Source organism: Capsicum annuum, chromosome 10 (assembly GCF_002878395.1).
Source record: "Capsicum annuum cultivar UCD-10X-F1 chromosome 10, UCD10Xv1.1, whole genome shotgun sequence".
In the NCBI taxonomy this organism is placed as follows: Eukaryota; Viridiplantae; Streptophyta; class Magnoliopsida; order Solanales; family Solanaceae; genus Capsicum; species Capsicum annuum.
In genome coordinates this window covers 79,505,432-79,558,657 of record NC_061120.1, presented here as the reverse complement: position 1 = coordinate 79,558,657, position 53,226 = coordinate 79,505,432, and the positions used below count along the sequence as shown (strand labels likewise).

General features: G+C 35.0%; 1 protein-coding gene across 10 annotated transcripts; it reads left to right on the top strand.

Moving 5' to 3' along the window:
* Positions 1–457: 457 nt before the first annotated feature.
* LOC107845508 lies at positions 458–37,907 on the top strand. Of its 10 annotated transcripts, none has more exons than XR_007045745.1 (4): positions 467–2,103; positions 33,929–33,989; positions 36,534–36,611; positions 37,417–37,907. XR_007045745.1 is itself a non-coding variant. In XM_016689867.2 (4 exons), exons 2-4 carry the CDS (start codon positions 2,028–2,030, stop codon positions 37,534–37,536), a joined length of 333 nt encoding a protein of 110 aa, XP_016545353.1. In that variant the 5' UTR covers positions 472–806; positions 1,805–2,027; the 3' UTR covers positions 37,537–37,827. The 10 variants fall into 10 exon arrangements, 1 of the variants encoding a protein (XP_016545353.1); XR_007045748.1 differs by having other exon boundaries at positions 36,534–36,670; XR_007045746.1 differs by lacking the exon at positions 33,929–33,989 and adding an exon at positions 4,300–4,366.
* The last annotated feature ends 15,319 nt before the right edge of the window (positions 37,908–53,226 follow it).

Below are 53,226 nucleotides of genomic sequence, written 5' to 3'. Positions count from 1 at the left end.
TTGGGTGGGGTGGGGTTAGGTATAATTGGATTTCTTTTATAGTTACAATTTATTTTTAAATATTATTTTATATGAAAAGGCTACATGTCTTTTTTTAATTGGTTGTTATGTCATGTCACACACTTAGTGATATTAGTTGATTGTAAAAAAAAAATGTCAAATTGACACAACAGCTGTCTAATTTAGGTGTTTAAAATGAACAAAGGTTAGTTAAGGCATTAAATTGAAAGATCGTATCAAGTTGAGGAGTTTGGCCAATTTATTTTGTTGATTGATATAAAGGTTGATGTTATTAATTGATTCATATTCGATAATTTTCAACGAAAACATGATGGATTGAGTCTTCCTAATTAAAAAATAGAGTCCAAGTTATTTTCTACAGTTATTTTCTTTATTCATAATTTAAATATTAAAAAGTTGAAACAATGTGAAAATAATTTCACAAATACTAGTTAAACTCTTTTTTTAACCTGACCTATAATAGCCACGTACCAATTATCTTTCCAGCTTCTTCTTCGTTGTCATCACTATACACTGTCTCATTCTCTATTTTCCTTTTTGATAGAATTCTTTTGTATTTCATCGAATAGAATTTATTTTAAGAATCAAGCCAGGCATGACATACAATTAGAAACGAACGAAAGTAATCTGATAGCTTGTGTTTAGTTGTGTTTTATTGAGATGCTAGAGGTTAGCAGCCCCATATACATGGCAGTGGTATATAATTTGGTGTGGATGGGTACATAATTCTAATTCCAATTCCTTGCTTAGTTGTATCTGATCTATACATGCATGTCTTCAAATAGGTATGTTGGTGCATGCCCCTGTATGATTTTGGATTACTATTTCTTGATGTCTTTTTTATTTTTCTGCGCAAATTATAATTGTAGCATTAATCCTATTTCATAAAAAATTTGAAGTATCAAGTACTTATTATTATTGCTGGGTTTCCAATAGACGACGATATTGCACCTACATATTCTTGGTTCAGTTCTTTTCTTAATGTGATTATTATTAACAAATAACAATCTTGAAGTTATGCATTTAAAGTGTTTGATGATATGCCCGAATCATTTTTCCCTTTTTAGAGAGTGATGTTCACGAACTCTATTTTGTAACAATAGAAGGTTGGTTAACTCAATTAGTGGTCTTAATCACATCCCTTACACTTGATCTTTTTGAGGACCAACAATAGAAAATTATATGAGATAGAAGCTTTTTGATATCTTTGTGGAGGAGTTTATTAAAAGGACTGCTAAGCCAAATAGTAACTGAAATTAAGGTTGTCGCTTGAATGGACACTATGTGACTTATACGAAATCTTCTTGCTAATAGCAGTCTATAGCTATGTATAAATTGTACATAGTTATAGACCCTGAAAGATTATTAGCTTAAAGAAGCTTTAAGTTAGTATTATTCATGTTTCTGTCTTTGTCTCTTTCATGAATGGTCTTAATTTATCATGAACAAGATGACAGTTATTTAATTATCACAAACATGACTGCTCCTTGTACTTAGATTATTGTAATTTCTCACTCTTTCTCAACCTCTTTGGTTGCAGTTGTTTGCTACTGATACTTCATAGTTTTACTGTGTTTTATCTTTGTTAATGTGATTCCCGTGTTTCATTGGTGATAAATGTCTAAACGTCCAGCACTCTAATATTTTGATTAGAAGGTAATTTTTTCTTATTATATAATATTTTGCTTCAAGTGGTACAAAGATTGACACAATATTTACTTCAGAGTGTTATGGGGGTCATAAAGTATGCATTTATCATGAATGACCAACTTTCTTTTTGTAGAAACAACCACTACTCCTCCCGTAGACATGACAACAATCGAGAGCAAAGACTTTCAACTTTCAAATGAAAAAAACTATTTCTTTAAAAATCTACACAAGCTACCTATTCGAAATTTTGAGGAGAAAAAAATTGTCAATCCAGCATTACCAACATTACCAGTGATCGGCATCACTGAATCAAGCAAAGGCAAGGTTATGGAGATTAGCTTAGAACGAAGAAACCAATGCCCAGCAAAAATAGACCTTCCAACAGTAAACAAAAACTATATCCAGAGTCCCTATCAAAGGAGGGATTGAAAGGTACTTGAAATTTAAGCCTTGCAACTTTGTCATTTTCTTTTTTTCTCTCATCTTATATGTTTTAGTATGTCGTTAATTTAAATTACAGCCTACAATGACTTATTGAGTTGTCTTCTTCGGTGTCATTTAAGGTCTCTATTTCTTAAGGATATCCATTGGACTTTTAATTACTCACAACTGTGACATTCTTCTCAAGTAAGAAACAGTCAAATGAGTAACTTCGTATCAAATTAACTAGTTTATCTTGTACATTTAAAGTCTCACAATATGTTCTTCTTTTAGTACATTTGAATTTTTGATCTGCTGTGAGTCCCATACTCCAAATTATCACCGAATAAATTGATCCCAGTCCATATGTGGGCTTAATAATAAATATGTTACTGAAATTTATTTCTGATGACACATTCTAGAAAACTGATGGATTTACTAATTATTGTTTGATAAGGTAATTTGCTATCCTCCTTAGTTGGTTTGCTTCCAAGTCATATACTTCTTAGACTCCTTAATTTTTTCGAAATTAATGTAGAATTGTAGATAAGGAGTATGTGAAAAACCCTATAAGTATATGTTGATGCCACCAAAATGAAAATATGAGATGCATCTAGGACTATAATTTTCAGCTGTGTCCATCATTTTGTTTGTTTGAGCTTTCTTTGTTTTCGTATGTATCTTACTATGTTTGTCATCCTATTGCAATTCATACTTACTACTGCTAATAAAATTGGCATTTTTTTCCTTCCAGATGTTCCAATAAAACTCCCCAATTCTTGATAAAGTGTCTCAATTAGACATTTTTTATTTAAATTTCAAAAAAAACCTTTGAATTTTTTAATACGTTTTATTTTTTCTTTTTGTTTTTGGTAAATTGTAATTTCATTTCACCAAAAATATAGTAATTACAAAACTTGGTAATTACTGACCAATCACCCTCTCAACTACTGGACCTACACCATATACATACATCATACTATTAAAAGACTACCAACTACTCACTAATTGCATTTAATGGTATAAGTTTATAGTCTCCAAATGTTTGTCATCTTGCTACGTGATTCCCCCTTGTGTGTATATGTATTACAATGATACAAGCATGAAGAGCACAAAAGAGTACAAGGCATTGTCAAAGGTTCAAGTTTCAGAATTGGCAAATGTTTGGAGCCTTTCAAAGCCTTGTCAAGTTGAAGGAGGAGAAGGGGAACCATTACACTCAAAGAGGTGTCTCTCTTAAGGACAAGATGGACTTTGCACACTATAATTTGACACTCAAGAGACACCCCATTTTAGGGCTATTGTTGTCTTTTAAGACTCCCTTTTTACACTCCAAAGGAGCACCCTTCATTAAGGGTATTTTAGTCTTTGTTTGTAATAAGTATAAATAGACAAATAGGTTTCTATTTTCCTTAGTTTTAACATAATGAATTGAGTGACTTTTTAGATTGTAATTATAGTCTTCTTAGATTGTAGTCTTCTCCTTCTCCTTAAGAGAAAAATCAAAACTTGAAGGTTCTCTATGCAAGTGAGGTGGTTCTTCACTTGTGTTGACCATTTGGAAAGAAAGGTGGGTTTTGAGGAGTGTGAATTCCCTTGGTACACCTAAGAATGAAGTGTTATCCATCCATGGTGAAGTGTGTCTAGTTGTTTGATACACAATTATGTGCTAATCATTAAAGGTGGTGTATATTTCATTATCTATCTTTATATTTATGCAATCTTCTTCTTCATCTCCTTTCTTGTGTTGTTTTTTTTGTCTTGTGGTGGCTGGTTTTTGTGTTTTAGTCCTTAAATTCGATTTTAGATAGTCTTTAGGCTATCATGCAATCTCTCTACATATTTTGTCACTTGAGTAGCTTCCCTTCTGGAATCTAAGATTGTTCCTTACTTTCCAAATAGAGTACACCATCATGTTGAACACTGATGCAGTTATTTCCCATAGACCAGTATCCTGCTTCATACTTGTCACCTGCCAATCCATTTCTGCAGTCTGGCTTCCACTCTTCTATTCTGTCCAAGTCGTTTAAGTAGTCTGCTCCAAACACCTTTTGTAATGACACATTCAAACTATAGATGTCCAAATACCTCATCAGCTAGACCGCAGAATACACAAGTTTTTGGAATCTATACCCCAATCTTCATTAATCTGTCCACCATTGCCAAATCTTTGTAGTAAAGCTAACCACAAATTAAACTTATGGCTAGGTTGCATATGAGGATGTAGGATCAGCTTCTTCGAAGGTGCTTTAGGACGTTGAGGTTGCTGCATTAGGTAGAGTTTTTTGATAATGAACTTTTCTCCCTTCTCAATCTACTGCAATCTACTTACCAAATCCCCCTGCACTTGCTGTAATTCAATCACCAACCTCCTGGTATTCGTTATTTCCTAAGTACCCAGGATACATTCTAGAGTAAAGGTATATGATCAAGAACCTACTGCTTTATATAAAAACTATGGAGCCATTTAATCCATAGGCAATCTTTTTCAAGTGCAAGAGCCCAGAGATGCTTTGTAATAGCAGCCCTGTTCCATAGTATTAAGTTGATCACATTTAATCAAACCTGTAGCCTGTGAAAGATTCACCTTTTCCCAGGAGACTAATGTTTTTTTTATACTTCAGATTGACCATTCCATAAGTAGGATCTACATATTGCCTATACATTTTAACACATTTTTTGGGATCGAAAAAAACTGTGCCCAATAGTATTGCATCCCAAAAATCACTGCTTTTAGCAGCTGCAACCTTCTTGCATAGGTCAAGAGCCTAGCAGACCAATATGTTATTCTGGTTATGATCTTTTCCACCAAAGGTGATGTGTCATGGAAACAAGGTACTTTCGATGCTTAAAACCATGAAATTATGCTTGTACTTTGGTTATTTTGGTTGATATGATTTGGTTTGTTTCTTGTTGAATGGGTCTAAAATAGTGTTGAAGTGAAATTGGAAGAACAAGACCTAAAAAAGACCAAGACTGTAGATGATACGAGTCGTAAACACATCATACGACTCGTAGGTTAACTCATAAGGATAATAGAAGTAAAGCCAAATAGGAAATTCAAGTAAAGGAAAGATACGACTCAAGTATATGAGTCGTCAGATGAGTATACGAGTCGTGTTAGGAAATCGTAAGTACGACAGAAACCAAGAAAGAAATTCAGAGTTGAAGTCTCAGAAGAATACAAGTCGAAAGTCTGTGTATTGACTGTATAGAAAAATCGTAAGAAGGCCCGTGTTCAAAGGATTGAGAGGAAGAAGTCCCATTGAGAGGAAGAAGTCCCAGATGGATACGAGTAAAGACCACGAGTCCTATGGTCAAGGTACGACTCGTGGACATGAGTCGTAAGAAAAATAGAAAGTTGAAGCTTGGATGATCAGACACTGGAGTGGACACGAGAAGCACAGTACGACTCGTAAGAAGACTGTATGAGTGGACGAGTGAGTCGTACCTTGTGCCGACATTACTTTTCCTTTTCTGTTTTTATTAGGATTTCTGAGGGTTTTTTAGATACTATGAATACCCTAGAGTTTATGTTTTATTAGGTTACATTCTTTGACATTCTATTACATACTTTTATATTATTCTCATCGTTAATACTTTGTTGTTGAGCTTTTTGGGTTATTATTCAATTGAAGACTTAGAGATATTATCCATTTTATTCTTGTGAATTCAATGCATGCTTTCTTTATTGATTATCATGGATTGTTGTACAAGTGTGAGTGACTAATTTCCCTAACTAGGGTTGTGGGAACCCTGGTGGATTAACTACGTAAGGGAAGTGGGGGAGTCATCTATTCTAAAGTAAGCTGCATGTATCTTAATATTTTTTTACATTAATTGATCTCAAAGCTACTGCAGGATCTTGGGGATAGCATGTATTCGCAAACATCTTCACCAGGGATTTTGAGATTAGGAAAAGAGGATTAAGACAGTAATTTAAGATTCACTTCCAAAATAAGTATTCTGCCATCTCATCTAATCAACTCGAGGCTTAAAAGGTAGGAGTTGAACTGAAGTCATAGACAAGGATCAATAAGGTGACGCCTTGAGACTCATACGGTAAAGGGTAAGATTTATCAATGCGTTCACAAAATGGTTGGTAATACGTATGTTGTTTACTTTATATGTAGAGCAGCTAAATAGGTGGGTTGAACACGAGAAGCTTACGAAATTAAGAATCTAGGGGGAACACAGTCCTAGTGTTCGTCTTCTATTGTTTACAACTCAAAGCATTCAAGTTTGGTTACTAACTACTATTACTTTCGAAATTCCCCATTTACTTTTTCGCACCGCACATGAATTACATCATGTTATATAGCTATTCATTATCTTCTCTATTGGATCAATAGCAACCTAGTTGGGTTACTATATTTGGAATTAACCACAACATACTTCTTTGGAGGTTAGTTTTGGGCGATCGGGGGGACGGTTTGAATAGTTAATTGAATTGGTGAAATTCGTGGGTTTTATTTTCTATTATTGATTTGTCATACGCCGGTGTATGTCAAACACTAGGAGAAGAGGCAATTATTTACTCCCTTTTGATCCAGATCCTGAAAGGATTCTTCAAACACCGTGAAGGATTTCAGGTCAAGTTCGTGATGGTATTCCTACTAAAGTTCAAGATCCTCCCCCATTCACCTATTGATACCAGTATTGCACTCCTGTATATTTTAGTTGATCTACAGAATGTTGCAGATTTACAAATGCAATAATTAATAGCTACTGCTAAGGAATAGAGAAGAGTAGCCGAAGAGGCCCGATTAGCTGAAGAGGCTAGGTTGACCACGTCAAGTAGCTAAACGTCATGATAGAGTTCAGAGAGAAAGAGATCCATTGATTCTTTCATATCAACACTTGCATCTATACGATGATGAAGAGGATATGGGTTATATTGAACCTGCTGAGACAGGAGCTATCTTTTCTCCTACGTTACCACCCAATGTGAAGTTTGATATTACTAGCTCTATGATCCAATTGTTGAATTTGAAGGGTGTGTTTTTGGGATGATCTACTAATGATATGAACATGCATCTTGCTAATTTTACTAGGATCTGCACGTCATATACTCTTCTGGGGGTGGATCAAGAAGCGTTGAGATTGAGGTTTTTCCCATTTTTATTGATAGTTGAAGCATCACTATAGTTAGGGGAACTTCCAAGAGGTTCAATCACTACTTGATATGAGTTGTGTAAACAGTTTCTGAACAGATTTTTTCCCTCCTACAAAGATGCTACAATTGAAAGATGAAATTTATAAATTTAGACAATTACCTGCAGAATCCTTGTATAAGGCATGATTTAGATTCAAGAAGAAGCAGAGCATGGTACCTAATCACAAAATCAGAGCATCAAATTTATTGGAAATCTTCTACAATTCACTGAATGTCAGTTCTAGAGTAATGGCAGATACAATTTTGGGAGGTGCATTCATGCGTCTTTGGTGGGATGCTGCGCAGGAGAGCATGGTGTAGGTACGTATGCTATTGGGGCAGATAATGCTTATGGAGCTGGTCATGACTTGGTAGCATAAGAGGTTGCACAGCTTTTGACAGATATTGGGCTACTTATAAAATAATTTATAACAATGAGTGCTGAGAAAATAAATACAACTGCGGCACATTGATCTACTTCTAGAACTTTTGAGATTGAATTCGGAGAGAAAGTAAAGTATTATGATCGTAGGTTGGCGGATTTTCGATCCCAAGAGCTAGGGAATCAAGGTTGAAACTATTATAATAACAAATATAGAGATAAAAGTAGTAAGAGATATGGTGATTGGCGACAGAAAAATGACTAAAATGAGAAGAGTAAAAATATATCCCACCAGGTAGTCGTGATTCAGAATCCAGAATAGAGGCACTTTTGTCAAAAATAGTCAAAGAAAAAGAGAGCCAAGAGTGTTGTCTTAAGGATATTAAGAAGACCTGTCAGGGCTGAATCAAAAAGTTGAATCACATGCTACAACAATCAAACAACTGGAATAGCAGTATGGCCAGATGTTAGCCACTTTGTATCAAAGGCAACCTGACACTCTTCCTAGTAACACCGTTGCAAATCTACAGAATGATGGCCAATGCCTTGCCATTACCATTCGGAGTTGTAAAACCACTACAGATCCGCCTGTACCCACTGTTAATGAACAAAAGAATGATGATGATTCTATTGATGTGGAGAGTAGTAGCAAGCAAGATAAAGGAAAAGAAAAAGTTGAGAAGGCTATTTTGAAGCCCATCCCGAGACCACATCCTCTTTTCCTCGAAAGTTGAAAAAAACAAGAAGACAATAAGTATCAAAACTTTTTTGCTATATTGAAGGAGCTATCAGTCAACATCCCACTTATAGAGGCATTAGAGCAAATTCCAGTATATACAAAATTCATGAAGGATATAATCACCAAGAAGAGGTCAGTAAGTTATGAGTCAGCTGATAATATTCATCATTACAGCACTGTAGCAACTAGATATTTGGTGGAGAAGAAGAAGGATCCTGGTTCTTTCACCAAACCTTGCACCATTGGATCTTTCAACTTCACTCACGCATTATGTGATCTGGGTGCTAGCATCAACCTGATGTCATTCGCAGTGTTTAAATAGTTGGGGTTGGGAGCTCCAAAACCAACCACCATGAGACTAGTGATGGCAGATTGAACGGTGAAGAAGCCAGTTGGTATTCTATATGATGTGTTGGTGAAGGTGGTTTTTTTAATCTTTCTTGTTGTTTTATGATATTAGACTATAAAATGGACTTTTAAGTGTCAATTATTTAAGGAAGACCATTCTTGGTTAAATGTAGAACGTTGATTAATCTGAAGCTAGGACATCTGATGTTGAGACTTAATGATGAATAGGTGATATTCAATGTATGCAAATCCATGAAGCATCCAGATGCGTTAAGAGTGGTATCCGGGATTGATGTGTATGATACGGAGATGGATTTATTCTGTGATGTAAACTTAGTGACTGTTTGGGATGATGCTTTTGATATTGGTCCTATTAATGAGAGGTTGGGTATTAAAGCCTTGGTAGTTGTGATCATAAAATTTGATAGCGATGGTATTGAAGACTATGATGAGATGGTATGTGCACTCTATGGGAGTGGTTCTTACACTTATGCACCAAAGAAGCTTGATTTGGATTTGAAGAATAAAACCACTCCTCCTACTCGCCCATCTATTGAGGAGCCACCTATTTTAGAGTTGAAAGCCCTACCTTCTCATTTGTGATGTATTTTTTAGGGCCGACAAAACTTCTCCAGTTATCATTACAGCTGATTTGATTGGGTCAGAAGTTGAAGCTTTATTATCAATGTTATAAATGTTTAAGAGGTCCATTGGTTGGTCCATTACAGACAATATGGGTATCCCGCCTGGTATTAATACTCATAAAATTTAACTTGAACCAGATTGTATCCCAAGTATAGAACATCAGCTTCTACTAAATCCTCCTATTCAGGAGGTAGTGAAGAAAGAAATAAGCAAGTAGTTAGACACCGGGGTGGTGTATTCCATTGCTGATAGTAAGTGGGTCAGTCCGTTACAATGTGTTTCGAAGAAAGGCGATATTACTGTTGTACCTAATGAGAAGAATGAGCTAGTGCTAATGCAGCCAGTCACTAGGAAGGGAGTGTGTATGGACTATAGGAAATTGAATGCATGGACTCAGAAGGACCATTTTCTATGCCCTTTAGAGACCAGATGTTAGATAGACTTGCGGGCAGAGGATGGTACTATTTTCTAGATGGGTACAAATAACTATTGTGCCTGAGGACTAAGAGAAAACAACCTTTACTTGTCCTTATGGGACCTTCTCATTCAGCCGTATGCCATTTGGGTTATGCAATGCTCCAGCCATATTTTAGAGATGCATGATTTCAATCTTTTCTGACATGGTAGAAGACACCATTGAAGTATTTATGGATGATTTTTTAGTCGTTGGTGATTCTTTTGATGACTTCTGATTCACTTAACAAATGCTCTTCGAATATGTGAAGAATGCAACTTAGTACTTAATTGAAAAAAGTGTCATTTTATGGTTAAATAAGGAATAGTACTTGGACACAAAATTTCAAAAAGGGTATTGAGGTAGATAGAGCAAAGATTTAAGTGATCGAGAAATTAGCTCTGCCAATTTTCATGAAGGATGTTCATAGTTTTTTGGGACATACCGGGTTTTATAGGCACTTCATCAAGGACTTCTCCAAGATTGCTAGCCTCTTTGTAGGCTTCTCAAGAAAGAGGTAAAATTTGAGTTTACTGAAGCATGCTTTAAGAATTTTGAATATCTGAAAGAGAAATTGATGATTGCTCCTATTATTGTGTCCCCAAATTGGTACTTTCCTTTTGAGATTATATGTGATGCAAGTGGATTGGCCTTAGGGGTAGTACTAGGTTAACGAAAAAAATATCCTTTATCCCATCTACTACGCTAGTAAGGCACTAAATCCTGCTCAAAAGAACTACACCGTGACAGAACAAGAGTTGTTGGCAGTGGTTTTTACCTTTGAGAAGTTTAGGTCTTATTTGATTGGGACAATGGTGATTGTGCACACTGATCATGCAGCATTGCGGTATCTAATGGCTAAGAAGAATGCAAAGCCTAGGCTCATTAAGTGGGTACTTTTGTAACAAGAATTTGATTTCGAGATCAAGGATAAAAAAGACACTGATAATCAAGTTGCGGATCACTTGTCTATACTAAAGGAGGAAGCTATGCATAAAGTTGAAGATGGGCTCGAGATAATTGACAGTTTTCCAAACGAGCAGTTATTGGCCGCTTCCTAAGATCTATTCCCATGGTTTGCATACTATGCAAATTTTTATCTAGTGATCTAGTTCCAGAAAATTTTTCCTTTCAACAAAGAAAGAAGTTCATATATGAGGTAAGGAAATTTTTCTAGGATGAACCTTATTTATTCAGAACCTGTGCAGATGGAACTATTTGTTTGTATGCCTGAGGTGGAGATGATGAGTATATTTGAGGCTTGTCAATCTTCACTAGTCAGGGGTCATCATGGAGGGACCTGCATAGTCCATAAAATCCTACAATGTAGCTATTATTGACCAACAATATACAAATATGCAAATGATTTTGCTTCCGTTTGTGATTAATGTCAACGTCAAGGTAACATATCTAGACGACATGAACTTCTTCTGACTTCTATCTTAGAATTTGAATTGTTTGATGTATGGGGTGTGGATTTTATGGGACCTTTTGTAAGTTCGTTTGTCCTGAAGTATATTCTTCTGGCTGTGGATTATGTTTCGAAATGGGTGGAAGAAGTTGTGCTCCCCAACATTGAAGCACGTAGTGTCATCGCATTCCTGAAAAAGCATATCTTTTCTTAATTTGGCATGCCCATGCTATCATTAGTAACGGTGGGTCACATTTTTTGTAATTGTCTATTCAAAGGTCTGCTTGAGAAGCATGGAGTAAAACACAAGGTGGCAACAACTTATCATCCGCAGACTAATGGACAGGTTGAGGTGTCCAATAGAGAAATCAAGTCCATTTTGGAAAAGACAATAAATGCCAATAGGACTGATTGGTCAAAAAGGCTAGACAATGCATTATGGTCTTACCGCACAACTTTCAAAACTTCCATTGATACTTCACCTTTTCAGCTAGTATATGGCAAGGCTTGTCACTTGCCCATTGAACTTGAACATAAAGCACTATGGGTGTTGAAAAAATTGAATTTTGAGTGGAAGGATGCGGCTAAATCAAGGTTGAATTAGATGAATGAGTTGGATAAATTTCGACTCCGGGCATATGAAAGTTTGCACTTTACAAAGAAAAGATGAAGCTGCATCATGATCAGAAAATTGATAAGAGGATATTCAAAAAAGGTGATAGGGTAATTCTTCAGAACTCTAGACTTCGCTAGTTTCTAGGTAAGTTGAAGTCAAGGTGGTATGGTCCATTTACAGTTACAAAAGTTTATCCATATAGTGCTTTGGATTTGAAGAAGGATAGTGAAGCCCCGTTCAAGGTGAATGGAAAAAGAGTAAATCATTATGGGTAGCAATGAAGAAGTGAGTGTGATTTTTGAAATTGACCTGGGTCAAGTCTGAGTAACCAAGGCAACTACGTCGTATTGTGAACTTAAATCAAGTGCTACATGGGAGGCAACCCATGAGGATAGTTGGTGAAATCTAGTAGCTAACTTACCCACATTGTTCCACGACATTAAATCAAGCATTGCATGAGAGGTAACCCATGTTATTTATAGGGTAATATGTTTGTTCAGTGTGCAGGACTAAAGATTGCAGAAAAGAGGAAGAAAATTCCAAGAAACTAGGTCATACGAACTCGTCACGAGTCGTATATTAAGGTTATGACTCATGAGTAAGAGTCGTAATGACTTGGGAGATGATTCAAATCTAGGTAAAAGTTTCTAGAGTCTTTACGACTCTCAGAATGAGTTGTACCCTTAAGGTATGAGTCATCACCTTGAGTCGTATCCAATCCAGATCTAAGGTAAAGTCCCCAGTCTTTATGGATGAAGGAAAAAAATCGTGAGCCTGGGTACGATTCGTACACATGACTCATACCCAAGCTTACCAGATCGAGGGTCATGGGTCAACCCAGCCTAAATAACTATTTTTTTTTTTAAAAAAAGGCACCTAATACGGGTATTTGATATCCAAAACACATAAATACCTCTATTAATGACCAAATTGCAAGCTATAATTGCATGAATTCAACCCGAAACACATTCCAAATTGTTAGAATCACGTACATTGCATGAAAGTCACACGAATTTGGGGTAGAAATTTGTTGAAATCAAAGAAACTTAGGAACTCTTCAAATAAAGTAAGTGTTTGAACTTAAACTCTATATATTGCATGTTGAAACTGAAATCATGTGAGATTTTAGACTTGCTTTTAGTTGAATATACTTAGGTGTTGAAAATTAAAACCCTAGTTCTTAGAATTGAGCTTGAAAATGGATTTTTGGATAAACTTGATAATGTGTACTACGAAAATGTGTGTCTTTTTACTAAAATGGGGTGGTAATGCTTTAAAATGAAGGGTTAGTTTAGGGATTATGTATTGGAGTCAACCCATAAGTTGAACTTCTATGTTGCAGTGGATAAGAGACCCTTTACGACTCATACCTATAAGTAACGAGTCATTATAAGACTCGTACCCGCTGACAACATAGAAGTCTAAGTGAGTGTAGATTATGGTATGGGTATGACTTGCCTAAATGAGTTTTGCCCAACCCATAGGACTCATACAACTCATACAGATAAGTTGTAAGGACCTGGGACGTCATATAAATTTGAGTTTTATTTTTGGTCTACTTATGATTGTTGGTAACGAGTTATAAAGCTGACCTTACTAGTCAGGAGGACTCGTAAGCAGACTAGTGAACATTCATATACACACTGTTCAACATACGACTCAATTATATGAGTTGTACTCAGATGATACAACTCTTACCCCCCAGTCGTACCTCGTACAGAACATGCACACTGCCACTTATTTTTTTGTTTTGCTTTTATTTCTTTAGTCGTTATAAGTTTATGTACATAGGTACTCATGGCCCACAAAGGTGATTCATACTCGAAGCAAGTAGCAAAGAAGGGAAAGAAACCGGCTTTGATATCTGACTACCAGTTGGTAAATGGGTTCACCAAATTGTCAAGCAGCAGTGGGGACCTCATGGAGTTCCACATGAAAAAGAAAGTAGACCCAAGGGGACCTAGAAAACCTCAAGGAAAGAAAGTTGTTACACTATAAGACTCACCTCCCAAGGGTCCAAGAAGGAAGAACCCCCACACATCACCACCCTGAATACTATACCAGTCTGAAGAGGACAGTAGTAAAGAAAATAATAATGACAATGATGAAGTATAGGGTGATGTAGGAGCAGAGAAAAATGTTGAGTTGAGCTCAGAGAAAGAAATTTTGGAGAATATTGGTGAGGAATAGGTTGATTCCACACCAATTTATAGACAAGACCCCCCGCTAGCTCTTACACCTACTTCGGTGACCACCGTTTAGTGATGGGGGTACCTTGGTATGCAAACTGCATATAACGATGGCCTGAGCAGACTCCAGAACAGACAAATCAAACGGAGTTTGTACCTTGAGAGAAGATTGACTACCACTGGGATGATATAGTTTCCCAGATTTGAAGCACGGTTCAGACAGTATGGCTTTCAGTGGATGACTAGAGCGCCCGACAAATACAATCCTGCACTAGTGTAGAATTTTATGCGGCATATAAGAGGGAGCTGCAGAGACAGTATCCACAGGCGCATTTGTGGAGAGGTGTTCACCCCATTACCTCATTGATCATTTGAGGAGTGTGGGTCAACATCTCCTCACTCACTATTTCTAGATTCTTGTTTAGACTAAACTATCAGCCTCCGGTGAATACAGGTAAGATGGAGTATTGCATAGAGAAAATATGGAAAATTACTTGGAAACAGATGGGGAAAAATGATAAGATGGGTCATTTTAGATGGATTGTCGTATTTATAGCGTCGAATGTTAAGAATGTTGTTTGGGTGGAAGGTGGCCTGGGTGTTACTTTGCAAAAGATAGAGAAAAACATGTTGAATTTCAAGGCCAAGGCGTGATGGACGCTGGATCGACATAGACTATGTCCCACTACTAGGTATAATGCGTTGAGTCCAGTTTGTGCCGCACTGATTACTAGATTTATGGTTGGATATGAGTTTGATATGAGGGAGTTCTTAGCTCGAGAGATGATAGACCGCACTGTCAGTGGACAGAAGTTATTATTAGCATACCTATGCTTGATCACTCAGTTATGTTTGGCTACGGGGGTGTAGGAACTCCCAGGTAATTATGAGTTGATCGGGGCCATGAACACTACAGATTTAGGGCTTATCAGAGATGTTGTAAACCCATTGGCTAGGCAGGAGAGGAGAGAAACTGATATGCTAGCGGAGATATACCGACAGAGTGGTCAGACTGAGACTGCTGAGGCTGTTGAGACAGGTGGACAAACTCAGACCACACAGACTTCAGATGTAGTGGGTACACCTAATGCCCCTCCTTCAGTACAGTCTATACCGCCTAGGTCGAGAGCTATGTCAGATGGGTTCATTATGATCTCATAGTTATATGGGATGACGCTATGACGATATTAGCCGTTCTTGAGGCCAAAGTCTAAAATATAAAAGGGGGTGTGAAACCATGGGTCAGTGAAAAGTTGGAGAACCAACGGGTGTAGGGTCGGTTAAATGCATTCGATCTACGAATAACTAGGTAGTTGGGTAGCAGCCAAACTCCAGATATTACGAAGGTAAAATCTAAGGTAGATGAGATAAAAAAGATGGTTGTCGAGTTATACGACAGACCGATCATATCTGAGCCTGTGGTTGCGATAGTTGTACCCAATGTACATGTTGATAATATTTGGGCTATTCAAGTCCTGGTAGAAGAGCCCCGAGAGGAAAGAAGAGAAAGCAACAGAGAAGTGTTGAAAAAGAAGTGATAAAACGGCTATGATGGATAGCATGCAAAGTGAATAGAACTGGCAGGTGAGGGTCCAGGAGATACATGCTGGAGTCGATAGTTCGAAACTAGCGAGTATTGATATTGAGGGAGGCGGTGATGCAGACCCGCCGAGTGATGTACCATTAAGTGCACCGGCCATAACCGGTACCATTGTTGCTGACACAATCCCAGTAGCTGATGGGACTCGTGATGAGGATGGTGGGACCCGAATTGAGGGCCTACATGATGATGCTATTTAAGTACAAATTTACTCAAGGTTTAATTAATCATCAAATTAGTTCTATCAAGCTCGAACCAACTCTATTAATTGAGTTTTAAAGCTAAATGTCCCACTATTATTGAATTTAAGGTCCCCAACTATCAAATTTTATGTTTTAGAACCACAATTTCATACTAGAAAGAGTTAATTCATAAACTAAAGTCAATTCTAGATGAGTCAATTCTAGACGAAAATACAAAAATATGTAATATCCATGGTTTTTTTTATAATTTCTTGAACCTAGGGCTCTAAATCACAAAAATTTCAATATAGATTCCTTATTCTAGTGATTCTAAAAGATAAACAGATTAATCTATGTTAAAAGGAAGTAAAAAACTTACCTCAACAAAGTTTTTCCCAAACCAAGAGAAAATCATCCCTCTAAGGATTAGGAATAAAAATTTAGAGTTTGGAGGCTGAAACCTATCAAAATAAGGTTATAAATTGTTGCTACATTGCTATAGTGACCTGAACCTGCTATGACACCCTCAGCTTTTCAACACGAATAATTTTTAGTAAAACGATCAAAACCTTATACTCAGGAAGCGAATTAATGAACGGTTGATTGTGTTAGAATGAAGACTCAGATATATTTAATTTAGTGGGTATTGGTTCCCCAAACTCATTATATTCTTGTAGAAATGCTCATTTGAAGTTGACCCAAATTTAAACTTAGTCCAAAATTAAATCGATAAGGATACTATCAACTTAACTTTGCGCTAGAGGTATGGTATGACCTTCGTACATATCAAATGTACTCTCGTATTAAAGAGTTGATCATAACACATATGACAAATGAGATGTGTATACCTTTACCATAGTTATTGTTAGTAACGACAGAACCGAAAGAAGAAATAAGCTTTAATGCAGAGATATTGATCTAGATCCTCTATTTTTTATGTTTCTCTGTTACTTAAAAATAATTTATATAATAGAAAAAAACATAGAATAAACACCTCCATTTTCTCAGTAAAAAATTAAGCCTTCTATTTTCATGACTGAATTCAATAAATTTTAAAAATAAAAACATAAAAAATTAAAGTGAATATAGGTAACTATTAATTCAAATTATATTATTTTTGACATTTTGAGTAAAGTATGTTTTGAGTAAGTGAAAGAAATCATTACTAATTGACAAGGACAAAGAAAAATGGAGAAGGAATAATATACAATAAAGGCCAAAGATATGGCATATTAGCACTTAGAAAAAATAGATAATTTTAGACATTACCAAATATATAATATATATGTGTGTGTGTGTTCCAAGTAATTAAGTGAATATATAAATACATTAGATAACTAAAAAGTTGTTGTCTTTTGCCTCAAACACATGTATGAAAATAACTTTTTAGAGATAAAGTTTTAAACTTTGTAGTCAACTACATTAGTTGAGTTTAGATAATTAGAATAAGAATATATTAAAAAAGGAATTAATTCATTTTTAGATCAAATCAAATTTAAGTTGTCGTTTAATTTCTCATATTTGAAATTTATATATAAGAAGTAAGAGGCAAGACTTTCATATCAATTCTCTCTCTATATGACTAAAATGACGATGTACGTCAGGTCTTCCTTTTTCTTTTTTGCTTTTCTTTTTTAAATTTTTTATATAATTGATTAAGTCTATGGCTTATCCTTTTTCCCCCTCTATTTATGAATAGTATTTTTATAAGTCTTGAATACTCTATCCAACATTTATTACGAAGAGTAAAAAGATTTGAATCGTGTCCAAATTTCAATATAAATTTTTTATTTATGTTTTTATGAAATTTGTTTTAATTTATGTATGTTTTAGTAAAGATATATTTATGTTGATTGAAGTTTATGTGTGTTAAAATCTGTAGTGTTGTACATATGTTTTGATTCCTCTTTCTATTTTTTTTTGTGGTGTGGGGGGGGGGGGGGGGGGGGTGGGGGGGGGGGGGGGGAGAGGATGTTTCTATTTTCTTTTTCAATCAGTGTAAGTAATGTGAGGAGGGGTAGGGATGGGGAGTTGTATATCATATAAGTTCTGGAGACTTCAAATGAAGATAAAATTATGTTAATAAATATATATTCGAAAATGAGATGTCAAAATATGAATACATATATGAGTTTAAGTATTAACATGTTGTATTCATATCTGAATAATGAATAATTAAGAAAGTATATTATCCTCTACATTGTATTTCATGAAGCATTATTTCTTCTCTAATATGTTCAAAATTGACATGAAATAAAAAAAAATTTAACATTAATTTTTCTTAGTCTTAATGACATAATTTCATAGCAACACAATATTAGGACACGTTTCAAATCATAAATTTAACAATTTTTTTCTTATTTATTTCTAAATCAGGTTATATCCTGAAATTATAATCCAAAATTTATTATCAATATTTATCAATCTCACTTAGTCACCTTATATATATAAGATCGGTAATCTCATCATCGCAGTTTGAAAATATTTATTTTGGTTTTATATAATACTTTCAACCATATACATGATAGATTTAACTCCAAATTTTATATTAAGGTAATTCACTTGATGCCTCCAACCAAACAACTATTGTATATACGGATTCAATTACTGATTCACATAAAATGAAATTGCTAATTATGAATATATTAGAATACACAATTTATACACTTACCATATGTTAAGGATATACATGTCAATGATAACTACGAATTGAATACAAATATCAAGAATTTCATAAATAATAAACAAAGAAGATAAATATAAGGAGATAAAACTTAATTTTAATGAACTTCCTTATCAAATTGATTATCTTGGTTTGAAGTTTGAGATTAGCTTTGTCATGTGTTTACTTGAGAGTATCAGCTAAAGTCATTGTAAACACTATACTCAATCATGGAATAATCTGTCTTATATAGAATGAGAGATATATTATTCTAGATTATAATCCTAAGATAACTTGATTTTGAACTAAATGATAAGAAAAAAATAATTGTGTATAGGTAATCTCGAACATGACTTGATATTTGTGTTTCTATAAAATAATGTCAATAATAATTAATAGAAATTTAATTCTGTTATATTTAAAAATAAAATATATCACTTTTTAACAATTTAAAATGAAAAAATACTACATGAAATGCAATGACGGGAGTAATATATTTTTATGACTTTCAACAAATTGTGTAGTTAATACATGATCAAAGTGATGTAATTCATTATGATATGAAGATAACTTGGCTTGTATCCTTAGATAAATTGAGATTGAACATGCTTAAACATTGTTAAATCATCAGTAAGTTGACTTTTCATAGCCAATTACTTACTATTTATATCAATCAATTATTATTAAATTGTTACCTGCAGTTATGCTTGTAAGTAAACTAGTTTAGTGTAATTCAAAGAGAATAAATTAACCATGTAGTTGCTGAGAAGCCAATGAACAAGAAGCATTTGGTTGTTGCATTGGATCACCAAAATTTACTGGAAAAGAGTCTTTACTCCCTGGTAGTGTCAGTACATAACACAATATTCAATTTGACTTTTTTCTTCCTATTTGATTCCGATGATGACTGATACCGTTGCTGCTGCTGTTTCGCCGGTAACCATTATCGGCGGCGATGATGGTGTACCATTGGATCCACTGTTACAATCCAATGCCTACACAGACACTGAGACAAATGTTAGGGTTGAAACCACCACGCCGAATATAGGCATCAGTGGTGATGCATGTACCAAATAAAAAAAATGAGGTTGATTTAACTACTCTAGCGCTGGCGGAGGTGGAGACGGTGAAGGAAAGGAGTAAGATGGTAGTGCAGATGACTGAGTCGATGGCTAGAAAGGTTGCAACACCAGTGCATAAGCAGAGTAGATTGAGTAAAGTTAGTGAAGAAAGGTCGAGCTTGTTGCTGGGGGATTGGAAATTTGAAATGGAAGTTCGTACCAATGGTACTACTGTTGGAACTGTTGACAGAGTAAATTTTTATCTCTAAACTTACACACATATAATTATTGATTACTTTGTGCTACTAGGGTTTATATGTGTCACTGGAACTGAGCATCTTTAGGAAACAATCTCTCTGCTTTTTAAAAAATAGGGATAAAGTCTGCATACATTTGTAACGCCCTGAAAATGAGTACCGAGATGTCACACGAAGCTCAAGACTACGAGTAATACCAAGGTAACCCTGTAATCCTTCTACTAAGTCTGAATCTCATATTAATGAAATTAAATGAGCAATAATACAAAAATACTAAATCTGTCTGAGCTAAACTACAATTTACTGAGCGTAATGTCTAAGAACATTCGAAACTGGAAAGTCTGAACAATCAATACCGAAAATCTGAGTTATGACTAGTAGTCCGACAAGCCTTTACTACTAAAACTACAGAGTCATTGGGACAGACCCCCAACTTTCTCGAACTAAACTAAAAATAACTAATCAAATGCTACAAAAGCTGAAAATCTGAGAAAATGGGTCCTCGAACCATGAGGACTCACCAACTGTCGGGATGTAGATAGAGATACCCGAAATCACTCACACTGCTAAGACTGAGCACCTAAACCTACATTATTAAACAATGTAGCATATAGACATATATACTTTGAGAATGTACTGAGCATATGGGGGTGAATGCATAAGTAAAACAATATATCGATGTTTATCAAAATTAATAAAGAATGCATGATAAATATAATGACTCACATTGGCTTGAGCAACTGAAAGCTAAAAATCATAAATCATGAATAATAAAGCATATTGTATAAATCTTATGAGCCATAACAATTAGTTATAAAAACTGTACTTTTACTCTTTCTATTAGTGGAATAAGTAGAAATAAAGTCAAGTCTGTTTTTAAATAATGCAGGCTAAGTGTAAAAAGGGCTCACCTTTATGTCTGTAAACTGAAAGCTAAAATCTCATAGTTAATGTCTTATGTAAAACAATGTATGAAATAAATTGTGAGCCTTTACACTTAGTTTCTAAAAGTTATTCTGTTAATTTTTAAGCTGTAGGGAGGTTCTTTTAGCCGACATACACCATGTGAGCTATCATGGTGTCCAACGTCTAGTTTCCCTAAAGGAAAAACTTTACGTTAGGAAAAGGTGTCATAATCTTGCCAAAGAGTATAACCTGAGCTAAGTGGTCATATCTGAAACTGTCATCCATATAGCAGTGGAATTAATTTAAAACTATACCTATGTTGGCTCGTAGTTCTAGGAACGTAGGATGCATTAAACCCACACTTCATACTCGATGCTAAATACTACTCCCTTTAATCTGTATACTCATTCAGTAGGAAATCCACTTTAAACAACATACTAATTCATACTGAAAGCTAATTGTGAATCTGTTTGTTTAAAACTGAAATTTAGCTATAAAGTGGATTCCATAACTTAGCTAAGGATCAAAAGATCAAATCTTGTTCAAAACTGGATGTTTACTAAGCATAGGATGCTTTAAAATGATGATCTTATTGAAATACCAACATTCAAACTAAGGCTTAATAGCCCATCCCAACATAAAGCATGCTCAATAGTCAAATTCATGAAGTCTTTGCACAATTCTAGTCAAAATAGTGAAAAATTCAACCTTTAATATATCAAAATCACTTCACAAGCATAAATGTACAAAATAGACATGCAATTCATCATCTAAAAAACTTGTAATGTCAAAATCTTCAAATAACCACATTTAGGTATGAACCTTAAATTGAAATTCATGTATATTCATGTAAATTCGTATAAAAAATTATTAAAAGCAAGTTTAGGCACAAGGGGAAAGGATTATCCTTGTTCATAAACCCCACATACTGTAATTGATGAACTAGATGAAAGAGCTTGGTTTTGAGTTCCTATTTGTGTCTTGAAGATTGATTCTTGGAATTCTTCAATTGGGAACCTTGAAATTTGAACTATTTTGGAAAAAGAATGGTGAAATTTGGGGATTTTTGAAGTTGAATGATGAAGCCTAGGATTTTAATTGAGAGGAATTTGATGAATAATCAGCATATTTTTCTCAATATTATGATTAATCTTCTGTTTACTTGATTTGGGGGCTTGATAAAAGGTAAAATTTCCCTTGAGATTTAAAATCTCGTAACTAGAACACCGATTAAGGCCCCACCATTATTCGGTGAGTGGGTCATTGCGATACCCACCGCGATGTAGGAGAATCGCGGAGACACTTGAAATTGACAAATGCTGACTTAAGCTTCATCGCGATATGGTGGAATACATATCACGATACTTATCACGACATGGTGTAATCACGATGGCTTACTATTTTTTAATGATTTCCGATTTGGCCTCTACCGATACGCGGTGGCCTCCTCACTGTAATACTTACCGCGACGCAGCCTAATCGTGGTGAGCAACTGTTTTGCCTATCTGAATGTGATCCAATCCTCTTCTAAAAATTCCAAAACTTACCCAAGACATGCTATTTTCACCCTTGAATATAATTTAACTCAAAAATCATTGTCTCAGAGCCCGAAAGGTCAACTTTAAAATATTCGAAGTTTAAAAGGAGTCAAAATGACTAAGTCCCTCAACATATAGCTTTATTTTTAGGCTCTAAGTGCTATAAGTACGTACTAAGGGATGGACTAAGCTAAAAATATTTGGGGTATCACCATATCACCCCTTTGGGAACATTCGTCCTCAAATGCGACTAATGTAGCAGAGGATACTAGGTAACTGTGATAATTAACTGATATGCACAACTGAAGCATGACTAAACTGATTTGCAATGAAAGAACTATTAAGTGAATGACTATATAAATCTAAAACTTGGGATAAAAAAGAGATGATTTTAGGAAGCTTGTTACCTTAAAATGAATCTAAATTTGCGGCAAAAAGATGAGGGTACTTGGTCTGCATATCTGCTTCCGCTTTCCAAGTGGCGCCCTCAATGGATTAATTCTACCAAAAAACTTTGACCAATGGAACTTCTTTGTTCCTTAGTGTAACGCCTCGAGTCTGTACCTCAGATGCTAACAGTGCTTATGACCCCGAAGGACCACCAGCCAACCCATGACTAATATCTATTGTGAGCACTTAAACATGATACTGAAATAGATGTGGAATTAGGCTAAATTGTCATAAGGTTCAAAATATAAATACTGATAAATATTAACATCTAGTAAAAAAATCTATAAACTAAACATTGTCTGAACTAGTCTAGTCTGAAAGCCTCTAATTGAACTGTCTGAATATGGAGTTGATGGGACAAGCCCCCAACTAACTCCAACTGCTGAGTTATTGATAAACTGAAATAAATTATATCCCCGATAGATGAGGACTCACTACTAAATCTACAACTACTGACTGAATTTGCCTAAATACGGTCAGGATCTTGAGCGTCCAAACCTATGATATGAGACATCATAGCGCAAAGAAAAGGATGCAGTCAGTACGTGGAATGTACTGGTATGCTAAATGAGGTAAGGCTGAATGCAAGGGTTTATATGCATGAACCAAAACTGACTGAATGATATAGAGTAACTGAATATAAGAGTACGTAGATAACTGATACTATGGAAATCACTTAGTAAGCAATATTGTACATAAATGTATAGACTATAACTGAGCTTTTGTGAAGCTGAGCACTGAGTTTTGATAACTGAGTAACTGATATTTGAAGTTATTGATAACTAATTTACTGATACTAATTGACTGTGTCTGACAGTCTTTAATTCTGTAAAATAAATTGAGTTCTAAACTGAAGACTGAAAGTGAAACTGTGGAAGGTAATCATCTAACCGACCTGCCCCAAATAAAATAAGATAACTGAGTTGGGGTCCAATCTTTAACCCCAATTAGAAGGGTGCTAATACCATGCCAGGGGTACTAGCATCTACTGTGGAGTAAGTCCTATCAAACGGGTGACCCCTGAGATCAGTCCTAAACTATCGGATCAGTCCTATCTAATGGGTGACATCTCATAACCTACGCTGGCTACGTAGTTCTAGAACTTAGGGATTTTTTCTAGGGATCCAGTCCTAACTAACAGGTAAGACTCCATCCCTAGGCTCGCTCGTTGCTGAATCGTACTCCTAACTGAAAGACATTGAACTGATCATACTGAATTGGACTGGACTAATTCTTAGTTTACTAAGTTTTCTTGAGTTCTATAACTGACTGAGTTCTACTGAGTTCTATAACTGACTGAGAGTACTATTGGTCGTGACATGACTGATACTATTCTGTAAGTGACACTAGCTCTAGGTAAACAACTAGATTGTCGGGTATTAAATACCCCCAGGACTCGATAGCATGAAGAGTAAAGCATCACATGATCATGCCAAGCATAACAATGTACATATGTTCATATTTCATCTATAGAGACATTTTATCAAACACTTGTAGGCCATAAGCTTGTACATATACTAACATATCATGATTTCATCACTTTATTCACATGGATATTCTATTAACCACTTGGGGAGCACAAATTTATGCACATAATCATGGATAACATATAAACATAGCCACTACAATGCCCAAACTTACAATTTCATGGGTTTAGCATGCAATTCATATAATTCCCCATAAAATACTAATCTAATTTTGTGAATCTTATAATTATCATTGATTAAAACCAATTAACATCATAGACACATTAATCACTTTGTAAATCCAAGGGTTTATCAGGATAATCACTTATTCATCACACATAGTATTCAATTTCATGAACTTGCACTTAAATCATGGATTTAAAACCCAACTAATATCATGAACATGAATTCAATTCAAACATAGAAGTTCATAATTCTACAATCTTTTAGTTTTATAAAAATGGATTCATGGACTCTATGGGTGAAAGGAACCCATAGATGAACACCTAACATACCTGAGAAGAAGAGATCTTGAATGTTCTTGGAGGATTTCTTGAGATTGCTCTTGGTTTATTAAAGTTAGGGTTTTGTAATGTAGAGAAAAAACTCTTGATTTTGGGGAAAATTTAAATAATGAATGACTTAAAATGTCTTTAGGGCTTTAATCCCATATCTGGACGTAATAAAATCATGGGAAAAGACTAATTTAACCCTGGACAAAACTTTGGATTTTCGTCAAAAATTTCAAAATTACCCCCCGGCGCGATGCGGTACAATTGCACTGGATCACTTAAAATTGGACAACTGGGAACTGATCTAATGGTGCGATGCGGCACCATTGTGGTGCCTTACTGAATGGGAATTGGGCCTTTGCACGATACGTCATTATTGCGGAGCAACACTGAAAAGGTAAAAATTGGGAAATTGGCTTGTGGCGCGATGCAGTGGTGTCGCGTTGGCTCATTGGAAAATGAAAATTTCCATTTGGACTGCCTCCGCGATGCGTTGAAGTACCAGGTGGTACACTGTTTCACTAAAATGACTCTAACTCTTCACCCGGGTATCAGATTTGGGCGAATTTTATATCGTTGGAAAGCAAATTGAATTTCCTATGCAATGAAAGGTTCCAAACTGAAAAATACTAAGTATTTCAAAATTTTTACATGGGATTACTCATGTACTAAGACTTAAATTAAGCTAGGGAAATATGGGGTATTATAATATCTCCCCCTTGGGAACATTCGTCCTCGAATGAGACTAATCAAGCTAAGAAATACTGATAGACTGAAGAAATGTTGATAGAATGAGTTTACACATTGAACATGCATGAATGAAGCATGACTACTTGACTGAAACTACTGATACACTGAGATTACATACTGACCATCCATATCTGATGCATGAAAAACATGACTGAATTGATTCATAAATACATGACTGAATATGCAATGGTAATGGATACTAAGTTTATAACTGTAACTGAATTATGGAACTGAGTAAATCTAAGAAAGACCATCACCTTAAGCTGAGAATACTAATGAACCTGAGATCATTTGCTGAACATGTATGAACGGGAATATGAGGACATGACTGAGTCAGAAACATGATACATGAACTTAATATTATGAACAAAACTGATTCCTTGAATATATATGCCATGCCATGGGAATGTTCATATGGCTGAGATTGGAATGAGAGAGTCAACTTATGAGTACCTGTTACTCCAAACTGGATTTGTTACGTGAAAAGAAACTGAAAGATTTAGGACATGAAAGCTCGGGGTTTATAGTGCATCTCCCCCTTGGGACATTATGTCCCTCAAAGAATGTTGACTTGGCTGAGATACTAAGGAAAAGATGAGACGATGCACGGGGCACCTACGAATTGAATCGTGACTAAGTATTTAGGGTCTGAAACTGAGGAATGACACATGAACTGAGCTGAATTCGCAATTACCAGGATGCTCCATCTTGGAATGGGAATATTCCAGAGGCTTCGGATAGGGCAACTGGGCAGAAAGATGGGAAACCATACAAATTTGTCTACCTAACTGCTAAACTGAATTCATGGCTTTACGGACTAACTCATACTAAAAACTTATACTCAACTGGAGCATTTCTTGACACTTTTTCTATAAAGTTCTATAGACTTTAGAGAGCAAGGAAATCTTGGCATGGTCTGAATGAGACAGTTGAATAAGAAATCACAACAAGACTAAAATTCTGCAATATAGGCACTAATAAATCTACCTACTGAGGTCTGATCTGGACTGAATTCTCCCACTATGTTCAAGCCTACTTAAATCTCCGAAATACATTTAGACCCTTACATATCATCATGACATTCAAGACTATCTTCATAACTACATCATTATGTAAAACTAGCATGCAACAATCTTTTCTTAACATGAAATATTTACTCTCTTCCTTCTAAGTAACTGCTTATCACTACATAAGGAGAGTTCACTGAAGGTTAAAACATGGGGACCTAAAGCATGAATGGACACTATACTGAACTTGACACTTAACTATGGCATGAGGAATAGAACATTAATATCCTGGACTTTATCAAGAGATCTAAACTGAGGATATATATAACGAAATCCAAATTTAGTTGATAATTAGGTCATGGAAACTGATAACACTGTAAGGCATGAGTATATGAGTCATGAGCTGCATGACCTGATTTTAGAGTTTCTATGTTCAGGAAACATGATTCGTACACTGAATGAACTGAAACTGCTCATACTAAGAATTGTAAGCGTACATGATTTTTTATAACACGCATGAATAGGAGCTATGATCATAGAACTGACATGTACAGCGTGAGTAGATATCATGATAGCTAAAGTGCAATACTTTATATTGAGGTAAGGACGGCTTGGGTATCAACCTCTCCCACTATTTTTCTACACACACTGACATTACTACTAAAATTGAATAGTTCCTGTATACCTTTCAAGCTATAATATACTGACACATTGGGGTGGAGACTGAGAAAAGTTCTGCTAAGGTTCTTGGCCTAACTTTGAAATCAACTGCTATGTAAGAAATTACAAAAGACAGAGAAGCTCCTGGATCTAATAAGACAAAACATGTAAATTGAAGATACATAACATACTAGTAACCATGTCAGGAGACCTTTCCTGATCTTGTCTAGACTGAAATGCATAAAGCCTATTTGGGCATTGCCCACTGGCGGCATTAGAAGTAGCACCCTGCTGATTCGGGCGATCACACTGAGCTGAAGGACTGTTATACTGATCCTGAGAACCTGACTGAGAAAAATCTCTGACTCTGTGGCCTAGCTTGCCACACCCAAAACAAGTATCACTGCCATCTCTACACACTCCTTATGGTTCTTACCACATTCTCCGCAAAGCAGATTAATACAAACACCCTTCCCACAACCTTGTGACTTAGAGCCTGGTGCTCCATCTCGACTGATATTCTTAGACTTGGGCACTGGCGCCTGGACTGAAAGTGGATCTGGTGCTAAGAATCTCTGATGGAACTAGGAGCGGTTACTACCCTCTGATCTTAGCTTAGAATTATTTGTTCTAGCCCTCTTATTCTTTCTACACTCCCCTCCCTCCCTCACTCTACTGAGTGCAAGTCAAAAGCCTAGATAGGAAAATAGTCTTTAAATTATTCTGAGCAACTACTGAATAAGCTAAGGTAGCGAAAATAGCTCTAAATTCAGCGTGAGAGACATGCTCATACAGGGGATCTGCCTGAACAAGAGGAGGAGATGACTGGCTTTCATTACTTCTTCCATTAAATTCCTTGGGAGGCATATTCTGGAAGGATAAAGAAGGGATGAATTAGACTGAGATTTTAACTTGAGATCATGCTCACTCGCATGACATGAATACTGAAAGAAGGAAAACTTTTTCTAAAAACATCACATAACCTCCTGTCCATAAGTGTGGCGCGCTATACACCCATGCACAAGACTCTACTTGATGCGGATTTCAGACTCCCTAGGACTCTATTGAAACTTAGGCTCTGATACCAAGTTTGTAATGCCTTGAGTCTATACCTCAAATGTTACACGGTGCTTATGACCATAAAGGACCACAAGCTAACCCATGACTGATATCTGTTATGAGCACTGAAACATGATACTAAAATAAATGTGGAAATAGGTTAAATTGCCATAAGGTTCAAAATCTAAATACTGATAGATAATAATATCTGGTAAAAAAAATTGAAAACTAAACACTGTCTGAACTGGTCTAGTATGAAAGCCTCTAACTAAACTGTCTGAATATAGAGTTGATGGGATAAACCCCCAACTAACTCCAACTACTGAGCTACTGATAAACTAAAATAAATCATATCCCCAATAGATGAGGACTCACTACTAAATCTGCAACTGCTAACTAGATCTGTCTAAACACGGTCGGGATCTTGAGCATCCAAACCTATGATATGAGACATCATAGTGCAAAAAAAGAGTATAGGGTTAGTACGTGGAATGTATTGGTATGCTAGATGAGGTAGGGCTGAATGCAAGGGTTCATATACATGAACAAGAACTGACTAAATGATATAGAGTAACTGAATATAAGAGTATGTAGATAACTGATACAATAGAAATCACTGAGTGTGCAATACTATACATATACGTATAGACTGTAACTGAGTTTTTATGAAGATGAGCACTGAGTTCTAATAACTAAGTAACTGATATCTGAAGTTACAGATAACTGATTTACTAATACTGATTGACTGTGTCTAACAGTTCTGATTTTGTAAAATGAACTAAGTTCTAAACTGAAACTGAAATTAAAACTGTGGGAGGTAATCATCTAACTAACATATCCCAAATAATATAATATAACTGAGTTGGGCAATCTATAACCCCAATTGGAAGAGTGGTAATACCGTGTCATGGGTACTAACATCTGTTGTGGAGTTAATCCTATCTAACGGGTGACCCCTGAGATCAGTTCTAAACCAGCGGGTGATTGCTGAGTATGTCAGTCCAATCTAACAGGCGACATCTCATAACCTACGCTGGCTACATAGTTCTGGAACTTAGGGATAATTTCTAGGGACCTAGTCCTAACTAAAGGGTAAGCCCTCATCCCTAAGCTCACTCGATGCTGAATCATACTCCCAACTGAAAGACACTGAACTGATTATACTAAATTGGACTACACTGATTTTGAGTTTACTAAGTTTTCCTAAGTTCTGTAACTGACTGAGTTCTATTGAGTTCTGTTACTGACTGAGAGTACTACTGGTCGTTACATGACTGATACTATTCTATAACTGACACTGGCTCTAGGTTAACAGCTAAATCGTGGGGTGTTAAATACCCCCAGGACTCGATAGCAAGAAAAGTAAAGCATCACATGATCTTGCAAAGAATAACAATGTACACATATTCATATTTCATCTATAGAGACATTTTATCAAACACTTGTAGGCCATAAGCTTGTACATATACTAACATGTTATGATTTCATCATTTTATTCACATGGACATTTTATCAACCACTTGGGGAGCACAAATTCATGCACATAACCATGGATAACATATAAACATGGTAACTACAATGCCCAAACTTACAATTTCATGGGTGTAGCATGCAATTCATATAATTCCCTATAAAATACTAATCTAATTTTGTGAATTTTATAATTATCATAGATTAAACCCAATTAACATCATAGACACATTAATCAGTTTGTAAATTCAAGAGATTATCAAGATAATCACATATTCGTCACACATGCTATTCAATTTTATGAACTTGCACTTAAATCATGGATTTAAAACCCAACTAATATCATGAACATGAATTCAATTCAAACATGGAAGTTCATAATTCAAAAATCTTGTAGTTTTAGAAAAATGGATTCATGGACTCTATGGGTGAAAGGAACCTAGAGATAAAAACCTAACATACCTGAGAAGAAGAGTTCTTGAATGTTCTTGGAGGATTTATTGAGATTGATCTTGGTTTCTTGAAGTTAGGGTTTTGTATTATAGAGAGAAAGCTCTTGATTTTGGAAAAAAGTTGAATAATGAATGACTTAAAACATTTTTAGGGCTTTAATCCCATATCTGGACGTAATAAAATCATGGAAAAAGACTAATTTAACCCTGAAAGAAACTTTAGATTTCCGTCAAAAAATTTTGAAATTACCCCCGAGCGCGACGTGGTACAATCGCGCCGGCTCACTGAAAAGTGGACAACTGGGAATTGTGCTGATAGTGCGACGCAGCGCCATCGCGGTGCCTCACTGAATGGGAAATTGGTCCTTTATCACGGAGCAACATTGGAAAAGTGACAATTGGAAAATTGGCTAGTGGAGCGATGCGGTGGTATCGCATTGGCTCATTGGAAAATAACAATTGTCATTTGGACTGCCTCCGCGATGCACTGAAGTACCAGGTGGTACGCTACGCTGTTTCACTAAAATAACTCTAACTCTTCACCCGGTATTGAATTTGGGCAAATTTTATATCGTTGGAAGGCTAATTGAATTTTCTATGTAATGGCAAGCTCTAAACTAAAAAATACTACGTATTTCAAAAAAATTACATGGGATTACTCATGTACTAAGATTTAAATTAAGCTAGGGAAATACGGGGTGTTACACTTAGTCTACGAATCTGGCGATCAAGGATCTCAACGAGAATCTCTTCATAAGAGAGGATATCATGAAAATCTGTTCTTTCTAAGGGTACTACAACCATTGGATCGCCAGCACACTTTCTTAACAAGAACACATAACACGGGGTGAATGAAGGACAAATCCATATGCAGCTCAAGCTTATATGCCACCTTCCCAACATAGCTCAATATCTTGTAGGGGACAACATAGCGGGGACAAGTTTCCCCTTTTTGCCAAACCTCTTCACCCCTTCATGGGTAAAACTTCCAAATAAACTAGAAACTTCCAAATAAACTAAGTCTTCAATTTCGAACTCAAGATCTCTTCTCCTTACATCTGCATAAAATTTCTGAAAACTATTAGCTATCTTCAACCTTTCTCGAATAATTTAAACCTTATACATAGCTTCTAACACTATATCTGGCCCTATCAAAGCGACCTCACCCACTTAAAACCAACCGATAAGTGATCTACATCTCCTCCCACAAAGAGCCTCAAATGGGGCCATCTAAATGCTTGCATAGTAACTGTTATTGTAGGCAAACTCGATCAAAGGAAAATTCTCATCCCAACTTTCCTTGAAATCAAGTACACATACCCTCAACATATCTTCTAGGATCTAAATGGTCCTCTCTACTCAACCATCTGTCTGAGGATGAAGACGTCTTGAGCGTCCAGGTATGTTCCCGATCCCTTGTACTTTATTTTTTTTAGATATGCTGGGGACAATGCATAGGCTTTAGGTTTAGGGTGGGGGTGTACCAAGGTCTCCACGGGCCATACTTGCCATGCTTCAAAGCCTGTGGCCACAATCTAAAAAAGGAAAAAGAACTGGCATATTTTTATTTTATTTTGTTTGATGTTTTATGTTTTTGTGTATTGTGTGCTGGAAATAGATAAAAATAAGAGGAGAATTTGTATCTGTGGCAGTTGATTTGTTTGAAATAATTATGCTTGAAATTGTTTGATTTTGAAAGATTTTGTGAGGAAAATTTGATACCCCTCATAAATTTTTGTAACTGTGTGATATATGTATGTGTGTAAGACAACTGTGAATCTGATAATGTCATAGGATTAGAAATAAAATAACAAGGATAAACAATTGTATAACTGGATAAGTATTACCTAGCAGTATAACCCTGTGCGAGTGTGTGTGAGGCTCTACCTAGTTCTCGGTGTATCTAAATCTAGAACTTGCCCGATTGCTTTTACCTAAGTCCAGGATAATCGAGTAGGAAATGACCATCGAACATTTTTATTTTAAGTCCACTCAAGCCTAAATTTCCAATCAAATGATATGAATCCTTTTGATTTAAAATTTTGAGCCATAAATTGACCTTTTATTGTTTACACCGATTTCACCTCCCATTTAAATTATAATGAACCTGTCTTGGTCTTGGTCCTCCTTGGACATTATAAGGGTGCACAGGAAAAATGAGTATGAAGAAAGATGTGTAGAAAGAAGAATCAAAAAAAGGACTATTGCGGTAAAAATAAAAGAAAAAAAGAGAAATTGTAAGAAAAGAAAAGAATAAAAAATAAAGTTAGGAAACCATCCCTGGACCAGTCTAGTGCTTTAAAAATAAAAAGGGAGACAAGAGGGCAAAAATAAAATTGAATAAAAAGTGGACCCTAAAGAAAGCATAGTATCAAGGAGGCATAGTCACTGAAAAAAATTCCAAAAAAAGATACCATACCATCCCCTAACCTACATTATAAGCCTAATAAAGTCCTTAGTGATCCTACCTCGACTGCTCGAAAGATTAAAAAGAGAGAATATGGGCAAGCCTATGGTATTCTGTATACACCGACGGTACTTCTTTGTGAGCGAGACCGTCTTTTGTATATCCCTGAGTAAGTTGATTTATCTTAACTGAGTGAATGAGATCTCTTTGACCGTGAGCGCACGTAGGTTGTGTTGTTATGTTGTTAGTCTGTCTGGTTAATGTGGTTTGTGTCTATGCCCAGTTTGCTATTACTAATGAATGTAATGCCATCATTGGATTCCCTTGTGTTTCTTCATTTGCTAGATCATTATACACAGTCTAACTCTTGAGAAGTTAAAATTAGGAGGGTAAATAAAAATTGTTGTAAACTAAATTGAAAGTCACTACCACAGGTATCTTAGGATCTTCCTATTTAAGCATTGTTGTGTTGTGTTATAGTTTTTGATTTTTGTTTTACTTGAGGACACACAAACTTCTAAGTTGAGGGTGTTGATGTTTCGTGGAAACACAACACTTTCGATACTTAAAACCATGAAATTATGCTTGTACTTAGGTTGTTTTGGTTGATATGATGTGGTTTGTTACTTGTTGCAGGTGAAACAGGTCTAAAATAGTGTTAGGGTGAAATTGGAAGAAAAAGACCTAAAAAAGACCAAGACTATAGATGATACGAGTTACCATATGAGCCGTCAACACATCATAGGCTCGTAGGTTAACTCGTAAAGATAACAAAAGTAAAGCCAAGAAGGAAATTCAAGTGAAGGAAAGATATGACTCAATAATACGAGTCGTAAGATGAGTATATGAGTTATGTCAAGAAATAATAAGTACAACAGAAACCAAAGAAGCAATTTAGAGTTGAAGTCTCAGAAGAATACGAGTCGAAAGTCTGAGTACAACTCGTATGGGCAAGTCGTAAATAGACCGGTATTCAAAGGATTGAGAAGAAGAAGTCCCAGGTGGATACGAGTGAATACCACGAGTCGTATGGTCAAGGTACGACTCGTGAGAATGAGTCATAAGAAGAACAAAAAGTTAAAGCCTGGATAATTAGACACTGGAGTGGATATAAGAAACACAGTACGACTCATAAGAAGACTGTACGAGTAGACAAGTGAGTCGTACCTTGTGCTGACATTACTTTTCCTTTTTCATTTTTATTAGGATTTTTGAGTATTTTTGAGATACTACAAATACCCTAGGGTTTATCTTTTATTAGGTTGCACTCTTTGACATTCTAATACACGTTTTTATATTATTCTTATCATTGATACTTTGCTCTTGAGATTTTTGGATTATTATTCAATTTAAGACTTCGGATTTTATTCATCTTATTCTTGAGAAATCAATTATATGTTTTCTTTATTAATTATCATGGATTATTGCACAAGCATGAGCGGCTAATTTCTTTGACTAGGGTTGTGGGAACCCTGGTAGATTAACTATGCAGGGGAAGCGAGAGAGTCATCTATTCTAAAGTAAGTTGTATGTATCTTAATTATTTTTACATTAATTGACCTCAAAGCTACTGCAGGAGCTTGGGGATAGCCTGTATTCACAAACGTCCTCACAAGGGAGTTTGAGATTAGGAAAAGAGTATTAAGATAGTAATTTGATATTTACTTCCATCATTATTATTTCGGCATCTCATCTAGTCAACATAAGGAGCAACAAGGTGACGCCCTGAGACTCACAAGGTAAAGGGTGAGGTTTATCAATGCGTTTAGGTTGGTAATACATATCTTGTTGACTTTACATGCAGAAAAACAGAATAGGTGGGTTTAGCATGAGAAACTTATGGAGTTAAGAAGCCAGGGGAAACACAACCCTAGTGTTCGTCTTCTATTATTTACAACTCAAAGCATTCAAGTTTGGTTACTAACTACTATTACTTACAAAATCCTCCATTTACTTTTCCTCACCGCTCGTAAATTATATCAAGTTAAGCAGCTATTCAGCATGTTCTCTGTGGGATCAACCCCAACCTAGTTGGGTTACTATATTTGGCATAGACCGCAGCATACTTCTTTGGAGGTTAGTTTTGGGTGACATCAAAACTCCATCATAGTGATATGGACAACTTCCTTGCAGCAATAGGAAATCCTAAATATTTAAATGGGAAAGTTCCAGCACAGTATCCTGTTTCTTCTAGTATGTCCTTTTTTAGTTGATCTAAACCTTGTTCTAATTGAACACTTTAATTCTTAATAAAATATTTCAATTAGACACTTTATATTTAGTTTGGAAAAAACATTTGCGCTTGTTTTCATTTGTTCATTATATAGTTAAGTTAAACACATAAATATGTCATCTCCTTTAAGTATACGCATCAACCTCAAGGAGAAATGCTTGAAATTTTTTGAATGCTAAAGCTTATATTTCCATCTTGTAACAGATGGAGCAACATGTATCTTCTCTTGTGTTGAATAGTTCTATTATAGAAGCCATCATTGAAGCCAAGCAGCAAAAGACGCTTTTTGCAGTTTTTGTTTCAGGAAAATGATTTCTAATTCTCTATAATTTTATTTATGCTATAATTTTAATTTGTCCTAAATTAACCTGATGTAAGATAGATTTGGGCGATGTTGCACCAAGGTTAATACATAGAATGACAGTAGGTTTCCATGTAGGTCAGTTGGACTTTGGGGTAATTGAGAGTGGTTAGATTCAAGAGAAGTGTTCTTGACTGACTTGGGGAAGCATATTCTCCCACTCAATCAAAATGGAAATCATTTGATTACAACTTAGTCTATTCACCCGGAACCAATAAGTATTATCTATATTATATGCTGGTAGAAAGATAGAAGAAATTCAGAAGGGATAGGCTGCTTTAGTTACACCCTCTGCAGGCATCACTAAAGCCTTTGATTAATTTTAGAAGAATTTTCTTCATTATGCCCAAAAAAGGCCGCCTATTGCACAAAATATCCCATATTAGTAGGGTTTGGGGAAGGGATGCAAATTTGATTTTACAAGAATCATCATAAGAATTTAGCAACTAATTTTTTTTGCTTTATCTTCAGCTTATGTTTATGCAAATATTTTTGTATATCTTGGTTTACCCTTTTTCTTTATACTTTTTTGTTTCTTGAGGCAGGGGGATTGGGCATATGAGAGATAACTTTGATGCTTAAGAAATGGAGGAGTATGTAGAGTCTTCATCCTAATTGTATTTGGTTCTAATTTGTGTCCTAGGTTGCAATATAGAATCAAACCAATTAGAAACATCAACTTGGTTGGACCCAAGAGTAGGTTTATCCTTGCGTCCTCGAATGATATTTTCTAGGTCTCAATTTATGTGTCACCATTGACTTGGCACAAAGTTTAAGTAAAATGAGAAATTTTTCAAAACTTGTTATCTAAAATACTCCTTGACAATTGGTGTGGCTATAAATCATTTCATTAAAGGTAAAAGAGGAATTTTAAAGTTAAACTGTTTCTATGTATAAAAAGGTACATTCTTTTTGGATGGATTTAAAAAGAAAGTGTGCTACATAAGTTGAGGCGGTGGAAGTATTAGGTTTGATTTTTTTGGCCCTTCAATAGTGAGTTCACTTTCTCATCTTCCTTTTAACTGCTCAGGTTGCTAATTCTATATCAAAGTACTGCATTTTGTTGCACATCCTGGAAGAAAGTACTAATGCTAGAAACTTCTCAACATTCTGTATCCTTTACCCCCTGTAGCAAGCCCCTCCCCACCCTACCCCTCCCCCCCACATCTCCTCTTGAGTATTATTTTCATAGAGTATGCATCTTAAATACACTTGCTTCGTTTACAGAAAGCTTGTGGAAGCACTTATGACTTCGTTAAGATACTAGGAACAATCAAATGTTGAAATTGTGGATCTTCATAGTCATCCACGAAAATTTATTTTAAGCCTTTTTTAAACGAAAATTTCTATTAATAAATATGATGGGGCAATGCAGTATCTTTTCATTATTTCTTGCAGAACTATATTTTTCCTTAGGTACATGATATTGATTACCTAGATCTACAAGTTAACATCGCTTGTGAATGTCAGGAGTTGGAAGTTATTACTATGAGGAGAAAAGAGTGCCCGACATTTTGATGTTCGATTATCACAGGCAGCATGAAATAGGTATTAGCACCAACCGACAACCGATTTCTGGCTATTGCTTTCCTTTGCAAATCTTTCAGGTTGTTCTTTATAAAGCTTTTCATTCTAATACATTGCTTCAAATTCGTGAAATGCAGGGGCGGCTCAATCCTTTAAGAAAAAAGGCCACCGCCTTAGGCCCCAACATTTAAGGGCCTCATTTTCTTTTAGCAATAATAGATTATTGATTTTTTACAAAAATATTAAATTTTATTTATAAAAAAATAATTTTTAATATAAAAAAAAGAATTATTAGAAGAAGAATGATATATCTAGACTACTAAAAATTAAATGCATTAATTATATAATTAATTTAAAAAGAATTATTAGAAGAAATAAATTATATAATTTTTAACATAGATTTATAAAAAAATTCTTAAGGCTTCCACTCGATTTTTGGTCTTAGGCCACAAATATGCTTGAGCCGCCCCCGGTGAAATGGTGTCCCAATTACTGAAATACGAATCGCCTGAATCTTCAAGACTTATGATTCACTGAATAAATAAAGATGATGGTCGTGTTATCAGTAATTTCATTTCTAACGCAATTTGGTGATACTCTAAACATCTCTATCACTTTAATCGCACTACAAAAATTAATAGTGGCTAACCCTATCTATTTGTATAATTTCATAGTGATGAATCCTTGACTGTTTTGCTGCGTGGAACACAAATATGCAACTTTTGTTATGTTTTTGACATGATATATAACCGTCTATGAGCTACTTAATTTGAAGTTTATCTTATGTCTCATCTTCTTTTTACCTTTATTTCTAATTATGATGAAGGTTGATGATCTTATTCAATTGATGGAGGGTGATAATACTAGATCAGTTAACATCGAAAATCAATGTAAGCTTCCCGTTGAGTTGGCTCTTGGCAAAAGCTTGAACTTTCTGAGAATGTGAAGGAGATAATCTGCTAAACTCTGTCTCTAATTTTAGTTTTTCTCCTTTTTTTAAAAGATATATTATAGAATAGATATCTTAGTTCATGTTTTGATACCTTGTTACTTTTAATTTGATTTGGAAAAATGTTCTTTAGATGATGGTATTAGCACCCAGAAATAAACCCTAAGGGAGTGAGAGATGTGTACTTTTGTGACTGGGTTAGGGTTATTATTGAGGCTCATGAACGACTATCATCGATTTCATTTTTGTGTCGTCTTATTTCTATAAGCATAGGAAAATTTGTGCCTACCTGTGTGTCTTATTCCACAACAACAGTCTTTTTCTAATGTAAGTTTATCATGCATAATTCGTGTTAAGAGATTCTGAAATCTACTGTTTATACATGTTATTTCATATGTTTGGATTACAAGAATTGTCTATCTTCTTAGAAAATATAACTTCTCTCCTATCTTTGCACACACTTATACCAATTAAAGGATCTTAGCAAATATAAAGGAAATATTAGTGAATAATACAGGAAGAGAAAAAGTAATTTAAAATTTACAAGATTTATTCAAACTTTAAAACATTACAAGAGAAGAGCTTAGGCAGACGGAAATATTTCTTGTCTAGGAAATTTTCTGATGCCTTCTCTAGTATTACAACAAGTCTTATATAGACGAGAGAGAGATAATACAGTACATCTAAAGCATACAAATGTAAGGCTAAGATTATTTCTTAGTGCTGATGTTTTTAGCTTTTAAAAAACTGATTGATTGCTTTGTCCTTTTGTTTTCTGATGCCTTCTCTAGTATTACAACAAGTCTTATATAGACGAGAGAGAGATAATACAGTATATCTAAAGCATACAAATGTAAGGCTAAGATTATTTCTTAGTGCTGATGTTTTTAGCTTTTAAAAAACTGATTGATTGCTTTGTCCTTTTGCTTTTGGAAAGCATCTGGTCGTACGAATTCCATTTAGCTTTTTTGAAAAGCTGATTGAATGCTTTGTCCTTTTGTTTTTGGAAAAGCATCTGGTCCTATGGATTCCAGTTAGGAATAGTAAAATGCCCTTTCAAAAAGTAATTCCGGTTCTTTGAACCTCTACTTTTTTGAAGGGTCATTTCCCTATTCTTAATAGGGGTCCAAGTAGGCCATAGCTATCCCTTTAGGATTTAGTATATCACCATTGTTATCACTACTTCCTTTGGAGGAAGCTTCTTCTAGAAGTTGTAACACTTCTTCTTCATTGGTTTCTTGGCTGTCCATATCTTGTAAAGCCTTCTTTAGTTTTTCTTTTAATGCCTTCTTATTTTGTGAAGCACTGGTTGAGGACGCTGTCGTTTTCTCTTTGTCTGGAGTTTTTGGAGCTACTGTCTTGGGAGTCCAGCCTTTGACCTTTATCTCTTTGGATAAATATTTGATTCTGTCTTGCTCTCCTTTAGCGAAGTTCCAAGAAATAATGTAGGAGACTCGCTTTTTGATGAAGAATTTGCACATCTGAATATGTTCGGGGAGGGTTACACACCCTTCTTTTGAACAGAAATCAGTGAATCGATTTAAGAACTATTAGGGAAGGATTTCTTTGATCCCTCTAAAATATATCCACCATTCATAGAACCATCTAGGAATAATGGCATCAACCATAGCTGGACAATATTTAATAAACCAGGTGTGTCCTGGTCTGACATATAAAAAATTGAACCATGCAGACTGATAGTCGTACCAATTGTAGGTTTGGGGCCTATGGGGCATGGATAGTGCAATTGGTGTATGCAGGTGATTTGCGAACCAGTTGAAAGGAGTTAATACTCTTTTAATGGTGAATCTAGAATAATCAATATATTTCGGATTCCGCTCATTCATAGAATGCTCGACCTCAATAGAATCAGTGTCTACAAGGATGGCTTCATAATATCGTCTTGTTTTGAGTGGGTTCTCAGTATCCACGAAATTTTTATCATTGTAGACCGGCTTGATTAGTTGATCTAATGGATATCCTTCATATTCCTTATCTAAAGCAATAATTGGCATTACTTGAGTGGTAATGAATTTGAATTCTTCCTTGATGGGAGGAGTTGGTATTGGTTTAACCACTATGGGGTCTACAGCTTGTGCAAAGGTTTTAGGAGCCTTCATAGCGTAACTCTGTTTGGACTGAATAGATGAACTCGATGATTGCCCTTTATCAAAAGGCTTATTAGTCTTTAAATCTACCAATTTGGACGGCATTGGTGGAGGGAGCTTTGGAAATTCTGCCAAAGATGCATATTTGTTTTGGAACGGTGATTGAAGTTCCGATTTTAGTGCAGGCCTCTGAGGGACTGATGGTCTTAAGGGATTTGTTGAAGCTGATGGGAGATCAAATGGTCTAGCCATCTTGGTTTGTTCTGGTTTGCTGCCTACTGGGATTTTCCCCAGTGTGGTGGGTCTCATTTTGGCCCTGTAAGAATTCTCTTGTTAGAAAATCGGGAAGGGAATTATTTTCTCCTTTGATAAATTCAATTTGAAAATCAAAGCTTGATAGGAGAGCTTGCCATCTAGAAAATATTTGTTTTGAAACCAAATTTTTAACATCCTTTTGTAAAATCTCTTTAGCAGATTTGCAATCTACTCTTAGTAAAAATTCTTTATTAATAAGATCATCTTGAAATTTGGTGATACATAACACTATAGATAAAACCTCCTTTTTAACTGTGCTGTAATTCTTTTGAGCGGAATTCCATATTCCAGACGTAAATCTGACTAACTGTTCAGAAGAACTAGTATTCTCCTTTTGTTTCAATATACCTCGATAACCAATATCCGAAGCATCAGTTTCAACATTCATAAAGGCTTCAGGATTAGGAATTCCTAGGCAGGGAAGGTTCTTGACTAATTCCTTTATTTTAATGACAGCATTAGTTTGCTCTGAACTCCAAGGGACAGGGGTCTTTTTAAGTCGTTTGTAAAGAGGTTCGCAGACCTGTCTAATGTTAGGGATGAAGTCTGCTACATAGTTAAGACTTCCTAAGAATCTTTGAAGTTGGGTTTTATCGTTAATTTCATTAGGGAATTTGGAGGAGAACTCTATGGCCCTACAGATAGGTTTATAACTACCTTGATAAAGATCATGCCCTAAGAATCTTATGGAGGTCTGAAAGAGCTTCATTTTCTTAGTACTTATGACTAAACCATCAAACTTAACAATCTTAAAAAAAGTGTTGAGATGTTTAAAATGGGAATCAATATTTTCTGAGAAAATTAGCACATCATCAATATAAACAATCGACATGTGACTATAAGGATTAAAGATCTTGTTCATGATGTTTTGAAATTCTGAGGGAGCATTTTTAAGACCAAAAGGTAAAACATTCCATTCATAATGCCCAAAAGGGACATTGAAGGTCGTCTTGTATTTATCCTTTTCAGCTATTTGAATATGCCAGAATCCTGACTTCATATCAAACTTACTGTAAAGGTTCGCTTTGAAAGTTCTTTTCAAAAGATCCCTTTTGTTAGGGATTAGATGCCTGATCCATTTTAGGACCGCATTCAAAGGCTTGTAATTTATTACGAGCCTGGGAGTTCCTCGCTCCTTTTTGGCACTGTTATTGACGTAGAAGGCAGAGCAACTCCAAGGAGAATTCGAGGTTCTGATGATACCATTTTTTAGCAAATGTTTAATTTCGTCCTTGCAGATTTCCATCATTTCCTGGTTCATTTGGATGGGCCTGGCCTTAGTAGGGATGGCCTGTTCGTTGAAACCAGTAATGTAAGGAAGTTCTACTAAATGTCTTTTTCTTTCCCAAAAGGCATTAGAAAATTCTGAACAAATTTCTTCCTCAAAAGTTTTTTGGAGATTGATAATTTTGTTTACCATCTCCGGGGTTTTTAAAAGTTGTTCGATTTTCTTTATTTGAATTTCTTGTTTAAGAAAACTAATATGTGAAGAGAGTCTGTTGATTTTAAAAGCAATCCTTTCTTTAATAAGGGCGCCTTCTTCGTGAGAGAGGGGCCGTAATAAAGGGAAGAACAGATTTTGATTTAAAATCGTTGTGTGAATTCCATCAAAATCACTAGTGTAAGGTCGAATTTGATTAATAAAAGGTATTCCTAGAATGATATCTTCCGTGATACCTTCAATGATGACGAAATCATTAACAAGACAAATGCCATTGTTACAGATATGAGCTTTGGAAAGCTTGTAATCGATTTGCATCTTTTCTCCGGTGGCAGAGTAGAGACGAGAGGTTCTTTTGTGTAGATATTTAGTGGGTATAAGTCCTTTGATGATACAATTGCTGTCGGCGCCTGTATCAAAGAGGGCGACTCTGTTAAGAATGATGTCTTTGTGAACTACAATTTTTACGGTGATATGTTCGCTGTAAGCTTTAATGGCTGTGATGGCAGCATCGGAGGTAGAGGGAGAATCGAAACCTGGGAAGGAGTTGGGTTCCTTAAGATGATCATTTGAAATATGATCACTGATTATTAGGGAATCCTTGGGAGATTCTGTTGAGGGGACATTCTTTAAGACTTGTTCAGTAAGAATGTTGAGTTCTACCCGATCAAGTCTGATTTTTAAGTCTCTGATTTCTGCTTTGAGGGTGGAAATTTCACCTTTAAGATCAGCTATAGATGGTTCGACAGGTTTGTCGAATCGAGACATAACCTGTTTCATGCTAAAAGGCTGAACGATGGATTTGTGAGGCTTCTCTTGAGAGAGCATCATCCTTTTAAGTTCTAGAAGGTATTTATTTCTAGTCTCCTCATCATGGATGTGCTCTATGATGTCAAACAAGATTTCTTTGGGATTTCCAGAAATAACATTAACGGTCTTTTTTGTACAAGTACAAAAAGTGCCGTTACAAATGCAATCTTGGCCAGACTGGGATTGGTCGGACTCATAGGTGGCGTTGATGAATTCCTTGTCGCTATAGTCGTCACTAGAGGAGCTGAGAGAGCCGGAAGAATCTGATGAGTCTTCCATTATCGAGAATAATTTCTCTTTGGTTTCTTCATAGAGACCTAATTGGTTGATCTTATTTTTCTTACCAGACTTACAATCCTTAGCTCTATGGCCCGTTTTACCACAAGTCCAGCAAGTATCTTTATTTTTAGAGAATTTTTTTCCTAGTTTTCCTACTAGTTTTGTAAGATTCCCTTTTGAAGGACTCCTTTCTAGGTTTGGATTTTTTATGAGACTTATAGGATTTTCTCCTATGTTTCTTATTGGAAGGAGAGGATAGATTTGTGAAACCGAAATCTTGGCAGAAGGTTCCTAGCCCATAGTTGGAAGTGTTGTCCTTCTTAAGTTGTTTCTTAAGCTTAAGGTCGGTGCAGAGGTCTATCCCTACGGTGGTGATGAAGCTTATCATATCCCCATAAGTTAAAATCCCGTAGGGGATTTTCCCTTCAAATCTATCTTTGATTTTGGTCCTAACCTTATCTGCGAACAGAGGAGGAAGACCACTAATGAACCGTTCTTTCCAGAAGTCATTGTTACAGTCAGGTCTAATCATGATTTTGACCAAGAAGGTGTCTTTATACCATCTAAAGTCAGCTAAATCTTTGCAGGTGAGATTGTTAAGGATTTCTAAACTCCTATCTTGAAATAATTTGGGTTCACCTATAAAATGTCTAGCTATATGATATAGGAGGGTAGCACAGGCATCTTCTTTTGCGACCGGCTCAAGTTTTTCTTGCCCATTTTCACTTTTGACAAAGATCGTTTCCATAGCCGTGGCCTTATATATGAGGCTTTTAACGTCATCTGTGAAATAGTTGTCCCACCAGTGTTTTATCATACCAGTGAAGCCTGCTACGATCATTGTGGCTGCCTCTTTGTCAAAATCCCCTCTAATTTTGTAAGCTGTGATGGTAACGCCCATTTCATGAAGTTTGTTATAGATTTGGTGTTCAGCCAAACCATCAACATTCCATTCAGTTATTCCTCTACCATCATGGTTAGAAGTGGAGAGGTAAGGGTTTTTTTCAAATTGGACGTCTGGAGGAGAGGGTCATTTGTAATAGTTTTTCTTAGTAGAAAAACGTTCATGGGTGAGTTTGGAAAGGGAGTCCTTTTGGCTGCTGGTCTCGCCTTTCTCAGAAATTTTGAATTTAGAGAGTTTCTCATTGATTTGCTCTAAAATTTTTCCCAAAACCTTAAAGTCATCGCTGAGATTAGGGAATTTCTCTTTTTGAAATTCAGGGATTTTGAATATAGGATTGGTAATGAGATTAGGGCCCGAAATGCTTTTCTCAGGAGTAGGTGAGATGAAAGGAAGCATCGAGCTCTTAGTATCTCCTATTTGCTGGGAGATAGTATGAAGGACCTGATTAGTATAGTTGTTTTGTTCAACTATCCTATCTAGGTCTCTGTTGCTGGGGGCTGATAGGGGTCTATCATGCTTCTTCTTAAAGGGTGAAGCATTGAGGATCTCATTAGAATGAGAAATTTTTATCCCTTCAAGGGGAGGAGTAATGGATTCAACTACTTTGTTACTCTGCGTATACCATTTATTAATGATAACGTGAAGGGATTCATTTTGGTTTTTCATTCTTTCAGTGAATTCAAACCATCTGAAGAATTCGATGTCACATCGAAGTCTTTTTATATCAGCTATCCATAGTCGACCAAATTCTTTTTGCTGCTCTGTAGAATAAGTACTGGTGTACCATTTTCTTTTTATTGCGTCTTTTGGAAGGTACCAGCGAACCTCAAGGGCTTTGAGATCTGGAGTATACTCATCATTGGATTTGATGACCTCTAATCCTGGGTCCGTTCTAATTTTTTGACGAGGTATGGTGGGGGGAGGTTCCATATCCGAGGCAGTAGGGCTACCTGGAGTATAGAGATTTTCGGGTTCTAGGGCTTCCTGGACCCGAGTATGTTGCTGGTAATAAACTTTGGGAACAGGACCAGAGAAGTCAACTCCTTTAACTTTTCCCTTGTCAGTATCATTGTCCTCACTTCCCTCAGGGTTTCTTGAGGTAGAAGCTCTGTGTGAGACAGATCGTCGGAATGAAGAATGTCTAGAGGCTTCAAAACCTAGGAATTTTAGATCAATGGATCCGTCAGGGTGCTGGATAACCCATTCGATATGAGATTTTTTCGGATAGGTAGGGAGAGGTTGAGTGATAGCATCAAAGTGCCACTCATTGTTATGCATGATATCGTTCCAGAGGAGAGCCTTAGGAACAAAGATATTGCTTCTGTCTTTGTTTGCCTCCATGAGGGTAGTAACGCCCCTAGGGCTCGTGATCCTAGCTTTAGGAGCTAGGGTCGTACCCATAAGCCGATAGTATACGCTGTATATTATTGCTATTTCTCTAGTATTATCATTTCAGCTAATTACAATTCAATCCTTTTTCCAATCAATTCTAATCCTTCATCTTCCTTTACTTTTCGTGACATGTCTCAATCCTAGCGTCTTTGTACTCATTTGACTGGTCATTACTCCAGCTTCCATAATACTCTTTCACCTAAAGATGTCAACTATGAAGGTAAAGATTAAAACTTTATTATACCTTTAATATGCATTTCTTGTTTTGCCATGAAAAATGCAAACTTTGAAGCTCATGTTTATTAATTTAGTATGGTAAAAATTAAAACTTTACTAAAAGATTTATTGAATTTATTGTGGTGTAAGCAGTGGCAACATTGATCTCCATGAAGATCAAAACGAGAAATGAAAATCATGTGTTGAATGGATGGAATATAAATTCTGTTTACTTAAAAATAAGGATAGAAAGACTACAGTATAACATAATTGTTAGAGTTAGTAAAAATTCAATAAATGCACAAAAAGAAGAAATATCAAATTTAAGATAGTCTAGAATATATATATATATATATATATATATATATCAATATAACCTATATACATTTAAATAAAATGAACAAAGAAGAATTTTTAATAGACGAAAAAACATATGAAAATCACGAAGGATCAAAAATAAAAATAGTATTCTCTAATTTAGGAAGAAGATATAAGAATATAGGTGAACGTTTATATTTAATGTTAGAAAAAGAAGAATTAAAATTAGAAGATAAGTTGACAGTCATGGTAAGAATAGAAAGTGAAAACAAAGAAATAGACAGAAAAAAGGAAATAGATAAAATAAAACAACAAACCACAAAAGAAATACAAAAAATAGAAGAAACTAAAAATAGTAAGATTGCTGAATTAGAAAAAGAACTACAAATGCTAAAAGATTTATATGAAAAAAGACAGAAAGAAAAAGAAGAAAAAGATAAAGAACCAAAATTATTAAACGAGATAAATAAATTTAAAGATAAATTAGAAATAAAAAATAAAGAACCAGAAACCAGAGAATTAGAAATAAATACTATAGATGCTGAACAAACAGATAATTATGATTCAGAAGATAGTGAAACATATACTGAAATTCTAGAAAACATAGAAAAACTAGAAATTAATGAAGAACAAGAAATAATTAATAAAGAAAATCTAGAACTAATAAATACAGGAGTAAATACTCTAGATAAAAATATAATACCTAGTACATCAGAAATAAGAAAACCAACATATAATTACAAAAGTAAGTTTAAAAGATATAATCCAAAGGATGAATATAATAAATGGACACCTAAACAAATAATTCATTACAACTTTTTAGATTTATACTGCGTAATAGACACAAATAAAATAATACAATTATGGGTAGGATATATGTCAAAAAAAATTATTAGATAATGAAATAGATACAAAAAACACACCAGAATATATAGAAAAGACATTAATAGGAACAGTAAAATTATGGTTTTTAAACCTAGCCGAAGCAAATAAAAAAGTATTAAGATCTGATAACAAAACAGAAGGAACATCAACAACTACTAAAATACAACCAACAGAAATATTGAAAAAATATGAAATAGCTATAAGAGATGAATTTAGCAGTATAACAGCAGAAGAAGAAGAAGAAGAAGAGCAAAATAAAGAAAAAGATATAAATAGAAATTTAATGTTAAAACTAGCAATATGTAATATGTGCTATATAGATGAGTATACGTGCGCATTTAAAGAATATTATTATAAAGGAACATATAATATAGAAGAAAGTAAAGAAATAAGAAGATTGTATTTTAGTAAATTACCCGAACCATTTAGTTCAAAGATAATAAAGAATTGGGATGAAGCAAAAATAGTAGATACCCTAGGAGCAAGAATAAAATTTTTACAGCAATGGTATAGAAATCTATGTGAAAAATATAGAGAAGAAATAAAAATGAAAAAAACATTAATAAGAAATTTAGCATGCTGCAAAGATAAAATAGCACCTCAATTTGGATGTGAAGAAAGATATTATAAGAAAAGAAAAAGACATAAGAAATATAAGAAATACAAAAAATTAAAATATAAATATAAGAAAAATCGGGAATAAGTCTAAGTGAAAAGAAAGCTGAAATTATGAAAAATCAGATAGAATTTTTAGGAATGCAAATAGATAAGAGTGGAGTAAAAATGCAACAACATATAGTACAAAAAATAATAAATTCAAAAGAAGAATTAGATACAAAAAAGAAATTACAATCATTTTTAGGATTAGTAAACCAAGTAAGAGAATATATACCAAAATTAGCAGAAAACCTAAAGCCTTTACAGAAAAATTTAAAAAGGATGTAGAATATAATTACAACGAAGAAGATAAAAAACAAGTTCAGAAAATAAAAATACTTTGTAAAGAATTATCAAAATTACAATTCCCAGACGAAAATAAAAAATTTACATAGAAGCAGATACAAGTGAATATAGTTATGGAGGAGTACTTAAATATAGGTACGAAAATAAAAAAATAGAACATCATTGTAGATATTACTCAGGTACATTTAATGAAACAGAAATAAATAGAAAAGAATTATGTTCATTATATAAATGTTTATTAGCCTTTAAACCATGTATTGTATATAACAAATTTATTGTGAAAACAGATAATACCCAGGTTCGATGGTGGTTAAGAAGAAAAATACAAAACTCGGTTACGACGAAGGAAATTTGGAGATTAGTATTGAATATATTAGCTTTTACATTTACGATTGAAGTAATCAAGACTGACAAGAATGTTATTGCAGATTGTATATCAAGACAAAGCTACTTAAACTGATTTACCAATGGAAGAAGCTGATGTCAAAGATACCCAAACAGACTTAATATTACAAGTGTTTGAACAGATGAAGTTATTACAAGAACGAGTTATCACATTAACTACTGAAGTTACAAATGTAAAAGTGCAGGTTGAGCACTATAAAAAACAAGAAGCTATTAACAAAGATATTGTGCAGGAAGAGCACATTAAAAAACTAGACCTAGAAGGTGACGATGAGAAACACCTAAAAACTCAAATTACTAACGAAATTATAGTTACAGTTACAAGCGCAGGTGATGTATCCAAGGGAAAGAATATAGTCACTCAAAATAAACCTGAACTACCAAAGAAAAAGAATTATAACCTCAACCAGATATTCTCAAAATCATATACACCAAATATACAAAAATCAGAGTCATATATACCTCCCCAGATACACACATATTTCGAATCACTCAATCAACAAAAGCAGACTTATAACCGTATCACTCATGCATATATTGATAATATTTATACCTTACAAAAATTGTTAAATACAAAACCTATCCAGAGTAAAGATTTAGCAAAACAAAACCAAGGATATATTACACAAAAATGTCAGAACTATAACAAACTTATTGCTTTACCTGGCATCAGTGCAAACTTAATTTCTTCATGTTACTATTATGGACTATTATCTACAGTTTACACAATTACTGGAGAAGAATTAACAAGAATTCCAGATATTCACAAAAAATTTATGGATTATAAAAGGATTACAAAGGGACAGTTATTCTATGTTCGTTTCTACTCAGCACCAGCAGAATTATTGTTTGATGAAATAAAACAGACAATTACTGTTGTCAAGATAGGAATGACACGATATTATATTATCCCTAAAGAAATATGTGAACAAGAAAAGATAACCAAAAATTAGATACCGGACTTCTACCGAAATAAGAGAGTTATTGGACTTAACAGTATATTGACTGGTTAGCAAATAATTATATAAATGAAAACCCAGTTCGAATTTACTATAACAGAAATCAATTATTGGTTTACTCCATTTGTAAAAATATTATAGAAAATGACAGAGAAGAGATAAGAAAATGGATCATAACGATCCTAAAACCGAAAGAGTTACCAGTCACAAGATCTATTACGAAAGAAGTTATTTCAGAAGAAGCTATGGATCAATTATGTAAACAAGTTGGCCAAAGATACTGTCACGACCCAAAAACGAGAGTCATAATGGCACTTGTCGCTGCGTACCTTGACAAGTAAGCCTATCACCCAAACTGATACGAATAGAGAAAAAGACAGAAATACCCCAAGGTAAGGCTTCTAGAATGAAGTCGAACCATATAAATAATCATAACAATGCAGAAAGAACTTATCCAAAATACCAATCATACCAAAACCCAAGTGTCAATAGTGTAAGAACTACTACTACAATCCAAGATTCAAATACATCGAAAAAATAACCACAAAAGAATAATAACTGTCTCCAAATTCTAATAAAGACATAACTAGTATAGAAAGATAGAGGTGAACTTCGAACGCATGAATGTCCAACCGCTACCTTGAAAGCTCTAACAATTGCTCGAATCAAGTAAGCTAAGGTGCACTCGAGCTAGGACTTGCATCGAAAGGGCGCAGTAGGCATGAGTACGGTCCACTTGTACTCAGTAGGTATTATAGGCCGACCAAGCAAAGTGGTAAATAAAGCATACAAAATATACACTAAGGGCACGTCACCTACAGTCAGAAAATATCCCACAATGGTAGCCCACACCGCTTGCACTAACAGTTCTAGTATATCTCACATATATTACAAAAACACACCAAGAAATAGAACCCAAGTATAAATTATGTCATATATAATAGAACAAGAGAGAACATATAGATACAAGATCATCAAATACAAGTAAAGAAAAGTAAGACAAATACATAGATGACAAGTCAATAAGGAAATACAACATGACATAAACACAATAAAGTAAGTGCAATATATATGATGATAATGATGATGATGATGATGCACAAGGTTGTCGCACAACCTCCGGGATCATCGCACTATCCCCGTATACACCTACGGAGCTAAAGCTTCCTGACGTAGGACCCATGGGGGGTTCGTCAACCCATATACAATCCACATATCTCATAGCTCCTTTTCGAAACATCCCTCAGAAAGGGTTTTATAAGGTGTTACAATATTTTTAAAAAGGTCTTGTTCGTGCTTCTCAGATGTTGCCACGGTGGTACCAATGTTTCATGAATAAGTATGATATGAAGATGTAATGCTCACAACCAATCACAATAAGTATTTCCACAACCAACCACATGATATATTTTCACAACCAACTACAATGATACATTTCCACAACCACATGAGCCAATATTCACTCGTTATTGTCATTTCATCTATGAATTTCCACATGTCTCATATGCCAGTAAAGTATGAGTATAATCACAATACACCTATGGTACCACATAAATAATACAATACAATTACTCACATGTATTCAAGGCTATCAATGTCACATAGGACCCCACATGGTCAAACAGATCATAATGTTTCAATTTTGACAATTATATCACATATAGGTCCCCACACGGGCACATCACGTAGATAGCTATTTTTCATGATTAGTTCTCACCCTTAACATGCATTTTGTACCATCATTTACTACCCAACCTAGTCTGAAGAGTTAAGCCATAACCTACCTCGATAGTTGAAACCGGTCTGCTACACTTGAATCCACGACCTTACTTTGCACGAACAATTCCGAACTTCACTAGAAATATCAAATATAAAATCTATACGTCAAAACAAAACCAACAACACCCATATTGACTACTTTTGATTTGGGGTAAACAGATTTGCAATGTCGATTTTAGTGTGTTAGCATGTTTGTTATGATTTTATAGCTTTTAAATCTCATTTCGACCCTCGGTTTGGAAAAGTATGATTTTGGGTTTCGGGGGTCAATTTTGTGAAAATGACTTTTTCTGAAAAATCTGGTATCGCCATCGCATCTGGAACGTCGAATTTAGCATGGTTGCATAGTTCGTTTGCATAAATCGGACTCCGAATGAATCTCGGACACCCCGTCAAAGTCCGAGGTGAACTTGAAGGTAAATCTGGTGCAAAAACCAGAAAAAATCTGCAGTATAAATATCTTTTTTTTTTTGCCCATTTTGCTCATTTTTTTCATTTTGCCTCTTGAGAGTTAAACCCTAAATATTTTGGGAGCTTAAAAGTGAAGTTTATGGGAGCTTAGGAAGCTAGATTAACACCTATTTCTTGATTATATTACGGATTTAAGGTAAGAATTCACCCTTTTCTTAGTAATTCCTTCCTTAATTTCTCAAAACCCCAAAAATCTTAGGGCATGATTTTAAACCCAAATTTTACCCTTTTCACTTGAATAATATTTTTATCTTATAATTACTAGTTTTTCCTCAATTTCACCTTCAAAACAACTCTGATTCTTGATTTCAACCCGGATTTCAAATATTTTACCCGATAAAGTTCAAAAATGGTTTTTCTTAGATTTGAACCTCGTTTTTTACTCGATTTAACTTGGGTTTTCAACTGTAGGTTTTTAAAAATATGAGGAACATGTTTTTGAAGTAAAGTTTTGATTTTGTCCTTTTTTGGAAACTCATTTTGGGAGTCCGTTTTTACCGTGAACCAAAAGTAGTCAATATGGGTGTCGTTGGTTTTATTTTGGTGCATAGATTTGATATTTGATATTTTTAGTGAAGTTTGGGATTGTTCGTGAAAAGTAAGGTCGTGGGTTCAAGTGTAGTGGATCGGTTTCAGCTTTCGAGGTAGGTTATGGCTCAACTCTTCAGACTAGGTTGGGTAGTAAATGATGGTACGAAATGCATGTTAAGGGTGAAAACTAATCATGAAAAATGGCTATCTACGTGTGGGGGCCTATATGTGATGTAATTGTCGAAATTGAAATATTATGTGATATGTTTGATCGTGTGGGGTCCTATGTGACATTGATAGCCTTGAATACATGTGAGTAATTGTTTAATATGGAACCATGGTGTATTGTGATTATATTCATACTTTACTGGCATATGAGACATGTGGAAATTCATAGATGAAATGAAAATAACGAGTGAATATTGGCTCATGTGGTTGTGAAAATGTACCATTGTGGTTGGTTGTGGAAATACTTATTGTGATTGGTTGTGAGAATTACATCTTCATATCATACTCATTCATAAAACATTGGTACCACCGTGGAAACATCTGAGAAACACTAGCAACATATTTTTAAAAATGTTGTAACACCTTATAAAATCCTTTTCGAGGGATGTACCAGAAAGGAGATATGTGGATTGTATATGGGTTGGCGAACCCTCCATGGGTCCTACGTCGGGAATATTTGGCTCCGTAGGTGTATACGGGGATTGTGCGACAACCTCGTGCATCATCATCATCATTATCATATATATTGCACTTACTTTATTGTGTTTATGTTGTGTTGTATTGCCTTATTGACTTGTCATCTATGTATTTGTCTTACCTTTTTTTACTTGTATTTGATAATTTTGTATCTATATGTTCTCTCTTGCTCTATTTTATATGTGACATAATCTATACTTGTGTTCTATATCTTGATGTGTTTTTACAATATATGTGAAATATATTAGAACTGTTAGTGCAAGTGGTGTAGGCTACCGTTGTGGGATATTTTCTGATTGCAGGTAACGTGCCCTTCGTGTATATTTTGTATGCCTTATTTACTACTTTTCTTAGTCGGCCTATGATACCTACTGAGTACAAGTGGACCGTACTCATGCCTTCTGCACCCTTTTGGACCGTACACGGCTAACTTGATTCGGGCGGTTGTTGGAGCTTTCAAGGTAGCAGTTGGACATTCATGCATCCGAAGTTCACCTCTATCTTTCTATACTATTTATGTCTTTATTAGTATTTGGAGACAGTTATTATTCTTTTGTGGTTATTTTTCCGATGTATTTGACTCTTGGATTGTATTAGTAGTTCTTACACTATTGACACCTGGTTTTGGGCATGATTGGTGTTTTGGAAAAGTTCTTTCCGCATTGTTATGATCATTTATATAGTTCGGCTTTATTCTAGAAGTCTAACCTTGGGTATTTCTGTCTTTTTCTCTATTCGTATCAGTTTGGGTGATAGGCTTACTTGTCAAGGTACGCCGCGACAAGTGTCATCATGACTCTCGTTTTTGGGTCGTGACAGTTCTAGTAATTTTAAATGTTCTTTTTTAGTTTTTGTATATAGTAGTATATCATCTATGTATACTATACAATTAGGTAATTTTTTAAACTAACTATCCATAAAATGTTGATATCTACCTGGTGCATTTTTATATCCAAATGGTAATACATTCCATTCATAAAATCCTTGTATTATCATAAATGCGGTTAATTCTTTAGAATCTTCATCTAACTTTAAGTGGTAAAATCCTGATTTATAGTCAAATTTACTAAAGTAGTTATATCCTTTTATTTGTCTTATTTTCAATATCTTATTTGGTATTGGATAATTCTATGTCATAGTTTTTGCATTTAAATTTCTATAGTCAATAACCATTCTACTTTTTCCTCTTTTTTGTTCACTATGTTA

Coding starts and splice junctions, on each gene's coding strand:
- LOC107845508 (XM_016689867.2), top strand. CDS start 2,028: ATGCCCAGCAAAAATAGACCTTCCAACAGTAAACAAAAACTATATCCA. Junction 2,104..36,533: donor ATCAAAGGAGGGATTGAAAG/GTACTTGAAATT, acceptor TGTGAATGTCAG/GAGTTGGAAGTTATTACTAT. Junction 36,671..37,416: donor TTCCTTTGCAAATCTTTCAG/GTTGTTCTTTAT, acceptor ATTATGATGAAG/GTTGATGATCTTATTCAATT.